General features: G+C 43.8%; 1 non-coding gene and 1 pseudogene across 1 annotated transcript; both read right to left on the bottom strand.

The window, feature by feature from the left end:
- Nucleotides 1-14,680: 14,680 nt before the first annotated feature.
- LOC111761918 (small nucleolar RNA SNORA70) lies at nt 14,681-14,815 on the bottom strand. The gene has a single exon (XR_002795151.1). It is a non-coding gene; the product is annotated as a small nucleolar RNA SNORA70 (small nucleolar RNA).
- Nucleotides 14,816-35,100: 20,285 nt separating this feature from the next.
- Nucleotides 35,101-35,865, bottom strand: LOC101426917 (GTP-binding nuclear protein Ran-like; annotated as a pseudogene).
- Between the last annotated feature and the right edge of the window lie 36,224 nt (nt 35,866-72,089).

Below are 72,089 nucleotides of genomic sequence, written 5' to 3' on the forward strand. Positions count from 1 at the left end.
CCAGCTAGAACCCATTTTGGAATTTTCCAAGGATCTCTTCTTATGAGATGAGTGATAGACGTAGACAACCCATAACAATGAAATTTGTTTTAATGGCACACAATTACCAAGAGTCCCAGTATTCCCTATGAAACAATAAAGGCAGATCTCAAGATGAAAACCTTGAGCTGAAGACCTGAGTTCTTTGTTCCTTTCACATTTACAAATCAAAAACAAGGGCAACCGCTTAGGCTGTTTCGGAGCACTTGGAGCACTTTTGTCCCAAACCATCTCTACTTGCATTGTTTGAATGAGGCAGCTCTGAGGTGTCTGTGCTGCCTCGTGGCCTGTCTATGTATGGTTTCTCTCATTTATGCAGGGCTTTTTTGGTCTAATTTTCTAGACTTAAGCAGTAAGTAGCTGCCTCTGCCTCTCTGAGATGCTCAGAACATTGAAGACACTTTCCTCAAAATGTGCCTCTGTCCTTAGTTTGCACTTAAGACTTTTCCAGTCCATCTGGCAAAGTCAAAAATAAAGGAATGGTGGTATGGACATACATATCCTGGCAAGGCTGGGGGGTATAAAAATAGAGAAATATTTTAGACTGGAATGACTGTTTTAGTTTGCTAAAAGCTGCTGGGGGCAATATACCAGCAATGGGTTGGCTTTTATAGTAGGGCTTTATTAGGTTAAAAGTTTACAGTTCTGAGGCCATGAAAGTGTCCAGATCAAGGGATTATCAGGAGATGACCTCTCCCAGATCTGTAGCTGTTGGCAACCAACCACCTGGCAATGACCATTCCTCTCTCCCCGTCATCGTCATCCGAGCCTACCTGCTTTCAACTTCTGGCTAAAGTAGCCTTCTCTCAGCATGTGTGTTCTGTTGATTTCAGTTTGTGGCCTCCTGGGGCCTCCTCTCTCAGCTTCTAGGAGTTTTTCCCTGTCTCTGCAGCTGTTTTTCTGTGTCTGTGGCTTTTTATTCCTCCATTTATAAAGAACTTAATCCAGTAAGGGGATTAAGACCCACCCTGGGTCATGCAATCTAATTAAAGGTGCTGAACTGAAGTAATTTAATCAGAAGATCCTACCTATAATAGGTTACACATAGAGGAATGGATTACCTTTAAGGCAGGATTTTCTGGGGTCTGCAAAAGCTTCAAACTGCCACACAGACCCTTAGGGCCCTTTCAGCTGGCCACTCCACTCATATGGGTGAAACTGAGCTGTGGTTGAGACAATGCCATGTGATGACCAAATCTCATTTCATTTTTCTCTTCCTTGGTGCATAAATATATACACTTTCCAGCTGCCTTCGCAGTTCAGTTGGGGCCATATTCTCTCTCCTCCTTCCACAGCTACCTTCCATGGCAGCTACCTGCCATGTCTAAGATGGCAGCACCACCAGATGGAAGGAGCTTGGATCCCTGACCTATTGCTTGGAGGTGAGCCTCCAAGAAGAGCTTCCTGACTTGCACTGGACTTTAACATGAGAGGACTAGACCCCTGTGTCATATTAAACCTCTGAGATTTGGGGACTGTTGGCTACATCAACCAGCAGTAATCACCCTGCCTCCTATAAAAGGCGAAAGGAATAAAAATGGTGATTCTGCCATATAGTTTTTCTGTTACCTCGGATTTAGCAACTAGCTTAAAATGGCATCACTTCACTGGTATCAGGATTTGTCATTGTCACTTTATATGTGTAATTGGTAGGCCTTGCAGCTCTTGGTTTGAAGTTGCATGGTATGGGGAGGAAGGAGCGCTAAGCAGATGTGCTCGTCCTTGAACATCCGTGTTCAAAGGATGTACTAAAACTGAGCAGCAGAGGTCAAGAATATAAAAATGTTCACCTAAAAAAAGCAATGTAAGGGGTTGCGTAGGTTCCTCCTTCCCTATATCAAGCTTCAGGACAACCGTTCCCATCCAGTCCCCAACGGATCTCCCTCCTATTGCCGTGACCACTCTTTATTGGTTCCCAGAAGACCCATTTGCAAAGTATGTTGCATTTATTTCTCTCTTGTCAGAAATAAACATTAAATATGGGAAAGTTAATACCTGCCATGATAGCATGCTGGGAGTTTAAATGAGCTTGGAATTCTTGCTGAGGCAATGATTTTAAATGTGTCTTAAAGCCCTAACAAGGTCCTTAGCAAGCAATGAAAATGAACCTGCTCCCTAAAGCACTGACCTTTGGAAGTGTCTCTTTGTTGCTTAAATTACGAATAAAACTCTCTGACTTATGTGTCATTAAAGACTTCTAAATGGAACTGTTTATCTCAGGAAGAAGTACTGTTTCTTCTCCTGTCCCTGGTGACACACTAAACATCCTAGTTGATATGAAGCTGGTTTTTAGGAGGCAGGAAAGCCCTGAGGCCTTGGTCACATTGGCAATAGTGGCTAGAGCCATGGCAGGGCCTATCAAATCAGGCTGGAAACAGGTTACTTTGATTTCATGAGTCCCTGGGGTGCATCTATGCCTGTCTTGGCAGCCAATGTGCTCAGAGAAGCTGTATCTCTCTTTTACTTGGCCTTATAACTGGCTTGAGAAGCTTGCAGGGCCCTGGAAAACAATTCCCTTCTCCATTATGTTTTATGAAAAATTTCACATCATTTTATTACACTGCCTCTGATTTCATCCATTAGAGAGTTATCTGGCTAAAGAGATCAGACAATTTCCTCTTCAAAAATGGAATAAACTGCAACATAAATGGAAGACAAAGCATCTACGCTTAATGCATAAAGAGAAGTACGAATCAAAGAGCAAAGACAAACAGACCGAAGGAAAAACAATAAAAGAGGGGCATGAAAATATGAAATACCAATGGCCAATGAATGTTTCTTATTAAACAACATTAACTTTATCAGTAAGCAAAGAGATATAAAATAAATGCCACAAAGAGTCCCTTATCTCTAATCAAACTGGAAAACTTTTTATTTGTTATAGTAACACCTAATGATATCAAGGAAGGGAAAACAGACATTTTGCAAACAGTGCTGGTCACAGAGCAGAGTAAATTAGGTATTTTGAGATATTAATCCAAGGTCTTTTTTTTTTTTTTTTTTTTAAGATTTATTATTTTATTTAATTTCCCCCCCCCCTCCCCTGGTTGTCTGTTCTTGGTGTCTATTTGCTGCGTCTTGTTTCTTTGTCCGCTTCTGTTGTCGTCAGTGGCACGGGAAGTGTGGGCGGTGCCATTCCTGGGCAGGCTGCTCTTTCTTTTCACGCTGGGCGGCTCTCCTTACGGGGTGCACTCCTTGCGCGTGGGGCTCTCACGCGGGGGACACCCTTGTGTGGCAGGGCACTCCTTGCGCGCATCAGCACTGCGCATGGCCAGCTCCACACGGGTCAAGGAGGCCCGGGGTTTGAACCACGGACCTCCCATATGGTAGACGGACGCCCTAACCACTGGGCCAAAGTCCGTTTCCCTAATCCAAGGTCTTAAGAATGTGGCTATCCAGTTTTACTTCTAGATATTTATTCTAAAGAAACAAATATGGGTGTATGCAAAGATTTATCTATGGGATATTTATTGTACAATTATTTAATAAAAAAATTGGAAAACAACCCAAACACCAACAATGGGGAATTAATAAAATAAATATGGAGCATGCATAGGATGGAATGCAATGTAGCCATTAAAAATGATGATCCAGAATAGTTAATGTCATGAGAAAATGTTTTTGACATATTTATAAGTGAAAATGGCAAGCTACAAAATAGTATTCTGCCAATTTTGGAAAATAAAAAGAAAAGTAAGCATATTTATTTGCATAGAATATAAATGTCAAAATAATGTCCATCATAATTTTAGTGTGATGGGGTTTGTGTGTGTGAGTGTGTATGATTTTCTGTATTTTTCAGTGTTTCCACTAGGAAATGTGTATTTATTTAATATTTGGAAAAAAATAAGTTTTGAAAAGTAGTAGAGCATATCTGGAAAATTTCAGGTGGAACGTCACTTCACTTGTGTCTAACTAGCTTGTCTGGTTTGCCTTCTGTTGACCCCTAATTCAGAATTGTTTAAGAGTTTAGAAAGAAAGAAAATGAAATAAAAGATGTCATACTGCAGCTTGGGGCATTTTAGAGGAAGTAGGGTAGGAGAGCTTCCAGAGGCTAGAGGGGACCATGGATATCCATGACTGGTGGGAGGAAGGCTGTAGGTGGGAGAGAAATGTAACAGGATTGTGGGAAACACTGAAGACAACTCTGCTGTAGTAGACACCCATGAGCCACCCTCTAAGCCTACCTTGGTTATCTTCTCAATGCCCATTTGGGAAACGCAGGTGATAAATTAGCTCTTTTTTTTTAAAAAAATGTTTTTCTTTATTACAGAACAATAATGCATAAAATACAGGATTCCCATACACCACCCCACTACCACCCAATTGCATTGCTGCGGAACATGGCCTAGGGAATGGGAAGTTAAGGCTTAAAATGTACAGGGTCCCTATTTGGAATGATGGAAATGTTTTGGACGTGGATGGTGGTGATGGCGGCTCTTTTCTGAAGGTATCCATAAGGAGTAGTGATTACCTTGAGCTACTACTGAACAGGGGATTGCCTAGAATAGCCCTTTTCTTTCCCTTCAGTTTTCTAAAAGATTGATTAGGCATTTATTAGGTAATGAGGGGGAGGAACAGTAAACTAGTTTAGCTGATGTTTTAGTTTCGGAGGGCTGCCATGAAAAAGTACTACAAACCAAGTGGCTTAAAACTACAGAAATTTATTATCTCACGGTTCTGGAGGTGAGAAGTCTGAAACCAAGGCGTGACAGGACCTCGATCCCTCTGAAGGACCTCGATCCCTCTGAAGTCTGTAGGGAAGACTCCGTCCCATGCCTCTTTCCTGGCTTCTTTTGGTGGCCTGTGATCCTTGAGGTTGCTTAGCTTTTGGCGCAGCTCCTTCTCAGCCCCATCATCTCATGGCCATCTTCTCTTTCTGCCTCTGCATCTCTTCTCTTTTTATATGGACATCAATCTTACTGGATTAAGGGCCTGTGCTACTCTAGTATTTTCACTTAACTAAGTCCATTTGCAATGGCCCTAATTCCAAATAAGGCCATGTTCACAAGTACTGTGGGTTAGGACTTCAATATATCCTTTATTTTATTTTTTATTTTTATTTTTATTTTTTGTCTTTTTTTTTTAATATTACATTAAAAAAATATGAGGTCCTCATATACCCCCCACCCCTTTCACCCCACTTCTCCCCCCATAGCAACAATTTCCTCCATCATCATGAGATAGTCATTGCATTTGGTGAACACATCTCTGAGCACTGCTGCACCTCATGGTCAATGGTCCACATCATAGCCTACACTCTCCCACGTTCCATCCAATGGGCCATGGGAGGACGTACAATGTCCGGTAATTGTCCCTGCAGCATCACCCAGGACAACTCCAAGTCCTGAAAACGCCCCCACATCACATCTCTTCCTCCCATTCCCCACACCCAGCAGCCACCATGGCCACTTTCTCCACACCAATGCCACATTTTCTTTGATTACTAATCACAACAGTTCATGAATAGAATATCCGTAAGTCCACTCTAATCCATATTCTATTCCTCCATCCTGTGGACCTTGGAATGGTTGTGTCCACTCCACATCTATATCAAGAGGGGGCTTAGATTCCACATGGATGCTGGATGCAACTCTCCTGCTTTCTGTTGTAGGCACTCTTGGCTCCCTGGTGTGGTGGTTGACCTTCTTCACCTCCATGTTAGCTGAGTGGGATAAGTCCAACAAACCAGAGTGTAGGATCTATAAGTCTGTTGAGGCTCAGGGCCTGGCTATCACATGGTCAGTTCAGAGATTCAGATCCCCTGGGTATATATTAAACCCTAGCACCAACTACCATTCTGGTAAAGTAACAGGAGAGGCTTGTGAAAAAAGATCACATCTGAGTCCAGCTCCATCACACAGAAACACAAACTCCAAAGAAGGGCCAACTGACATGGCACTGAACTCCATCTGCCATGACCATAGAACCTATGGGTCTCTGTAGCCCTCAGAAGAACCAATACCCAGGGTTGTATCTACTTTATCTGTCTCTGGGACTCTGCTCAGGTGTGCATAAGGGCAACCCCTCTGATAACCTCCCAGCTCTTTTTGGAGACTCATAGCCATAAAAACTCATTGGCCCTTTCCATTTCCCCCTTGATTCAGGTCAAAAAGCATTTTTAACTCCTGGTAATATATGTAGACTGAGATATTCTGCTGGTCCGAGCTGACCCTTTTATTCAAGGTCATTTTCTTTTATTTTTGAGGGACATAATTCAACTCGTAATAGTTGGAAACAAAATGGAACCAATAGAAAAGGAGATTCCTTGTCTCTGCTTCAGCAGATTGAATTGCCAGCAAGTAGAATGAACCAGATGACCTGACATAACCCTTTTTCAACCTTGGAGCAAGCTCTCAAGTCTCAACTTCTCAACACTTCAAATTCATTCTATATGAAGGTCATGTATTAAGTGCCTTGACTGGGCTGAATCCCACTTTCAATATTGCATATACATATGTTGACAAGTAAGGAAATCATATCCTTTGGTCATTGGAAAAAAAAAACTTTCAATATTATCAAGTAGTAAAGGAAACATTAGAGAGATATGGGCAAACTAGGGTGTTCAAAACAAATGGAAGTATCTGGAAATCCTGTCCCATATGAAACAATGGACGGAACAGGAGGAAGGGTGCTCTTTTGCCTGTAAGAATTTTTTAGTAGACTTATGGTAGTTGTCTTCTACTATTTTGCTATTATGTGGAGGGGAAATTAGAATTGCCCTGTTTTGTTTCAAATAGCAGAAAATAGGAACAGAGAGTAGAGCAGCTGGTTGTGTTTCAGAATAAGAAGATTCTAAAAGGAGCAACTGTCCTGTTAGAAAAAAACACAATCAAACTGTTGTTGGGGTGGTTCAGAGGTCACAAGTCCCTTTGTCAGGAGTGTGGTCCTAGAGATTTCTTTTTAAAATGATATAGGGCTCTGGAGACATCCAGACACTATAGGCAGAGCAGACAGCTCAAGAGTTCAGTGCCCTGCCAGTGAGCCCTACTTTGGAATTTATGCTCCCCAGTGTGACAGAGTTGGACTCCGTTGAGGTTTCCCTACACATGGCTCTTCTGCCACTTCTATTTGAACCTACAGTTAGTATTAGAGCTGATAGTTTTATGTCCAAGACACTTTAATCTTTGGGCTGTCCATGTACCAGTTGGGCCCAGAATCTCAACAGAGTGGAAATACCTACTCTCCAGTTCATTGAACTCACCCAGGACAACTAACAAGGAGTTGATGATGGACAATGACCATCCCAAGAAACAGAGAGAGTCTGTAACTGCAAGCAAGATAGTTCCATCCATTTGCCCCAAGAGATCTAAGCCCCCTCTGAATTAGAGGTGGAGTGGGCATCACCATTCCAGAGGCCTCAGGACTGGGGAATGAATGATACACCACATTAGACTTACTGTTATTCTACTACCGACTTACTGTGATTCTAGCAATGGAAGAACTTTTGTCATTGATGTGGAAGCAGTGGCCACGGGAGGTTCTGAGGAGGGAGAGGGAAAAATCGGCGTAATATGAAGGCATTTTTGGAAATGTCCTGAATGACATTGCAACCTACAAAATTATGTGGGAGGGAGCTTAAACTATAATGTAAACTATAATCCACACTTAGTGGCAATGCTCTAATACATATTCATCAATTGTAACAAATGTACCATACTAATGAAGGATGTTAGAGTGGGAAAGTGTAGGAAGGGTAGGGGGTGGGGCATATGGGAATCCCTTACATTTTTTATGTAACATTTATGTAGTCTAAGTATCTTTAAAAACCATTTAAAAAGTATATTTAAAAATATATATAGGAATATCAGGGACTGCTTGCTGAACTTTATAGTTAGTTCCCCCAACCCCCTGCGCCACAAATGGAGACCTCAGTTTCCTAAAGTAAACATGGTTATCAATTTCTCTCTTACATTACAGTATATATTCAGCCATCCTTCAAATACTTGAATGTGTTTTTGACAATTCCTAGTTACCTCACAATAGTAATGGGAAGGTCCTTTGGAATTTTTATTATGGGAGCATGCTCTTCTGTCAAATGCTCAATTCTAGGTAAGAGATCTACTTACCTGTATTATTATATTATAATTAGAATTCCTTGGGCATTTAGAATGCCTTGAAAATGGACTAGGTACTATGGGAGACGGTGAGATTCCCAACACTGGAAGTATCCAAGCAGAGTCCAGAGGAGTGTTTGGAGGATGTTATTGAGAATGTTTGGACTAGATGACCTCTACAGCCCTGTGATGGTTTGGAACACTATGTACCCCAGAAAAACATGTTCTTAAACTTAATCCATGCCTGTGGGTGTGAACCCATTGTAATTAGGACTTTTTGATGAGGCTCCTTCAGTTAAGGTGTGGCCCATCTCAATCAGGATGGGTCGTAATCCTGTCCCTGGAGGCCTTTATAAATGGAATGAAATTCAGACGTAAGGGAGAAAGCCACAAAGGTACTGAACCTCAAGGGAACCTAGAAAAGAAGGAAGAGAAGGAGGTTGTCAGCATGCACCTTGCCATGTGACAAGTTGAGGACAAAGATCACTGGTAGCCAACCCCAGAATGCCAGTCTTTGGGGGAGAAAGAATCACTTGATGATGCCTTAATTTGGACTTCTATCTTAGCCTCAGAACTGTGAGCCAACGAATTCCCATTTCATCGTATTTGCTTGAGCAGCCCATAAACTAAAACAGGCCCCTTTTTGCCCAGGATATTTGTCCATGTTTAACCCTCCTCCAGAGCTAGAGGGCAACCCGAGCTGAGCAGCCTTGGACTGCGACATTTTTAATTCTACCCGTTCTCCCCTGCCAGCAATTTTGTCATAAGTTAATAGCCTGTCCTATTAGCTTAGATTAAACACTAATTAGCAATCCAGCACAAGGGTATTTATGCGCCTTGGAAGCAAGGGCCAAGAAATCACAAAGCCAAAAAAAATTTTATCAGCTTCTTCCTAACCCTCTAACAAATTCCCATCTCCATAGAGATGAAAAAGAAATGTAGTTTGTATCCTTCATGTACTGGTATATTTCTTAAGATAACAAGAACCTTTAACAGATCTTGATAGCGAGAGAACAATTCATTCTGGTTCTTTTTTCTCATAGGTTTTATTTGGCATCTTGTTCAGATTTGGGGCTTCCTAGACGACCTCGTGATTTGATTTGTCTGATCAGGGAACACTGCTCATTAAAAATAAATGTACAAAGAGCTTTGGAGATTGAAGTTGCATGTTTTATTTTTTGAAAAGAACGAGGTCATGTCAAATAATCAACTTCAGCACACATAAATGCAATCCCCAAGCCTCTGAATACAGGGTATAAAGAAGAGATTACAAAACCGACTTGTTAACATGTACTGAGAGGGGTCCTTCAATGTCTGAGTGAAGTTAGGTTCAACTGAAGACAGACCACCTAATTACCCAAGAGGCTCTCACTTAGGAGAGGTTCAATAGATCACTGATTTTGGAATAATTCATTCTCGGAGCCAACACAGTTTAATTCTGTTCATGTAAGGATTCTATCTGTATAGCAAAAAATGAAATGACTCTAGGAGAATTTGTGACTTTCCATTATGCCCATCACTATCTTTTTCTCCTTCAACATGGTATTAAGTATGGCAGGAAAAGCATGGGCTTGTATTTGTTCTTTGTTTTACACTTCCTTGATTTTGGTGAATTTACAGCATTGTGCCACCATCACTATAATCCAATTTTAGAACATTTCCATTGCCCCTCAAAGAACTTTAGGATCCATTTGCAGCCACTACTCTCATTCTGTCTCTATAGATTTGCCTTTTCTAGACAGTCTATTTTTGAGTGGTGTTTCTATAGAATTTAACTGTGGTAGAAGATAAAACCCACACTGAGAATTCCTTGTCTAGTTTAATGACATTAAAAATACCCAGTACCCGAATGGGAACATTTTCTTGTAGTTTTTGACTGCTGTGTAAAAAGCCCAGACATTTTTCAGATTCGTGTTTCCACAAGGCTCTTAAGGCAGCCTTTTCCTACTGTCTTTCCTGGTCATCAGGGAAGTAGCACTCCTGGCCAGGGGCATGGAGAGCAGATGGTGGTCCCTGGGAAGCCGCTCTTTGGAGAGAAAACCCCCAAACCCAAAAAAGATCCAACACCCAAGTAAGGCTGTGCATTTGACCATTTCCTTTTAACTCCTCACTGCCCAGTGGTCTGTGGATGAGGAAGAGGGTCATGCCTTAGAAGGTGCTTATCTCATCTGCTTTTCTCAACTGTCATTGAACAGCCCCAGCAGAGCAATTCCACTTCTGAAGACAAAAGCTCTTGGTAAAGGTCCGAGACTCACTCCAGAATATGTTCGTTTGCCAAAACCTATGTAACTTGAAATGCGGCCCAGGTCTTCTCCCTAAAAAGAGTAACATGGTCATGAAAGAAATTCACAAAGCCCACGTGGAGAATCCAACGTTACTGTTGTTCTTGCTTCATTTTGAGTCACCTTCTACTTCATGCCTACCAGACAAGTATGATCTTCCCCCAACAAAACGGTTTCTCCTACCTTTGAATGACCACCAGACCTGCCCTGTTTTACCTCCAAAACACATCTTATGCCCATTCACACCCATCTACTTCCACCTATCATCTGGCCTGCATCACCATGATTTCTTGTCTCGGCTCCCACAGTGCCTTTCCACCTCTCCAGCATTCTGTCTCCAAGTGTCCTCACTTTAACTCCTCAATCCAACCTCCTCACAGCACCCCGTGTGGACTTTTTTTTCTGAATTAAATACATTTATTTTTAGACTGTAGTTCAATCCTCTATTTCAGAGATGAGGAAACTAAGGTTAGACACAGCTGGTTAGTGGAAGGGCCAGAATGAGAATTTATTTTCTGATTCCTGACTCAGTGGCTTTATATATATATATATATAAAGAGAGAGAGAGAGCAAGAGAGAGAGCACATTTAACTTCCAGAAGAGTTATGTTGTTATAAAAATTTGGACACTGAATCAAGTAACTATATACATTTGTTTACAGGTATTCACAGCCTTCTTCTATGATTTCCTAACATTTTTCTTTGACCTGCTTCCAATAACAAGTTATGAAATGACTGCCTTCTATAATTTCCTACTCACTTTTTTCACCTGCTGCCAATAAAATTTATGAAATGATATCCATTTCACATTCTTGTGCATGTAACATCTTTCTTTCACAGAACTCAAAATATTTTGACACATGCATATTGACTAAAAAGACATATATTGAGAGCTATCACTATGCTAGGTGTAATGGTTCTATTGCGCTTCTATTTGAACCTATATTTGATACTAGAGTTGATAGTTGTGTGTCCAAGAGACTTAAATCTTTGGGCTGTTCATGTACTAATTGGGCCTGAATCTCAACAGAGTGGCAACACCTACTCTCCAGTTCATTGGACTCACCCAGGACGACTAACAAGGAGAAGATGAGTAACAATGACCATCTCAAGAAACAAAGAGTCTGCAACTGCAAGCAAGAAAGTCCCATCCATCTGCCCCCTGGGATCTAAGCCTCCTCTCACTTAGAGGTGGAGAGTGGGTGTCACTGTCCTAGAATTCTCAGGCTTGGGGAATAAATGATGGACTAGAGTAGATTTACAGTTGTTCTACTGTAAACTTGTGATCCTAGCAATGGAAGAACTTTTATCACAGATGTGGAGGCAGTGACCACTGGTGGTTCTGAGGGGAGGGAAAGGGAAAAATGGGTGTAATTTGGGGGCATTTTTGGGACTTAGGAATTATCCTGAATGACATTTCAATGACAGATACAGGCCATTTTATATCATGTAATAATGTGCAAAAATGTGTGGGAAAGAGTGGAAACTATAATCATCACTTAGTGGCAATGCCCCAAGACATGTTCATCAATTGTGACAAATGTAACACACTAATGAGGGATGTTGCTGATGTGGGAAAATGTGGGACGGTTAGGGAGCGGGGCATATGGGAATCCCCTATATTTTTTGTGTAACATTTATGTAATCTAAATTTACTTAAAAATATATATAAAAGTATATATATATTTTTAAAAAAGCGTATTGCAAAGCTGAAAAAAAAAAAAAAACCCAAAGGACAGTTTTATGCCAGAAGCACAGACAGAAGGTGGAATTAAAATGGTGCTCAGCGGCCCATTCTCTCCTTTCCCTTAGTTCATGCTTAAGCAATCATCAACATATATTATTTGGGTGATAAATGTACTTTATTTCTACAATATCAAATAAAGAATGCCAGGTTTAGAGAAAGCCTCAGTTACATGCTTTCTAGAAACAAATACAGCAATCACCCATTATCACCCACCCATGATAAAGCAGAGATATATTTTACATTCAGTGTGATGTTTCCCCCACTTGTTCTTCTTCATACAAACTGACACATCTTTTGGGTAGTTCTGTTGCATTGCATGGAAATGGCTTTATTGCTTTCATCTGGACATTCATAAAATGAAAATTATTGTGATAGAAAAAAATACGCTAGGTGTACACTCAGAATATTCTTGAGGAGGTAAAGCTTGTCTTTGCCCTGTCATTAGAGCACTGTAATGACAGCAGGAAGGAAAGGGATGGGAAGAATATAATTATTTCAATGGTGAATATCATCAGTGTCAAAATCATGTTTGCATGGATTTAAATCTAAATTGTTTATCTCCTTTGATCCTGACAGTTGTGGAGTTGGTCATTAACCTCATTTATCAGATGATAAAGCTGAATCTCAGAGAAGATAGGGCTTGCTCACGGTTAGTAAATGGCAGCTCCAGGAGCCAAATCTCACCTTCTGTCTCCAAAAAAAGTGCTCATTCTGTTATAGCATAACGTTTTTCTCAGTGGAGGAGAAAGGTGAGTTGCAAAAGATAAGGTCATTTTGTAGTAAGTTAGAGATGCAAACATAATTCAAGATATTGGCCTAAATTGCAACTCAGGAAGTTGTCTACTTGAGATCTCCATACAGATGTCTCCTAATATCTTCAAACTTAACATGGCAAAAACAGAGCTATTGATTTCTCTCCCTAAACTCTTCCCTAGATATCCTCATCTCAATTAAATGGCACCACCACTCACCCCAAAATCTCTAAGTTATCTTTAATTTCCTTTTCTTAATTTCCCATAGTCTATTAGCAAATCCAACTGACTCCACTTCCAAATCACAGTCTGGATGTGTCCACCTTTTTCTATCCACTATTGTCACTCTTTCAAATTACCATAATTTCTTACTTGGGCTTTGACTCTAGCATCTTAACTGACCTCTACTCCATTCTCCCACAGCAGCCAGAATGACCCTTTAAGAAAATATACCTGAGGAAGGGCAAGATGGCGGCAGAGAAAGGAGCTCCAAGAGTCAGCTTGCCCTGCAATACTCTTAGTAATTACCCAGAGCTATCTAAAAGCATCTGTTTGGGGGCCGAGGAGACGCAAAGAGCATACTTTGTGCTCTTGGGTGCACAGGAAGTGTTTCTAGTTTCAGAATCGGGCATACATCAAACCTTTTAGGTCTAATTGGCATAACTGTTACTCCAGTAACTGCATCTCCATGGAGCACCATATGGATTATAGGGGCTGGACCTCAGGAGGCAACTGGGATGTGCATTCAATATACCATAGGGGAATTTAAGAATAAGGGCCTCACTCAGAAGTCAGCCAAATGCAGCCACTACTCGAAAATCTTATTCTCTAGTTCCAACATCTGGCCACACTGGAAGCTGAGAACTCAAAGCATAAGGTACTGGCACCATCTCCAGTGTCTCTCTTAATGTTTCTTTTTTGTTTTCCCTGGTGGCATGCAGCACCTGCAGTGCCTTGAGAGAGAACAGGTCTGTGCCATGGAGGCTTCTCTCGGGCTCTGGCGCCCTGGCCCTCCTCTCCACTGGGGCTTCTGCAGAACCTGTCCAGCACGCGCCATTGGGAGCTTACCCTTCAGCTCAGGGTGCAGCAGCCCACCCGGGGCCCTGAGCAAGACCACCCAGTGTGAACTTTCAAAAATGCAAATCTGACTATATCTCTCTCCTTAATTTGCATAGTAAAATTGAACTCTTGGTTTTTCTGTCAAAACCCATTCCTCCCACTGTCTTTCACATCTCAGTAAATGGCGACTCCATTTTTAGACAGCTTAGGCCCAGATTCTTATGTCTCTCTTTCGCTCCCATTGCAAACCCACTCTAATCCATTACCAAATGCTGCAGCCTCCACCTTTCGACTATGGTCACCAACTTCCCAGGAAATGCACTAGTACCTCTTTGGTCCAAACTACCATTGCTTTTTGTTTGTTTGTTTTTAGATGGCTGGGGAGTAGTTTATTGGTGGGTGCAATTTGCGTGGGTGCAGTGCTGACAGAGCCTCATGAGTGCAGTGTGCCACTCGTCCAAAGGGCACAACTGGGATATGTAATCCCCACCTTGTCTTTGGACTCGTCACCATTAAACATGGTAAAGCCCCACTTGTTGAAGATAAGGATGTTCTGGTGGCCAGGGAACTTGAACTTGACCCTGCGTGGAGCTCTAGTCACATGCTTCTTGTTTTGAAGCTTGGTGCAGATGGACCTGATGACTTGACTACCTGTAACCTGGGGTTTTCCAAAGGCACCTTGCGTACCTGACTGGAGCCTACACTCAGGATGGCATGACATCAGACACGAATGTCAACAGGAGAGGGCTGCCTGAGGTTCCTTGGGCCAACCCATAAAGCAGTAGGCTCTGTCCACTACCAAGGAGGCTGCTGTCTGCAGCCACTGCACACTGGATCCCCACATTAGTTGCAGATAAACCATCGTTGTTCTTGCCTGGATTTTTTAAACAGCCTACTAACTAGTCTCCCTAAAGGCATGGGGTTTTGGATTTAAAAAAAAAAAAAAGAAAAGAAAAGAAACTGGGTTTCAGACTGACTCTGTTACTAGTTTTTTGACTTTGGCAAATTATTTTATATCTTTGAAGATTTTTCATTCTTAAAATTATAAAAATAATTATGTTCATCTCTTGGGTTGTTGTAAGAATTAAATGAAACCAATTATTTGCATTTTTAAATTTTTCTTTGTTCTAGAAGGGAATTAAGGCAGCTTATAAATAAGACTCTATTAGGCACATACACACACACTATATATATACACACACACATATAAACATACCTAGCAAACAGACACACATGGCACACATACATGCTATACACCAATTTAGCATAAATTAAAATTAAAAATTGGCATAGAAGGTGAAAGGAAAACAAGGGTGAGAACATTAAATAAAGACAGAAATGAGAATAAAAATACGAGTGGTATAGCAGTTTGATATTATTGATGAATTCCAAAAAGAAATATTGGATTATGTTTGTAAACTGGTCCTTTCCTCTGGGCATATTAGAGTGTATTGGATTCAGAGGTTTTACTTTTACTTGTTTAAAACCTAATGGTTAAGGCTTTGATTGGGCCACATCAGTAGGACATTCAGTCCCTGCCCCCTTGGTGGGCAGGGACTCACAGAGAAACTGCACCACAGAGAAGGGAGGTTGGAGTTTTGATGCTGGAGTTTTGATGTGGCACCTGGGGAAGTAAAGACACGGAGAAGGAAGTCACAAGGGAGTCTTGAGCTGGAGCCCCAGGAAGTAAGCACACAGAGGAACTTTGTCATGAGGAAAGAGAGAAGACCCTGGGAAGAGAAACAAGCCATTCACCTGATAGTCTATATCTGACCTTGTGGAGAGAGGCAGAGCCTAGAGAGCCTCATAGTCTATAGCCGACCTTGTGGAGAAAACAGAAGAGCTGAGCCAGGAGAGAAATTGGGCCCTGGGAAGAGAGGAATTCTGAACCCTAGCAGACGATGGCAGGCATCTTGCTCCAACATGTGGCAATAGACTTAGGTGAGAGAAGTTACTTACACTTTATGGCCTGGTAACTGTGAGCTTCTACCTCAAATAAATACCCTTTACAAAAGCCAACCAATTTCTGGTATTTTGCATCAGCACCCCTTTGGCTGACTAGTACAAGTGGGGTTCAAATTTGTCTTTAGAGCAGCTAGCAAAAAAAAAAAAAAAAAAAAAAAGGAAACGTATTCAATAGCACAATTCACAGTATCTATAATATAAAAAGGAACCAGTTATCCAAAAGAACTACCAAGAATATTGGTTCAATGACCAGGCAAAATCTTTTTCCACCCAAAGAAGGCAGCATATGAGGTAATGAGCAAAGTGTTTGTGATATTACAGTAGATGCAATGATGAGTTTCATAGGGCTATTTGTGATAATGAGTTTTGATGGCATGATACCAAAGTTAAATACAACCAAAACCAATACAAAACAAATGGAGACATTGCTTCAAATGTGCTCTATATCCTGCCCTCAGAAAATCTGGCTTATCCATCTAGGAGAGTGCATAGACCTTGTACGCTTCTAGGGATTCTTCCTGAATTAAAAGAGATACGATATATCAACAAAGACAGGTATTATAGAACTGTGCACAGGGATTCTTCTGGTACCTTTGGTGACTACGTTAAATTTGGCTTGTGTTCATTTCACTTGTGGACCTGTCATGATTACGAAGCAAGTCTTATCCCTTGTAAAGTTAGTTTATAAGTGCTGAAAGGATATTCATGTCAGGAATATCTGCATTTTAATAAGCAATTCTGAAGATCCCAAACCCCTAAAGGATTAAAGGAATGAGCCTTTATTGGGAATGCTTTACTCACAATGACATGAGGGGTACTGAGGAATTTATTTTTTCTGGCATCTAATTATCTACATAAGTGGTCATTGATTGTTCCATATACAACTACTTCTCCAGGGGGAGATTCAATGTCTAAATCTCATAAATATATATTTTTAATTTTAAAATTTTTAGAAAAATCTGCTTTATAAGTCAAAATTTTTCATTGGCTCTGTATTTTCCAAAACAACTGATGCTAATTGAATGTTTTTTACTGGTGTGTCCTTAATGATTCCAAGAGTGATTTTGCCATGAATGGACTTTACTTGGTTCCCAATAACAACACATCATTTACAATAAGACCTGATGGGAACAATCTATTTTCACATTGATTTTTCTTTCTATAAAAAGCTCTTACCCATTTTGTTATAAAGTTTTTTTTCTAATTAAAGCTCATTATTGAAAAAATATAGTTTCAATCTTTATGCCGTTAGGAAATAGTCTGAAAATCAAAGAGATTTCAGTGTCACAAAGGAAAATGAATTCTTCAAACTGATAGGTACTTTGGAAAGAAATTGCTACCAAGAAAGCTGATCAATACCTCTGTGTATTATTCCAAGAATGTATGATAATCTGCCAGGAGTGGGGACTGTCATACTAACCAGTTTTAGGGAAAGGGTCATAATGGCAAGTTGTGGAGTTACCACTTCATCTATTAGCCTTCTAGACTCAGCTAATGGCAGTCACAGTTACTTACCTGCCACACGCAAACCTCTTCTTATAAACAACAAACACAGCTGGACCCTTAGTTACTTAAGACTGGTAGAGCCTAGATGACCAATGGCAAAACCCGTAACATACATTTGCTCTATAAATCCTTCCAGAAAAAGAGTTTCTTAGGGGCTCAAAGATTGTCTCTCTCTCAAGGGGTGTTGCTTTTAACTAATTTGTTTGTTTTTTTAATCCATTTTGCCTAGAGAAATTATTCCTTACAAAAAGAGAGATTGGGCACCACTGAGTAAAAGGTTGCAAAACCATTGAGTAGGAACATTCTTTATTGACCGAAGTATTTCTGACAAATTCAATGGCACTGCGGTGAACATGAACCAGTTCAGGAAAGACAGTGAGGCTGCAAGTGGTGGTCAAATTAATGGCCAGCTGGAGGCTGCTCAAAGTTCAAGTGACTCTCCTGGGTGGAAAGGAGGTGCATCTGCCAGGGTCCAGTCAGGAGTCAGAGACCACACAGTAATTTAAAGAGGGGAAGAGTAACATACTGAATTGTTAAGGCATGATAGGAGAGTAATTATAAATATGGAAAGGTCATTCTAAGTGGTGCCCCAACAACAGACATGCTTTTAATCTTAATGCCCATTCCTGTAGGTGTGAATTCAATTGTAAGGAGGACCTTTTGAAGACAACTGAATTAGAGTGGACCTTACTCTGAAAAACTGGAGGCCTTTTAAGAGGAGTTGGAGAAGAGCACTGGGTGAAATCAGAGGTCACTGGAAACCAGAAGAGCAGACACAAGAGTGAGAGACACCACGTGACGGGAGGTGGAGACGCAAGCCGAGGAAGCCCAAGGCTGGCAGCAAGCCAGCAGCAGAATGCTACAGACTTGGGGAGAAAGCACGACCTTGCCGACACCTTGATCTTGGACTTCTGGCCTTTCAAACCATGAGCCAATAAATTCCTATTGTTAAGCCAACCCGCTGTGTGGTGTTTGTCATAGCAGCCTGGCAAACTAAGGTAGGGAGAATATCCAAGAAGGACAAACTTGGGAGGGGGCCCCTCCCCAAGCCCGAGATTCAGACCTTGGTGGAGAAGGTGTGGCTGCAGCCCATCGGATGGAGGAGAAGTTCTTTGGGCTCGAGTGTGTCCTTAGTCACCAGGCGAGGGGGAACAATCTTCAGGAGCTCAGGAATGTGGAGGGCTGGGTGGGCCCACAGAGGGTGTCAGTGTGGGTGCAAGACCTAAGTTGCTTGGTATCCACATTGGGAGGTCACTGGGCCTGGGTCGGGCTGCACAGTCATGGAGGGATTGCATGCTCCAGCTGTGTGGCTGGGCATAATACCGGTAGGAGTCCTGGTGCACACACATCACCAACAGACTATGCTATAAGAACAAGAAAATCAAAACATAGTGACCAGAGCCAGGCAGAGAAGCCTCCTTCTACCTGCAGCATCCCTGAAGCACCCTCTACTGACAGAGCTTAATTGCATTTACTGTAAAGGAGAAATGCTTGAAGGGTCCAGTCAATTATTGCAAAGCAGGTATTGCAGGGTGAATTTGGAGCTGAGAGGCAGTAAATTGATAACTGGCTCAGGAGGACATTGTCATTTATGGTGATACAGAACATCTTTTAAAAGCAGTGAGAAGGGAAGTAGATGTGGCTCAATGAGTTGGGTGTCTGCCTATCACATGGGAGATCCTGGGTTCAGGTCCCAGTGTCTCTGAGAAAAAAAAAGGAGGAGACGAGCAGATGCCACCCCCAACTCAACAAGCTACACGTCATCCATGTCTCAATGAGCTAGATGCTGTCCCCACCATAATGAGCTAGGTGCCACATGCTAGCAGATGCCAAGCCCATGGGGAGTGGATGTGGCTCAGGCAGTTGGGCACTCACCTCTCATGTGAGATGTCCTGGGTTCGTTTCCTGGTGCCCCCTGGAGAAGGTGAGCAAACAATGAGCAGATAGACGAGAGAACCATCAGGGGCAGAGAAGGGGATGAATAAAGAAAAATAAATTATTTTTAAAAAGCAGTCAGAAAGGGACAGTGGCTGGCAGTCATATGCCAGAGGAATTTGGCTTTTGTGCTAATATACAGATGCTGAGATTTGCAGAACACTGGTCTATACGGATCATGAGACAGACAGCTATGATGCTCCTCTTGAGCAGCCAATCTATATGTTTAATTGCCTGCCAAATAATTAATTTCATTCCCATTAGCATAAGTGAGTGGGCCCCACCCTGTATATTGTCCGTGCCAAAAAAAAAAAATCCATCAGATTGGTTTGGTCAGTGAAGAAGTCATGTTGGTGGTTAGGGGTCAGGTAGCAGGAGCAATGGGTTGGTCTTTCAGTTTTCAAACAGCTGATGGAGATGCGATCAGACAGCTAACCTTTGGAAACAGTTACAATGGTACCTGTACTTTGGGAGGGTGGTAAGGGAAGTGGAGGGAGGCCCAGAGATGGCTATGATAACTGATGCTAAAAGATCTGAGAAACAAAACCAGGAGCTTATAATGCCCCCTCCCTGCCTTCCTACGACCACGTGCATGGGGTCCACATGCGACCCATTTGCAGACTCTTTTGGACAGTCACCTTCACCCAAGTTCATCTGGCTAGAAGTGCTAGAAGAGGGGCTAGGTTCAGGCTCTGTCTCCGGAGGCTGTTTCTGGCCCCCAGGAGGACCGAGCTGGGTGCCTTCAAGATACGTTCCAAATTTCAAGTGCATTTTTAAAAATGAAAAGCAATAGGAAAAGCCACTCTGGGGCTTGATAGTGAAAGAAGCAAGTGGAAAAGTGCAGCTGCTTAGGGAGCAGTGTGCCTTCGGGGGGGGGGGGGCAGGAAAACAGCCAAACACGTCTTCCATTAATCGTAACAGGCAATAGCTAATCGGTCAGGAAAGAGCACATCTCACAAGCCTGAGTTTTTTCAGTTTTAAAGTCAGTGAAATTCATACCCAAATTTTTAAAAAAATGTGATGAGTACCACAGAAATGGTGATTTCGGTTGAGCTTATAAGCCATAAAGCGATGGGAATTCGTGGTAATTATTAAGTAGATCATTTCAAACGCCAAAACTGTGCACATGTGTGTGCATGGATGTACATTGTGTGTGTGTGTGTGCATTTGGTTGTCCAGACTACCTGAATAATTTGACTCTTCATAAGGCCTTACAACACAAAGCAGATATGACCTGAATGAATTAAAATGTGTTTAAAGCTTCGTTTACCCGAGGTTATCTTGTGCAGGGGATAGTTGAGAATTTGAAAAATAATCCATCATTCATCCATTAATCGTTGCCAAGAGGATGAAGAAAGGCTTTTGTTTATGTGTGCGCGAGTGACATCCTATAAAAAGGTTTTCACGGTGACATTTTGTTGAATAACAGGGTGACGTGACTGACAGCGAGGCGGGCTGTGAACACGGGAGCCTTCCTCATGTGAATTGCATTTGGAAGATAATTATGTTTGGAAACCTTTCAGCCTTTGGCTTTTATTAAGCCCTGTGGGGTCCTCAGAATTCCTTGTCTGGACTCATCAGTGAATAAGAGTAAGCTGTAATTTGATAAAAAGGCCCCGGGCGTTTCTCTTCTGAGACAAGAGGGTCACACGTTGGTGGGCTGTGCTGCTGAACCTGCTGAAGTGTGAGGCGATGGCGACCCTGCTGGAGAAGGAAAAGTGGAGAAAGGGGCTTGTGGAGGGAGTCCCCGTTTTCACTTTTCTCACATACCATGCCACATTGAAGCCTCTCAACAACCCCGTGAGGACGTGAAAAGCCGCAATTGTCATTTCCATTTTGTGGATAAGGAGCTCAGAAAGGTCAAAGGAGTTCTAAGCCCACGGTCACACAGCTAATATGGACCAGAGCTGGGATTTGAAACCAAATCTTCCAACTACAAATGCTGTATTCTTTTCACTTCCTCATACTGACTCATATTTGCCAAATTCCTTCTCAAGTTCTCTTCAAAAAAAAAAAAAAAAAATCCATGGATTAAAAGCATAGAAATTAATGGTAATTTGGGTGGTGTACTTCATTTTATAAGAATAAATGTCCTTTTTTGTTTGCTAAATAATGGTAATAGATTCTAAACATTTTCATAAAAATAATTAATAAAGTTGTCAGAAGAGTCCTTTATAAATCAAAGTTAAAATAGATTAAGTAAGAGTAAAAAGGGATTTGATAAGTCCTCATAGTCAACTAAGCTTTGGTTATATTTCTATGGAATTAAATTAAAGAGACTTTGTCTCGCCCTCGTTGGTCAGCACACAACGTCAAAATGTAAACTGAATTGTTCCTGGAAAAGAAAGTTTCTGTGTCACAGACAAGTGTTGTATTTTGTTTAGATGCTCATGAGATGGAGAGGAAATGGGGAAAGAGGAAAGCATTTGTTAATTCTTTTTAGCTTGTTTCAAAAGCTAGCGGCTTTAGGAGTTGTGGTAGGAAACAACATCCTGATATTAACGAAAAGGCTGGTTTGAACTGTGACTGGAAATGAGTCACCACTCCATTAGCTAGTGATTTTTCCGTAACCTGGATAAAAGTGACTTGGTATCTCCTGTCATAAAGGGCATACAGAAAACTCAAAGTCCTGGTCCTGGCAACACCATCATCCTACCCACCACAGACAAAAGCAATTTCTTTTTTTATTTTTAAGATGCATTGCATTTATTTATTTTTGTCTTTATTTTTTTAATGTTACATTAAAAAAATATGAGGTCCCCATATACCCCCCACCCCCCTCACCTCACTCCTCCCCCCATAACAACAACGTCCTCCATCATCATGAGACATTCATTGCACTTGGTGAATGCATCTCTGAGCACCGCTGTACCTCATGGTCAATGGTCCACACCATAGCCCACACTCTCCCACAGTCCACCCAGTGGGCCAGGGGAGAACATACAATGTCCGGTCACTGTCCCTGCAGCATCACCCAGGACAACTTCTATCCCCGAAAATGCCCCCACATCACATCTCTTCCTCCCACTCCCTACCCCCAGCAGCCACCATGGCCACTTTCTCCACACCAATGCCACATTTTCTTTGATTACTAATCACAATAGTTCATGAATAGAATATCCGTAAGTCCACTCTAATCCATACTCTATTCCTCCATCCTGTGGACCTCGGAATGGTTGTGTCCACTCCACATCTATATCAAGAGGGGGCTTAGATTCCACGTGGATGCTGGCTGCAATCCTCCTGCTTTCAGTTGTAGGCACTCTTGGCTCCCTGGTGTGGTGGTTGACCTTCTTCACCTCCCTGTTAGCTGACTGGGGTAAGTCCAATAAGCCGGAGTGTAGGAGTTGCAAGCTTCCTATACTCCAGGCCGTGCCATTCACTTTACTCGGGGGGACCTGTTTAAATCTCCAGGACACTCCTCATAGGAGTGTTATGATTTATTAATATTATTTTCCCCATTCCAAAGAGCAAACAGTTGAGCTTGGGACATTGAAGCAGCTGGCTCGTGATTTTTTTTGCATGTGATTCAGCTTTTTATGACATATGTTAGTGACCAGTCTCTAAGCATGTGGCAAAGGATTTGTTCCCTTCTTTAGAAGGTAATTTAAAAAATATAAGCTAATTTGATTAATTTCCTATCAGGGAGTATAAGAATGATGACTTAATCTTAAGAACGTGGTGAATTTGACTCAGGAAGTCATTTTAAAAAGGAGTCAAGATTTTGGAGGAGGTTAGTGATAGTCATGGGATTGGATCACCAGCAATTTCACACCCCTGCAAAGGCCTGTTGTTCTGTGGTTCCATAAGTGTACATTCAAGATTAAAATCCAGAGTGAAAGGTTTTAGCATAATAAATCAACTCTGAGCTGTTTTCTGGATGACCTCATGTAGGATAAGGATTTGTGAGTTGAGGCTGTGAGGGGAGCCTGTCAAAGGGATTGAGATGTAGAGCCTAGATCGGAGAATTCCAGGACAATCTGGACTAGTCCTCACTGGGCAGCCAGAGATTGTGATACATTCAGAAGTGACCTACCCCCAATGTCGGCAAGGCTTGAGCCAACAGTTCCAAAATGGCAAACAAGGTGAAGCAGAGAAATTCTTTGAAGCAACAAAAGGAAGAAAATAAGCTATTTTCAAAGTTCCTGCAGCTTTGAAAGAGATGAAAACAGGACTCTCAGGGAGCCAAACACATGGTTTTAAAAGAGAGTTCCTTATTACAGTCATACCCAACTAAAGTAAAAGCCCATATGCCTTTGATTTTTTGGCCTCCTCAGTTTCCTCCTAAATTAGTAGAATGGAGCAATTTTTTTTAAAAAAGTTATTTTGATTTGCTTTGACGTGGCTTCTGAGAATCTCATTTATACTCCCCAGATGTTTGGAGACACTATGTGGCATAGCCTTGAAACAATGGACAAATCTTATGAAGACTATCAATATTTGAAAAAGTTTCACTGCTCTGTATGAGGTAAGCTGAAGGATTAAACACTGTACCCACTCTTTCTGCCCTCATATCTCTCTGAGGCCCCTGGGGCACCTCCTAGGAACTCTTAGAACTGAGGAGAAAAATTTGAAAATGATTTCCTTGAAGAAAGAATATCTATTTGTTGTTAGTCTCTGGAGAAATGACTGAAAAGCTGTTTCTTTGCCCTTAGAAGTTGTAGAGGACTGTCACATATTTCATATGCCTAAAGGCATAACATTTGAAACTATTAAAGCAATTAATGATTAATGACTAGAGTAGGAAAAATGCTGGATTTCTTCTGGAATCTCAAGCCCATCTACCTCTCCTGAAAACGGTAGATCAAAGGGGCATTTGGGGAAACGGACTTGGCCCAGTGGTTAGGGCGTCCATCTACCACATGGGAGGTCTGCTGTTCAAACCCCGGGCCTCCTTGACCCGTGTGGAGCTGGCCCGTGCACAGTGCTGATGCGCGCAAGGAGTGCCCTGCCACTGTCCCCCGCGGAGGGGAGCCCCACGCGCAAGGAATGCGCCCCGCAAGGAGATGCGCCCAGCGTGAGAGTGCAGCCTGCCCAGGAATGGTGCTGCCCACACTTCCCGTGCTGCTGATGACAACAGAAGCGGACAAAGAAACAAGACGCAGCAAATAGACACAGAGAACAGACAACTGGGGGAGGGGGGGAATTAAATAAATAAATAAATCTTAAAAAAAAAAAGGGGGGGCGGCATTTGGGGATTAGCTGGTTGAAAGGCAGAGGACAGTTTAGGGAAGGATTTCCGCTTTCATGATTTTGCTGTAAGTTCAGTTATGTGATGTGAACTGAGTCTGGTTAAAAAAAAAGAAGGGATTCAAACATATTTACACTTAATATCAAAACAAAAAGAATATCTTAGAAATGGGTATACTTCTAAATCTAAACCATCTATTTTTTGTATGTGTGATTTATTTTATTTTTTTAATGTTTTATTATTTTTTATTTTTTAATTAATTAATTTTTAATGTTACATTAAAAAAATATGAGGCTCCCATATACCCCCCACCCACTCACCCCACTCCTCCCATAACCACAACCTCCTCCATCATCATGGGACATTCATTGCACTTGGTGAACACATCTCTGAGCACTGCTGCACCACATGGTCAATGGTCCACATTACAGTTTACACTCTCCCCCAGTCCACCTAGTGGGCCATGGGAGGACATACAATGTCCAGTAACTGTCCCTGCAGTACTACCCAGGACAACTCCAAGTCCTGAGTATGCCCCCACATCATATCTCTTCTTCCCATTCCCACCCTCAGCAGCTGGCCACTTTCTCCATCTCAGTGGTACATTTACTTCCATTACTAATCACATTAGTTCCAGAATAGAGTAGAATTAGAGTCCACTCTAATCTATACTCTATTCCACCATTCTGTGGACCCTGGGATGGTTATGTCCGCTCCACCTCTGTATCGAGAGGGTGCTTTGATTCCACTTGGATGATGGATGCAATTCTCCTGTTTGCAGTTGTAGGCACTCTTGGTTCCCTGGTGTGGTGGTTGACCTTCTTCACCTCCCTGTTAGCTGGCTGGGGTAAGTCCAATAAACCAGAGGGTAGGAGTTGCAAGTCTATTGAGGCTCAGGACCTGGCTATCACATGGACAGTCCAGAGATTCAGGTCCCCTGAGTATACACTAAACCCTAGCACCAACCACAGTTCTGGTAAAAGTGACAGGAGAGGCTTGTGAACAAAGATCACACCGGAGACCAACTCCATCACACTCAGGACCACAAACTCCAAAGTAGGGCCAACTGACATGGCACTGAAGTCCATCTGCCATGACCATAGAACCTATGGGTCTCTGTAGCCCTCAGAAGAACCAATACATGGGTTTGTATCTACTTTAGCTGTCTCTGGGACTCTGCTGAGGTGTGCGTAAGGGTGACCCCTCTGATGACCTCCTGGCTCTTTTTTGGAGACTCATAGCCATATAAACTCATTTGTCCTTTCCATTTCCCCCTTTTATTCAAGGTCAAAAAGCATTTTTAGCTCCTGATAATACATGTAGATTGAGATATTCTGCTGGTCTGAGTTGACCCTTTTATTCAAGGTCGTTCTTCAGTCACATCATCAGCTGGTACTTGGTAGTAATCCCTTGGTGCCAGGGAGGCTCATCCCCGGGAGTCTATGTCCCACGCTGTGGGGAAGGCAATGCATTTACACGCTGAGTTTGGCTTTAAGACTGGCCACATCTAAACCATCTATTGAAGTGAATTTAACTGGACTCTACACAATCTTGGAATGTGTAATTTGTAACATTTACATAACTTGTATGTGTATATAAAGGATGCATCACTATATAAGGTATTTAATTTCATAGCCAATCCACTAAAAAAATTTCTTAATTACAATCCATTTTTGAGCTAGGTGATCAGCAGATTGACCATAAATTACAAATGTTTCCTCACTTCCTTGTATCACAGTCAAATTGTAGATATGTAGGGAACATTTACAGAAACTTTTTTTTTAAAGAATTTTTATTTATTTCTCTCCCCTTCCCTCACATTGTCTACTTTCTGTGTCCATTTGCTGTGTTCTTCTGCATCCACTTGCATTATTCAGTGGCGCTGGGAAACTGCTTCTCTTTTTTGATGTGTCATCTTGCTGCATCAGCTCTCTGTGTACATGGCACCACTTTGGGTGGGCTGCGCTTTTTTCACATGGGGCAACTCTCCTTGTGGGGTGCACTCCTTGTGCATGGGGCTCCCCTACACAGGGGCGCCCCTGCATGGCATGGCACTTCTTGTGTGCGGCAGTACTGCACATGGGCTGGCTTACCACACAGGTCAGGAGGCCCTGGGGATCGAACCCTGGATCCTCCACATGGTAGATGAATGCTCATCAGTTGAGTCATGTCCACTTTCCATATGGAAACTCTTTTACTCTTCATTATATAACTTTGAAAATGGTTGGAGGGTTGCTTTAGAATTTATACTCTTTAATATTTTGCTGTTTCAGCCAATACTAAAGTGGCAGTATTGGTGACATTTTAAAATCCATAGATGTGGCTATACCAGATGTTATTTTCCCATTTTGAATTTCTGCTTTCTTTCCCATATTGTAATCAATAGAATAATATGTTTATAAGGGGTCATTAATGCCAAACATACTATTACTACACCAGGAACATTTAGTCATATCATCACCATGATCACAAAAAAGTTGATTTATTGCACTCAAAAAGATTGGCCAGAGATTGGTTTGCTCTCTGAATAACTTATAAACTCTCTGAGCTTTGGTTTCTTCATAGCTATAAAATGGGGCTAATAATATTGTCCTTCTAAAGTTATTATGGGTATTAAATGAAATAAGGTACATAAAAAATGCCATAAACCCAAAGTACTATAAAAATGAATGGTGGAAACATAAAAGCAGAAGCACGGGAGATGAGTTAGATTATAGCCATGCACAAAAGCCTCTTCAACCTTGGGTGTCACCGACTCACCCTTTGTGGCTGGGTTTTAGCTGTCCTGATGAAAATGTGTGTGTGATTGCTATGATTGCCATTTTTTGAATGCAGCTCTTATGTCTTATGCATGCTCAGATGAGCAGCTTGAGGGAGCACTACAAATACCTAAAATCTAAAATGTAGTTCTTAACAAAGCATCCAAAGTTTTACAAGCTCTGTGCAATACTGTGCTCAGCTCTGACAGAAATAGAACAAGCCATGATCCAATTTCTTTTAACTCTTCCCTAAGGAAAGACAATAAGTCCTCTCATGAGATTTTTATAAGTTGTCTGTCAACTTTACTATTTTTTCTTCTCCTTTTGTCTGGCAAAATCAATGTCTTGGTCCACAAAGCAAAAATCTATTATTGACTTAATGCCAAAGCTTCTGGCTTCTAATGTTTGAGCAAAGATGATGGAATATGCTTGGCTCTTCCTAGGATGGTATAAAAATGGCATGAGGTATAAGTAGAAATGAACCCGGTATAATATCATAGATAAATTCAACATCAAGGATTTTAAAAATCCAAATTGTCACTTAGTGTAGCAGTACTGATTTCCAAAGGGAGGTAGACCAGTTACCTTCTATCCACTTGTTACCTTTCTGAGCCTATATCGTGCCAGAAGAACTTTCTCCTATCCTCTCTACCTGATAAAATCCTATTGGTATTTCAAGACCATTTCCACCCGTAGGGACCATTTGAATCTAGCATGACCTCTTGCTCCTTAAAAGGCTTGTCGTACTTCTGGATCTTAATCATGTGCTACTTTTTATGTGTACATGTCTTAGCTGCTCAATTAAGTCACAAGCTCCTTGGGGGCAAGAATAAAACACATTCTTCAAAGTTCCATGTATACGTCCTGTAAATAGCTTTTAAATAAAAATGGATTGGGTTGACATAAAAGTTTCAAAGGTGACTGGATAACATTTTTCTTGGCAGCTAAACAAAATTTCAATAAGAATTCTGCCACTGGGGATGTCAAAAAGTTTCTAACCACTTGAATTGGTCATTTGATTACAGGCTCCCTCCCCCAAAGATGACAGAAATCACTATAGAATATTAGAAGCTCAAAGAAGTATAGTCCGTTAATTTTCTTTGGTTTCAGAAAAGGAATAGAGAAACCAGCCTGTTTTGCTTACATGTTGAAGGACTGTGACACTAACTTCCAAGTACAGTATTGAATTCTACCCTGGTTTGGGATGTAAGTTGGATTTTAAAATTTACAAAAAAAAAATGTCAAGGGAAGTGGGTGTGGCTCAAGCGATTGAGCTCCCACTTACCACATAGGAGGTCCTGGGTTCAGTTCCTGGTGCCTCCTAAAGAAGACGAGCAAGCCAGTGAGCAGATGCTTCTGGCGGGCAGGCATGGCGAGATGATATAACGAATGATGCAACCAGAGACTCGAGGAAAACTAATGAGAGACACAACAAAGCAAGGAGCGGAGGTGGCTCTCTCCCACATGCGAGGTCATGGGTTTGGTTCCTGGTGCCTCCTAAAAAGAAGACCAGCCCACAGCGGACAGACAGAGCAAATGCAAAACAATGAGGGGGTGGGGAGAAAGAAATAAAATACATCTCTAAAAAAAACAATAACAACCTCAAAACTTTTTATTACTTCCACTCTGGTTCATAAGGCAAATAAAATTGGGGGACTATACTTCAAGTCCCAAAACAGCTTTTCACTGAAATTTTTAAAAGAGCAGTGTTTTTTATAGACCATCTTTGGAAGAGACTTTGCAGAAGTCCTGTGGAAGGACTTCTTGTTGAAGACATGCCATTTGAAGATAGTCTTGTTATAAATAGTTTAATCATATGACCATGATCCCAGCAGCCACTGGCTTTACACAGTGTGGATTGGGGATTACTCACACTTCCCGTTTTTCTCCAGTCCCTTCCTACTTTCTGGTCTATTTACTAAAGATTTACCAGTTCCCATTTTAACCCAATTTCCTTGTATTGGGGGTAACTATGATGACTGACTAAACTCTCTGATGTGGAAGCATGAGTTGATTTTTTGATGTCTGTCTTGAATGTGTGATTTGGGATGTTTCTTCTTTAGGTTGATCAGTTGCTGTAACCCCAGAGCAGGACAGCTGGAAGAGGTTGGTTCTGTAGCCAGTCTTGACTGTTCTACGCAGCTCTCTGCCTCTCAGGGATTCTGGGAGCCTTGAATCCATGGAAAACAACTACAGTAACTATATTTAAAATTATGAGTCCCTCCACATCCAGACATATTCAATAAAGATATAGCATGCTACAGGCTTGCAGAAGGAGAGTCCTGGAAAGAAATTCTTCAAGGATTATGTTTTCCATGTACAGTATTTTCTTTCTAACTCATTCCTAGAACGTGGTACTCAGTTTAAAATTTCCCAGGGGAGAAACATTAACTACTTTCTCTTGGTCTTGTCTAAATACTTGACAGTCCTCGAAATCAGAAAGTTATGTGAAAGCTAAACTCTTGCTGAGTTTATGCCTGGTCTCCCTTGTTTTGTCTTAACTAGAGCCTGGAACATCAATTACCCATGCATTCAGACTCAACCCGTTTGTTGGGAACTCTAGGGGTTTAGACATTGTGGCACAGGCCGTTATGTTTGACCTCCTCTCTGGGAATAAAGATGACTTCCTACCCATATCCCGTGTTTCTCTATAGGGACCACATGCTCTGGTCTGCCTAGTGTCCCCCTGATTCCTAGACCCTCATATCTAACTCACTCCTCTCGCTGTGATTTGCTCATACTCTGCCCTCACATTACATCCCCTGTCTTCTTTATCTCTTGCCACAGGAATTTGTAAACTCCAGGAATTTACAAGCAGGGATCTTGCCTCTTTTCCTCTCGACTGTATTGTTTGGTGTATCACAGCCGTATCAGTCAGTCATACCATATGCCTTGAACAATGTCAGACAGTCCACGCATATTGGTTAAATGTTCTTTAATATCTAATACTCAGATGCCACCCAAACCATAAAGCCCTTCTTCAGACGAAGAGAGTAGCACAAACTTATAACCATTCATTCAAAATAATTGTGTCTACAGCACATCCAATATTGTGCTACTATATTCACACTTAAATATATATTTAGTTGTTTCCCTTTTGTGAATTTCAGATTATGAAACTGTTTACTGAAGGTTTAATATATTTCTCTGCTAAACAGTCACATGGCCCTTATTGTGTGCCATCCCCCAAAAATGCTTTAGAAATCTTAACTCGGTTAATTCTTGTAACCATCTGATAAATTAGATACCGGCATTATCCCTGTCTTACAAGTGAGGACACTGAGGCACAGGGAGGCTCAGTGATTTGCTCAGAGCACACAGCTAGCAGAGCCAGGTAGTCTCTAGAGGCTGGGCTCTTAACCACTGTCACACTGAGGCTCTCCCACCCTTGCTGCTTGGCTCCCTTGGGATCCTTTTCATTCTCCTGACGGGGACCACCTGTGTGCTGCTGGAATGCTACCCTTTCTACATGCAAACCCTGGCATGCCCCTTAAAATTAAACCACAAAGTTGGCTGTTTCCTAATTCAAGCCACACATTTTCTAGGATTTCTTTCACTTTTTTTTTTTTATTCCCACCCCCCCTTGCGGCTTGAGTGCTGTCTGCTCTCTGTGTCCATTTGCTGTGTGCTCTTCTGTCTTTTTTTTACTTGTCTCCCTTTTTGTTGCATTACCTTGCTGAGTCAACTCCTCATGGCGCTTGTGGGCTGGCGGCTCTCTGCAGCATGTGGGTGAGCCTGCCTTCACAAGGAGGCCCTGGGACACAAAGCCAGGGCCTCCCACATGGTAGACGGGAGCCCAACTGATTGAGCCACAGCCGCTTCCCCTTCTTTCACTTTTTTTCTATTGGTTATGAACACACTTGTTTCCCTTATCAGACTGGAAGCAAGTTTGAGGATAGCAAACCCCCTCCTTCCCGTCACATTGTGGAACACAGTACAGTACTCTGGACACAGTCGGCATTTAATACATAGCTGCTAAATACGTTCTTTTAGAGAATTCTTCCTGTTCCATTCTTTTAAAGCCAACTGCTTAAAGGAGTTACGGATGTTAAAATGCATCTGCCACTTCTGAGCTGGATGAAGGGAAAGTAAATCAGCCGTCTGCTCCAGCTGTGGGAACACATAAGCACCCCAAAGACCTTGAGCCTCAAGACGGAGCCCTCTGTAACGTGAGCCAGATTTTCAGCAGTACAGCTGCCAGGGAACGAAAGGTTGCATTTAAGGTGAAGGATGAACTCTAACTTCACAAGGTAGTTTCCTCTCTGGTGGTTTTAACAAGACAGTAAACAATATTTTATGGTATTCCATCAGAGAATGTCTGTGGTAGATTAAAAAGGACCTGACTCTTTTTTGCACCTTTCATTGACAGGTGGAGTCTAATTTCCTACCTCTTGAACCTGGGCTGGACTTGGTGACTTGCTTGATTGACAGAATGGCATGGAAGTGACACATGACTTCCACGTTTAGGTCAGAAGACTTCCAGACTTCCCCCTTGGTCTTTCCTAACACTCACACTTAGAACCCAGCCACCATGCTGTGAGGAAGCCCAAGCAGCACTGTGGCGACGCTAACATGGCGAGGAACCAAGAGCTGCTGTGAGGCCCCAGCCTCCAGCCGGCACCGACTTGCCAGCCAGGTGAAAAAGCCGCCTTGGAGCTGCTCCTTCAGTTGCGCCACCCCAGCTGGCGCACGCGGAGCAGAGACGAGCTGTCCAGCTGGAGCCTTCCCAAATTCCCGACTCTCAAGTTTGTGAGCAAAATAAAATTGCTGCTTTAAGCCACAAGCTTTGGAATAGTTTGTCATGCTCCAATAGGTAATGGCAGTAATGTCAAAACCAGCTCAGGGAGAAGCAGCAACCATACAGCCCACCAAAGTGTTCTCACTTTATATGTAATTTCTCCCCAAAACACACGTGCTCATGGGGCATGTTTAGCCTGCCCTCACCCCTCCACTCGTATCATAGGTAACATGTCTTCCCACCTTCAATGGCACAAGAATTTGATCCACTTGTCACTTATTGTGACAGTGAACACAATAAGTCAGCTCTCGGGCGTTGACAACTTAGACTGAGAGAATTCACTTTGTAGGGCAGTGGGGAAGGGGGCGACTTTTGGAACAGCCAGGAGGACTGGGATATCTGGGAGGCAGAGAAGAAAGCCTGGGAGACAGCAAGGTGTACAAGAAGGGAGGGCGAGGCTGCTGGGAAGCTCTCCTACATCCTGGCATTCTGTAGGCAGACTAAGCTCCTGGGACTGATGCAAACCTTGATAAATACAGGCCTAGAAAGGGTGAAATGGGGAAGCAGATTTGGGTCAACAGATAGAGTGTCTGCCTACCATATGGGAGGCCCAGGGTTCAAACCCAGGGCCTCCTGACCCGTGTGATGAGCTGGCCCATGTGCAGTGCTGATGTGTGCAAGGAGTGCCATGCCACACAGAGGTGTCTCCTGCAGAGGGGAGCCCCATGTGGAAGGAGTGCATCCCTGCAAGGAGAGCCACCCTGTGTGAAGAAAGTGCAGCCTGCCCAGGTGTGGCATCGCACACGTGGAGAACTGACGCAGTAAGATGACGCAACAAAAAGAGACACAGAGTCCCAGTGCCGCTGACAAGAATACAAGCGGACACAGAAGAACACACAGCGAATGGACACAGACAATGCGGGAAGGTGGGGGAGGGAAGGGGAGAGAAATAATTAAAAAAATAAATCTTAAAAAAAAACAAAAGAAAGGGTGAAACGGGGTAGCCAGGAGTGCTCGGTTATTCTGCAGAGTCTCATAATCTGCCTCCTGCTAATTCCACCTCCCTACTGGCTCCTTTCAAGTGGGAGGATCCTTCTAGCACTCTCTGGAATTGGAGTTTGCTTTGTTTTGTTTTGTTACCTCTTGGATGACTTGAACAGGGAATTCCAGCCTTCCTCCACCCCACAGGTCCTTACGTGCCCGTGGCCTTCTAGCTTGTCAGCTCACTATCGGGACAGTCGCAGCCCTGCCAGAAACCCTGAAAGGGAGAGCTAAATTGTCTTTCCGCAGGGCCTCGAATGGAAGTCCACATCTCCAGACCATAACTTCTGAGGACACAAAAGGAACAGCTCCTCTTTTTACACAGCAGTGCAGAAGATGTACATAGTTACATGCTTCACATACTTTCCTCACTGCTCGTTTCCTTTCCCCGTAAGGCTAACTAGTCCCAGGGCAAGGACTGTTGGGAAGAAAAAGGGCATTTCCCCCGTGCTGGGGAACCCCCCACAACGAAGGTCTTTCTACAAATAAGGATCTGTTCCATTGATTTCCATCTCTTTGGAGGAAAGGGGATGGGGCACCGGGAGCTTGAGGCTGTGTTTCTATCAGAGTCCTTTCCTTCCCCGTTTTATTTTTGTCCAGCCTGACCGACTGTGGCAGAGAATACCGACGTAGGCGACCCCTTCCCTAGCACACAGCTAGACCACATTTCCTGCCCTCTGGCCTCTGTGACTCCCCCCACGGAAGACAGGACTTGGGGCACGTGCAGGCCCGGATGAGTCTTCTATACTCTCTCAGCCTTTCCTTACGCAGCTCAGGAGTGGAGAAGACTCGAAGGCAGAGCCACACGTCAGTAGAGCCTGGGTCCCTGGATGCTGGTGTGGGACAGAGGGCTCCCCTGACCACGACGGAACGTGACGTGACCGAGAAACTGCTGTGTTGAGGCCGATGGCTTGCTCTCGCCTTTAAGCCTTCGCTGACTGATTGCCAGTCTTGTTCTCTCCTCACCTGTTCTCCCTGGCCAAATGTTTGCTTGAGCCTCTGTTCCTGAGGCTATTTCTTAAATCGTCAACTGACGAACTCACCTGAAACTATTTATTTATGACCCTACCAAGCTGTTACTCCCTCACAGGGGTGTACAGGTGTTGCTCGCCTTTGTCTCTTTCCTGTCTTTCGTGCAATAAGATAAGGAAATGAGTGTGTAAGGTGCTGTGAATAGGTATGTTACTATAGGTCCTTCTTGAGGTGCTTAGAATCTAATTACAGAGTAAAGTAGTCTACGGAAAGTGCCAATGGTGTAGACAGAAAAAACTATAGCAGGAAGATATTAAAATACAACCTGTGGTGGTTAGTGAAGTCTTCACATCACTTCAGAGAGGAGAGGGGTGCTAAGCTTTGAAGGGCAGATAGGATTCCAAGAGCTGGAGAAGATGGGAGAAATCATGGAAAAGGACAAAGAGGTACTTTTACAATCGTCCAGGGACCTAAGAACAGTTAAAACAGTTATGCATCATTCTTTCAAAAGTGAGGCCCTAGTTAGATGAGCTAATCAGAAAGATCGTGCTTCTGTTTACCTTCTGGTTTATTGTTCTTTCATGTTACTTTTTGGGGGCAATTTTCCTGTTTCTCCCTATATAAGATATACCAAAACACCCCAAACCCTCATTATTAGTCGTACTCTCTATACTTAATAGGACACAGTCTTTCCAAAATGTTGGGGAAGTTTATCTTGCTTTCTGCTCTGTTCTGTTCCTTGATCTGTAATCTAAACTTAATGCTGTCACAGTCCTATTGAAGATATTTTCATCTAAAATTTCTTCTCCTGGATTAGCATCTTTTTTTAATATATATATTTGAAATATAACTTCTTTTTCGAAACAAATGGGAATGACAGTAACAAACAAGACTTCACCACTGAATATTGTGATGAGACTGTAGCAGTCTTATATTTGAAACTCAAAAAGGAAACAACTGCATTCCAAAAAAAAGCTAAATATGCAGGTCCAAAAAAGTAAGGTATTCTTTGCCACATTGGCTCTGAAGCCCATTCGTCTCCTTCATCATTCCCAAGGTTAAGCACGTGTTCTGCTTAGCTGTACAACGAAGTGGCAAACATGCTGCACCACTCTCATCACAGGGCCATCGCCTGTAAAATTAGACTCATAGTGATGGGCTCCAGCTTCATCTTCTCCCTTGTTATCAACCTCATCCAGCAGAGCAGTTGTCTGAGCATCCTCTAAGTCACGTTCTTACTGTGCTGCCAAAGCTGGGTCCCTGACAACCTCTGATTGGGCAAGGGCAGGTATGGCCACAAACTCCAAGTTAGCATCTCCACTCAGTTTTCTAGTGAGCCAAAGGAAGGGCTTTTCAAAGTAGTAGTTACATTTTGGCAGAAATGTCACAGTACTGAAGATTCTTCTTTCCACGGAAGATGGTAGATTTTGCCTTAACTTTCCCATCCTTAATGTGTACTTTGTGGTCACACAGCACGATGGGGATGTTTTCACACACTCATACCAGATCTCTGTGCCAGGGAGGCACATTCTTGTAAGTAACTCCTGATGTTACGTTAAACATTATAATGGCACACTGGGCTTGGAGATAACAGTCATCTCTCAGTCCACCGAATTTCGCCTGCCCAGCTGTACCCCAGGTGTTGAATGTAATGGTTCTCTGTTGGTACAAACACAAGGGGAAGGACTCAACACCGAGGTGGCTACATATTTCTTCTCAAATTCACCAGTCAAATGGCATTTTCTGAAAGGAGTTTTTCCAGTACCACAATTGCCAACCAATACAAGTTTAAACTGAACTTGGGGATCTCCTTGGGCAGCCATCGTGACGGATCTTCCAGAAGCATCTCAGTCAAATTTTAACAACGCTTTGTACAGATACGTTTGTTTCAAAGGGCTCATAGGAAATGGAGAAGACTGAGAATATCTACTGGAACAAAGAGTATAAGGGGAGAAGATACTGGTTGTCTATAATCAAGAGAGGGCTGTTGGTTTATTAGTAGTTTTCAGTGGAAGAATTCTCTCAGGCTGCTAAGAAAGCCAGAAGTTGTTGACCTTTGTAAAGTCATTTTATAACATCTTTCCTATTTTGTCTTCTAATACTCCTGGAAACCCAATACAACTAGATTGTAGATGCACTTAGTCCTCACCTCTTCTCTCTCTTGGGTTATTTGTGACTCTCATCATTTATCTGGCCCTCAGAATCAGTTGGCCCTATCCTGTGGTTTATTTCCCCACACTCCTTTCTCCTTCTTTGTGATCCCCCAGCCCTGGTACTTGCATCTGTTTGATGAAAATACTTGTTATCTGTTTCTCTTTTCCATAGACCGTGAGTCCCCTTGACTAACTAGGACCTCTGTTCCCTGGTGAGTGGAATGATGCTTGGCCTGTGGTAGATCTTCATCAAATGTCTGCTGCTAGAATGGATGAGTGAAAGAATGAATGAAAAATGCATTACAGACCCTGGAAGGCAGGGCCTGCGTTATGCCTCTTCATATCCCTGGAACCTAGCACTGTTCCTTGAACATAGCTTACACTGGGGATGCTCTTTCAGCGGGATGATTGTTGGACTCTGTGCCTAGGGGAAGGGCTAGGTGTTCAGGACTTCTTCATTATGTGCACTCAGCCTAATCCCCAAAAGGATTTAAAATAACCGACAAGGCTTTTTTTCTCGAATGTCCTACAGAATGCAGGATGGCTCTTTTGACCTTTGGAAAGTAATCTGGTGTTACCATCCCCACTTTAGCAATGGACTCCTGAGTGCAGGGTTGGCATGGCCCTTGCAAGTTTCCCAGCACGATCAGGACAAGCCCTCTGCAAAGGAAGGGACACATGGGTAAGTGGTGGTTTTAACGCCCCGCCATGACCCCACAGGTTTAGCTAGACTCTCAATCAAAAGTGAACGTGTCCTTGAAAGTCACTTGTCAGTTTCAGACGTGTTTCTAGAAGCACCTTTAAACTTCCTGTAAAACAACTTCACATGCCCCATGAGAGCAGAGGCTTTTAAAAAAAATTTCTTTGTCTTTATTTTTTTAATGTTACATTAAAAAAAATGAGGTCCCCTATATGCCCCCCTCCCACCCCCTCACCCCACTCCTCCCATAATAACAACCTCCTCCATCATCATGGGACATTCGTTGCACTTGGTGAATACATCTCTGAGCGCTGCTGCACCTCATGGTCAATGGTCCACATTATAGTTTACACTCTCCCCCAGTCCACCCAGTGGGCCATGGGAGGACATTCAGTATCCAGTAACTGTCCCTGCAGTACCACCCAGGACAACTCCAAGTCCTGAAAATGCCCCACATCACATCTCTTTTTTCCACTCCCCACCCTCAGCAGCTACCATGGCCCCTTTCTCCATCTCAATGCTACATTCACTTCCATCACTATTCACAATAGTTATGAATAGAATACCAGTAAGTCCACTCTAATCCATACTCTATTCCTCCATTCCATGGTTATGTCACCTATGTATCAAGAGGGTGATACAGCTACTCCACCTATGTATCAAGAGGGTGCTTAGATTCCACTTGGATGATGGATGCAATTCTCCTGCTTGCAGTTGTAGGCACTCTTGGTTGCCTGGTATAGTGGTTGACCTTCACCTCCCTGTTAGCTGGCTGGGGTAAGTCCAATAAACCAGAGGGTAGGAGTGAGAGCAGAGGCTTTTAAGCTACCTGTGCAGCCAGTGTCTGTAAGCCAGTAATCACATTAAAATACCTGGTGTGATAAGGCCAGGTCTCCCCTTTCCTTGAAGGTTGGAGCCCAACTTAAATCAAAACGGCCCCCTGGCTTAAAGCACAAGTGTTCTGGCTGGCAAGCTCACAATTTCCTCTTTCACTCTGACTAAAATAGTTTCTTTCTCAGCCCAGCCTTTCCCACACCCTTGTCATTCTCCTCACCTCCAGTTAATCATCGATTTGCTAAATGACTGCTCTGGAAACTTCATTAGAGCTGCTCTGTTTTGCTTTAAGTACCCCCACCCAGAGCCTCCCGCTGCCGAGCTCCAACAGATGTGGCTTTCCTGGCTGGTGACCAGCCTCCCGTGAATGCGCCTAAGGGCATTCTCACGTCTGCATCTGCGTGGACAGTGGCTCTTTGCAGAGCCTTCTCTTGGTGACAGAAAAGATCTGCCTGACTTTGTGCTCCCAGTCGCTTGCCCCATGTGCTGGAGTCTGCACAGGGGTGTAGAGGCAAACGATGGGCTCGGTGGTGTCTCTTGCAGAACAGAGTAATGCTTTCATTTCCTGTCCCAATGGTCTGGATGCAGCCAACGCTGGGCCACACAGTGAAGTGGATGCAAGTTAGCTTTGACAACCTCTCTGTTGTGGGTTGAATTACTTCCCCCCCCCCCCAACAATGTGCTCAAAATCAAACCCCTGGGACCTGTGGACATGACGCTATTTGGAAACAGGGTCTTTGAAGATGTGATTCATTAGGCTGAGGTCAAACTGGATTAGGGTGGGCCCTAATGCAATAAGACTGATATTCTTAGAAGAGGAATTTTGGACACACACTGATGCTGGGAGAAGGCTTTGGGAAGAAGGAGGAGGCAGACTGGAGCCATGCAGCTATGAGCCAAGGAATGCCAGAGATTGCTGGCAAACACCAGGAGTTAGAAGAGATTTCAGAGGGAACGCAGTCCTCCTGACACCTTGATTTTGGATGTCTCACCTCCAGAGCTCTTGGACAATACATGTGTGTTGCTTTAAGTCATCTAGTTTGTGGGACTTTGTTACAAGCAGCCATGGGAAATTCAGGCACTTCTTGTTCCCTCCTCTGGTGTTGGGCCATCCTTCCTCCCCGCCCACCAGGGGCTCAGGGCAGTTATGTCCTCTCAGCCCACCCGCCCCACCCCCCACCTCTACACAACTCACCTTACAGCCCAGGGTCCTTCCACCATTGTACCCCATGCTGACAAAATTCCAAGTGGCAACTCTTCCCCTAGGCCCCTATCCTTCAAAACTTGCTCATTTTATGTCCCATTCCCCACCCCCCAGACTTGCTGTCTTTGAAATGATTAAGTAACAATAAATTAATGACTCCCTAAGAATAAATCCATAGTAATGCATGCATGGTGGGCAGGCAGATTAATAGTACAGTTCCCAGCTTGTATATTACATTTGCTGGAGGCTTCTGGGAAGAACGGCCTACATGGATATTTCTCAAAATGAAGTTGGTGATTTCTCTAAGAATTTTCTTATCCTGGGCTTTCATTTATAAGACAATCCAGAGAAATTATTATTTTGCATTATAAAATCAAAACTTCTCATTTGCAATGATAATTCCAAATGAATGGAACTTTTATGGAAGAAGACATCAGATTTTAAATCAATTTTTCTCAAATGGGGGTTTTGCAAGTCACGTTTTTCTTCCTTTTTAAAAAGAGGTGATTTATTTCTCAAAATTAAGAAACATAGCTGTAAAACAGGAGGAATGTCAGATCGGTAGCTAGGTATTCAGAAATGCTGAATAAGGCAGAGAGGCCTTGGGATGTACCACTTGCCTATTCTGATGTTGAGCTGGACCTCATTGGCTGCCGAGTCGAATCTGCTAACTCATCACTAGTTTTGAATGTATGTAGATATTTGCTTGAGGTTTGGAACATGAAAAAGATAATTCATCTGTCTCTCTGTCCTCTTAAACTGCCTTTCCAAATGGCACCTCTTTGGCCCTGCCTCCCTTCATAGAGTGAGTACGCCATGAGCGACTTTTTATTTTTATTTTTAGGTTCCAGGGCCGGGGCTTGAACCCAGGACCTCATGTGTGGGAAGGTGGCCCTCAACCACTGAGGCACATCAGCTCCAATGAGTTGGTTTCTTCATTTGTTTGCTTGTTTTTGTTTTTAGAAGGTACTAGGAACGAACCCAGGACCTCATGTGTGGGAAGCCAGCGCTCAACTGCTTAAGCCACATCTATTTCCCATGAGCTGCTTTTAAGATCAGTTATTGGGAAGTGGATGTGGCTCAACTGATAGAGCATCTGCCTACCACATGGGAGGCCCAGGGTTCAAACCCCGGGCCTCCTGACCCAGGTGATGAGCTGGCCCACGCACAGTGCTGATGTGTGTAAGGAGTGCCCTGCCACGCAGGGGTGTCCCCCACATAGGGCAGCCCCACATGCAAGGAGTGTGCCCCATAAGGAGAGCCGCCTAGTGCAGAAAAAAAAGTACAGCCTGCCCAGGGTGGCACCGCACACACGGAGAGCTGATGCAGCAAGATGACGCAACAAAAAGAGACACAGATTCCCGGTGCCACTGACGAGAATAGAAGCGGACACAGAAAAACACACAGCGAATGGACAGAGAGAACAGACAACTGGGAGAAAGGGGGAGAAATAAATTTTTAAAAAGATCAATTATTCAGGACTTTGCAGAATGGAAGATGGAGCCGAAGTCCCTGGAGTATTTTGAAGTAAACATCAGATTATAAATGAAAAGCTCTTTATAAATAGGCCTGCGGAGTAGGTCAGCGTACCTAAGGGGACGGGCCGGACGTCAGCCCAACTCATCTTCCGGAAAACGACCGCAGCGGCCTCTGCCTGCGTATTCCCGCTGGGAAGGCTTTGGGAATCGTGGGGGGTGAAGCTACTGTCTCCAAGAGTCTAGCGAGAAGCTTCTTCTCTAGTGACCAGCGCTCTTCATGGGCATGTAGTGGGGAGGAGATGCTCTGCTCCGCCTCCCATTTCCACCCTGTGAACTTGAACCCTGAGGGTCACCACAGGCTCCTGAGGATGTGCTGGGTCCCACCCAGACCCCCGCCCAGAGGAGGGGGGATGGTGCACCCTGAGCGGGAGCACAGCGGTGGCCTTCGGGGTGCAGGGAGCCCTCTGGGGCTGGCTTGCCAGGCCCTCACTTTAAACCATCCCGGGGGCCCTTCCTGGACTGGCCCGGGGCACAGTTTAGACCAGGGGCTCTTAACCAGGGGTGTGGAGTGTGAGTTGAAATTCAGAAAGGCCTGACTTCGTGGGGACGTGTTGGTGCGGGCGTGATGTATTTATTAAATACTACACAGTAGCGTGTGGGCTTGGTAAGGGACCCGTGGTTTTCACTTGTCCCTGGAACAGAAAAGGTTAAGCACCCCTGGTTTAGACTGAACAGGGACTATCTGCCAGGGTGTGAAACTCACCCCAAGGGTGTTAACTTCAGTTAACTTAACCGAAGGGTGTGAAAGCTTAACCCCTTCGGGAATTCTTAACCCCACGAACAGTGTAAGATTTATAATTAGATTCCTTACTAGTCTACATTTCCAAAGCAGGTGGGTGCACACTTCCTGTAGGCTACACCTGCTTTCTCCTCTTTGCTTCCTCATCCTAGAAAACCGAGAAACGGAGCCCATCCGGAAACACCCTCTTACCAGCCTGCTGTGGGTAGAAAGACTTGCCGAGGTCCTGCTTGATGAACAGAGGTTAGTCATCATGTGCCTGATATTTGAACATCCGTCTTCGGCGCTCACACACAAAATCCGCATAGTTCTGAATTAAAAACTAATACACGCAATGAAATTATTACCTCATGTAAAAGTATATTCAATAAGCAGGAAATTTTCTCCTCTTGCAGATTTTTAGGCTACCTCTTCAGAGGCAACCAGAATGTCCTTCCAAATATTTTTCTCTGCAGTTAGAGAGATATCTATGTGTCGGTGAATACGCACGTGTTTTTTACACACGTGGGAGAATGCCACAGCCAGTATTTGGGATGTTGCTTTATTAATAGCACACTCATACTGAGTGATCTAACTCATTTTTTAAAAAATTCCCCATGCGACAGGTCCCACGGCGAACCTCTTGAACATGTATCTCTTATCCTGAGTGCAAGCGTATTTCTCAGGTACATTCCTAGTAGTGGAATTAGTGGATCAAAGGGCTAGGACTTCTTTATTCTGATAGATATTGACAAATTGCCCTCTAAGGAGAGCGTGTCGATTTATAGTCTGCTTCTCTGTGCTCTCACCAGAGCTGAGCATTTTCAAACGTTCTCATCTTTACAAGATGTGCAAGGAAGCAAACGGTGTCCCAAGGGACCTTCAGGCTTCCAGTCTTGCTTCCTTCCGTTCACTCTTTACCCTGCAGGTAGTCATCGTTCTCACGGGTGGACTGACTTCCGTCGCTCTGCTGTACAAAATTTTTTCCATGGCTCCTTGTCGTCCTTGGGGTCAAGTCCCTGTTTCCTTAACTGGCCCTCCGTGTTCCTGCTTCTGCTCAGGGCACTGTGCCATCTCCTCCCTCTCCTGGCCGCGCACTCCTCTTTCTTTGTCCGGCTGGACTGCGCCACCTTCCTCAGCGCCTCCTGGGCCTCGACTTGCGCTCGTTCTGCCTGGGGACTCTCTCCCTCTCCTGCCTTTCTTGCTTTGGCTCACTCCTACCCGTGTTCAGGTTGCAGCTGAGATGTGGCGCCCACTGGATTATAATGGGGATCCACCTGGCAGCCTCCACAGGCCCCTGTACATCACAGGCCCCTGTACATCATGCTTTAATTATATAACGTTTGATACATACAAAACAATGTATGTAACATGGCTGAAGCATAATCACAAAGGTATCCCCCCTCCTTAGAAGCAGATGGCTGCACCCACTGTAATGCGGGCTTTTTTGGGGTCTAACCTGACCGTGGTGATAAGCCAGGGCTGAGCAGAGCGTTTACGGGGCAGACTTTCCATACATATTTTAAAGTTGAACTTAATAATAAGCAGAAAAGGAGATCCTTAAAAGAAAAAATTTTTAAAAAGCCAGGCTCCCAAAGGACAGGTCAGGTACTAAGAATTTCCCATCCGTTCGCCCTGGACTTTGGGTGGTTTTTCCAAGGTCAGAGATAAGTTTGTACAGCCCAAGCTTCTTCCTCTGACTCCATTTGTGAGCTAGGCTGAACAGGTCCTTTTTCTTTTTTTTTTTGGCTGTTGTTCATTTTCATTTTCATATTGCAGATCAGCAAGGTCAGTTTCAGGTTGACCAGCATTTTACCTTCATGCTGGAATTGGAATCCACTGACTCTTACAGGGTACTAAGTAGATTCAGCTCCTGTCCAAAGCTAGAAATGTCATTCTTGACACTGATTTTACAAAGCAAATGCTACCACCACCCACTTGAATTAAATAAGGAAACGTATCACTCATGGAATGTAGATCAAGATATTCATAGTAACGTTAATCTAATGAGGGTTGACCAGGTGCCAGGCCTGCAGCCTTCCTTGCTGTCTTCACCATTATCCTGCAAAGGCAGGGAGCTTTATTTCCACTTTCAGATGAGGACCTTGAGGTTGACAGGGTAAGGGGTGGAATCGAAGCCCCTGAGCTTGGAAGTGACAGAGCCAGAAGGAATCCAAGTCTTCATCTCCCCAAGTGCTTTCACCCACGTTACGCTGCATCCCAGACAATGGCACAACGAAAGAAATGGCACAAACCACTTTGAAGTCTTTTCCTTATGGCCTGTCATTTTTAAAAATAATTTTTATATTTTGAATCACAAACTGTACTACTTTTTTACATGGTATTGAATATTTGCTAAGGAGGGTAGAAAAAAAGGGAGGGAAAAATCACTTGGATTTTAAAAACTCTTGGCTCTATGCAGCCTTTCATTTATTCATCCACTAGACAGCTCTTTATTTAGTGCCTACTGTATTCCAAACACTGTCCTATGTGAATAAAACATACAAAAACCCCTGCTCTCATGGAGCTTGCATTCTAGTGAGAGTAAACTGGCAAAAGATATGTAGAAATAAGTGCTAAAGAGAAAAATAGAACAAGACAAAGGGACGGGAAGGGACAAGCCTGGGTGTTTCTTTGGAAGAGGAGTTCTGAGGAGGTGATATGAGAGCAGAGACCTCAAGGAAATGAGGGGGAGAATCGGTGGAGACAGGCGGTGCAGCAAGGGAGAGGGCTCTCTGGCAGGGTGTACGTGGATCTGTGTGCACATTTATGCCTAATATTTAGCATATCCCAAGCTATAATGTTACTGTTTATATTTTAGAATAGATTTCTCCATGTTTTATAGACCCTTGCATTAAGGGAATTCCCTTAAACACACAGAGTAGCGTGTTCCTTTTTACTCCAAGTTCCCCGATGAGTCCTGCTGAAAATAAAGTTGGCCTGTTGTCTGCTTCCTGTTGACTCTGAACAAGGAGAAGCTTGCTCGGTCGCCCACTGCTGTCTCCGTGAGGCTCGGCAGACTGGGCGGGGCAGGAGGCGTCCGTGACACACACATACAAATACTTGTCTGCAAGTTCATCATGACCTTGGTCCTTGGTATGAGCTTGGATATCAGGAGCACTCAGCACCATCGTATTTATCAAGCAGAAAGACGCAACCCCGCTGTGTGTTAGAAGGAAAGGCTCCATTCAAAGCACATGTATCATTTCTATCCCGCCAGGCAGGCCGGGACACGTGAGACCAAGTGCCACGTGAGATGGCTTGTAAACGGAAAGACTCCGAGGAATTGTCTCGGGGGTACGGAAAAAAAGCTGTCTATAGCCAGGCATACAGCGGCCTGTGAGTGGAACTAGAGAAAGAAGGGAGGATTCCCACACAGGATGGGTGGAGGGGAAGGAAGGGAGGCTGCTAAGTAGGGAAACAGCACTAACGTGTCCAGTCCAAAACTGCACAATACAAGGAAGAGCGGAGAGTCTCCAGGGCCAATGAGAGAATGAGCACTGTGTGCATTCTGGCAAATGAGCGCATGGGGGAGACTGGGGAAGAGGGGAATAGAAAAGCCTGGTGATGAAAAGAAACCAGGATGACAGTGTAGCTAGACGCTAGCTTCGGAGGACGTGCAGGACTACAGATGTCTTGTTAAGGCAGGTGAAAATTCTCAGCCATGTTCACAGCCACATCTGCAAAAAGAGCGTAGGGATGATGGAAAAAACCCCAAGGGGAGAAAATGTTTTTCGTGTTTTGTCAACTCATTTTGTACGGCCTCAAGGTACCCTCACTAAACAAATGCCGACCTGCAGAAAGATGAGTGTTTTCTACTCAATTAGTCATTAAGGTGCTCTCCCAAGGGAGCCCCTTGTCAATCAGACGTATTTGAAATGCTGGTAGGAGGCCATGAACTAGTAAACAGTGGAATGATGTGACCTTTCAGCTCACTTTCAAGATTTCAGAGGAAAACAATGAACACAGAATGCTCATTTATGAAAAAGCTAGAAAAAATATTTTGAAGACAGATGAGTTCTCACATCAGGCTATCCCTGCCTATTATTCAGTTAGTGAGCAAAATCTCTGGACGATAATAATAGCCATGATAATAAAAGTAATTCCCACTATTTGCATAGATCAGTATTGTTCAGATGTCCTTTTCCTTCTGCAGTCATATTTAATCTCCTCAACAGCCCTTAGTTATTGTCTTAGTTTGCCCAACTGCTACATCCCCGTTTTACAGATGAGAAAGGTGGCTCATGTTTAAGCCAACAGAATTTGGTAGAACACCCAAGAACTGTTGGGTCTGTGCAGAACTGTACCCTTTATTCCCTTCCTTTTTCTTCTCTGCCCTGGCCAAGGAGGAGCACCAAACATCTGGCCTCTTCACTCTCTCTTCATGGGGACGCTAAGTGTCCCATGCCACTAACTTATGGTTCCCACAAGTTGTCCTCCACATGACTCACCGGGTTGGAGGCAAAGACGCCACTCACCCAGGCATAGGCAGAGCTGAGCAAAGTGCCCAGGTGCCAGTCTCGAGAAGCAACAGTAAAAAAGGATCTGACACCTTCTGAGGTCAACTTCCCAGAAGCAGGGCCCTTGTTCCCGAGGCAGGACCTTGTGGGGCCAGCTCTGTGCTCTGTGTTTCCTTCAGCACCCCCTACCCCTTTCCTGTGGCTAGAAGACAAATCCTTGGAATCAGTGCTCCTGGAACCACTGGTTCCAGAAGAATGTTCTGGAAGAGGTGATGGTGATGGAGGTAATGGGGATTCTGTGGCCAACTGAGCTTGGGAAATGCTCTTGAAGATTTATATGCACATTAGCTTATTAAAGTTTCCAAGAAATCCCACAAGAACTACTTAGCTATGTTTATTCATGTGGTTTGAGCCTTCCCCCCCCCCACCTTGGCATCTATTAATATCTAGAGGAACATTTCTTTACCCATTATTAAATTTGCATAATTATGAAACACACCAAAAGAGCAGAGCATAGAATGTTCCAGAAGTGTCTAGCTTCTTGTATATTGGTTGGTAGACAGTAAAGCCTGTGGTTGTTGAAACCTAGAGATATTTTGCAAATCTTTATTATTCAAGGCACACTACTTATATAACAGAATGAAAGCATAGCTATTTAAGCATTTTTGCTTAACAGTGGTAGAGATCAGTGGTTCACAAACTTGGCTGCATTTAGAATCGTCAGGGAACTATAAAATTTTGGATGCCCAGGTGCCACTCCAGGCCCACGAAATCAGAATATGTGGAGGTGTGACCCAGGCATCAATATTTTTATAGCTACCCAGGTGATTTAAACATGCAGCCAAAGTTGAGAACTAAAGGAATATATGATTATACTAAGACAAAGAGCTTGTATGGGATGAGAAGGGTTTCTGGGGGTCACTTTGGGACACTTGAAAGTTGTCCATGAATTTAAGACAAATGCTAGAGCACTGATTATAGTTTTGCAGTCCTAACTGGTAAGCATGTGTTTCAAATATGCCTGTGATTGATTTAATTATCCAAAAATAATTCTGGCTTATGTATATTAAAAAAGGCTGCAGATATGAAAATTTTATTTATTGCATGAAACGGCAATTTGGTTTGAGGTGGGCAAACACGTAATGAAAGCCATTGAAAAGTTGGCTTGTAAAATGAGTTTTTAGGAGATGCAACACAATTGGGTTATGAACCAACCACTGTGATGAATACTCTGCAGAAAATATTCTCCTTTTAAAAACTACTTGTAGGGAAGCAGATGTGACTCAAGCAGTTGGGCTTCCACCTACCACGTGGAGGTCCTGGGTCCGATTTCTGGTGTCTCCTAAAGAAGATGCTGAAGACAGCGAGCTGACATGATGCACTGGTGCAGAGAGCTGACGCAACAAGATGACACAAAAAGATGACGCACTGAGATGACTCAACTAAGAGGCACAGCAAGGAAACACAATGAGAGACACAACAAGCAGGGAGCAGAGGTGGCTTAAGTGATTGGGTGCCTCTCTCCCACATGGGAAGTCCCGGTGCCTCCTAAGTAAGATGAACAGAGAGCAGACAGCAAGCGCAAACAAAGGGGGATGGGAAGAAATAAATAAATTAAATAAATGTAAAAAAAAATTTAAGAACTACCCGTAAATGGATGAACCTGGAAAAGATGATGCTGAGTGAAATAGCAAGGTACATAAGGACAAATACTGATGATTTTACTTATATGAAATATCAAAAAATAGCCAGTTTATAGGGAAAGTAGATTAGAAGCTACCAGGGGATGAAGGCTAGGGGAAGGAGCAGTTGTTGCTTGGTGGATGGAAAGTGTTTGGGAATTTTTAAATAATTTAAAAACTATCTATATACATACAAATAATGGTTGCATGCTAAAACTCAGGTTATTTTGACTGATGCAGTAGGTGAAGTTATCTTTACTATTTGCTTTGTGGGAAGGTCAGCACAAGCCTGTAAGTCCCCTCAGCATTGCCCACTGTCTTAGTTTGCCCAACTGCTATGACAAATACGACGGGTTGGCTGACACAAAAAGAATTTATTGGCTCACAGTTTCTGCTGACTTCTGTTGTTTTAAGACACCCAGTCTATGCATGTTTTTTAGCGCAGCCCTAGGAAACTAAGACAAACAACAAGAAAGCAATAGTAAGAGCCACTGCTATTGGCCGTTTGCTGTGGGCCTGGTGACGTGCCAAACGCTCTGCATGCATTAGATCATTTAATCCCCACGAGACCCTGTGAGGCAAGTTCCTTTGTTTTCCTATTTGGGAAAGTGGGGATAAAAATAGTATCTCCCTCAAAAGTGAGGAGTAAGTAAAGTGACAGGTAAATAGCTTATAATACAGTCTGGCATGTAGCAAGTGTTTAGTAAAGTTTAATCATTATGATTTTTTTTTTTTGAGGTACTGGGGCCAGGGACCTCCTATGCGGGAAGCTGGTGCTCACCCACTGAGACACATCGGCTCCCCTGAGCTGGTTTTTTCATTTGTTTGGGTTTTGCTTTTATTTTTGTTTTTGTTTTTAGGAGGCACCGGGAACTAAACTTGGGACCCGAACCTGGGACCTCCCATGTGGGAGGCAGGCACTCAACCCCTGAGCCACATCGGCTCCCCTGAGTTGGTTTTCTCATTTGTTTGCTTGCTGTTTGTTTGCTTTGTTTTTAGGAGGCACTGGGAATCAAAGCCAGGACCTGAACCTGGGGCCTCCCATGTGGGAAGTAGGTGCTCAACCGCTTGAGCCACATTCACTCCCCCCATTATGATTTTTACTCATTTCTTCCTGACTACTCAAGACTCAGTTCTACGGGTCCACTAGGGTCTGTGCTTCCTTGCAGATTTCTAAGCTCTGCAACTTTCCCGCCCCATATGTCATACCCCATCCTAAGCGTCGCCTCTTTCTTCTTGGCTCTCCTGGGTGATCACAAGTTTGACTAATTTGTGGACCATGGAATCACAGAATGTTAGAGTAGGAAGAGATGTTAGAGATCATTCGTGGGTCTCATCACTTTACTTCTTTAAAAGAAAATGAACCAACAAACCAAACCTGTAAGGGAAAGGGCTTTCAATTTTCGGGGATATGCCTGAGCGATCCAATGTCAAGGGTGCTGGGAATATCCCATCTACCAAACACTTCCTCTAAAGAAAATGCCGTTCTTTTCTCCTTGAGGGCTCGAATCCCACGAGCCTTTTAGCTGTGGCCATAGCATGGTTTTGCCTTGACCACTTGCTCTGGTATCACTCTGTACTGGGGGCTGTGATAGGCATGGAAGCCAGGAAAGAAAAATTCTCTCTTCCCCAGACATCCACAGACCAAGGAGATACATTTCTGGAATTACGCGTGAACAGGCGAGTCAGTTACCTAGTGGTACAGGAGTCTGTTTGGTTCATTTGCTTATTCATTCACATGGCAACTATTTACGGAAGAGGGCTAACACACATGGAGCAATTACCATGGTGGGTGCTGGAACGTGCCCCCCCAATCCTCTCTCAGGAATGAAGGACTTAAATTCCAACTGCTGGGAATGCAGTTGCCGTCAGCCCCGTTTGGAGACGGCCTCGGATAAGATGGGCTGCCTCCCCTATGGCTCCACGCCCTCCCATCCTAAGGGGACCCTCATCCAATGACTGCTTAGAGCAGGGCTGGGGGTAGACAGAGGTCAGCTCCCCTTGCTCCCACCCAGGACAAGTCTGAAAGGCTGTCCCACCTTCAGAAGGGCTGGCCAAGGCTTCCCTTGAGCCTGTAACATATCTCAACTTCCCCTTCTGCCCAAGCCCACGTCTATCCCTTCCCTTCCACAGGGGCTGATCCCAAGAACCTTCGCTAATAAATCTGTACGTTCATCTCCAACTCGGTGTCTGCTTCCTGGGTAGCCCATCCTGCAGCGCATCATAGGCTAGAACTGCACCCGGGGGGATGAAGAGCAAAGAAATGGCTCTTGCCCTTTGGATGTGCAGAGATAGGAGATTTATACTCAGCGAGAGCTACAGCCTCAGCCCATCCTGGAGCAGGCATCGAGGCAGCGTGGGGGGGAAAGGTGGCTCTTGCCTAGAGAAATAATCTTGCTCTTTTTACGTATAGCACAGATAAACATGCATATGTGTAAACAGACATTAACCATAAGGGCATCATCTGTGGTTATTAAAATTTGAGGCGGGACATTGATTAGGACCAAAATTTCTACGTTATGTAAAAATCTCCGAGGGCGGCCCCAAGAAAGCTTGAGAGTCACTGCCGGCGCTCTGATTCTAGCCTTCCACTGCCATTAACTGCTTTACAGCTCTGTAAGCTGTGGACAGCAAGGCAAAATCTTCCTCTGTAGTCGTGCAGATTCTGTCTGGTAAAGTTTAATCGACTTCCCTCTCCTATTGTGGAAGAAGCCAGTGTTGCCTCCATTTACACATTCATTTCAGTATTCCTGATTTACTAATGTTTCTGGCTTTGGGATTCTTCTGGGAACTGGTTGTAACATCTTATTGGCTCCCTAATGAGTAACGAACTAAATACAATCTTCAACATGTGTCTATTTTTTATCTGTAAAAGAGTCATGACTATCCCACTTTTTGAAAAATCCTAGTGGAACAGCAGGTAGGCTGGGAAGGATCTTGAACAACTTTGGTAGGTACTAGGGAGCCACTAAAGGAGTTGGGCAAGAGAGTAACATGCTGACATCGTTCCTTTGTGTGTGCATGTGTGAAAACAAAAGTCTTTACCTCTAGCTGGGTTGCAAATCCAATATGAATGTGACAGCTTACTGTGGAATAAAAACTCAAGGGGAATCCCAGTCTTTCTGACTAATCCCCTTTCCTTCTAAACAACAGTCACATATTTTCCAATTTTGTATAAACTATATATTTTCTAAAATGTAAAAATAGGCGAACTCTGTATTGAAAGATAATATCATAGAAACAGGAGTTGGCAACTTTTCGGTAGAGAGCCAGATAATAAATAAATTAGGCTTTGCAGGCCATATGCTCTCTGTCACAGCTAATCAACCCTGCTGCCCTAGTACCAAAGCAGGCATACTATGCAAATGAATGAATATGGCTGTGTTCCAATAAATCTTTATTTAGAAAAACAGGTGGGGAGCCAAAGCTCACTGATCCCTGCCTTAGAAAAAGTTTTGCAAATTCACTTGTCTCCAGTGAAGCAAGCTGAGAGGGCCTGGGACATACTGGAGAGCCCATGGTCTGTTTCATACCCAACCCCTACTAGCTGCCACTGATGGAGGCCATGCAGGATGTAAGCCCGGGTGGTAAGATCTTTTTATTTTTCAAGCACAGCTGGAGTCTGGATTTCTTTGTGATATTTCCCAATATTTAGGTTTTGGCAATTAATTCAGACACCACCACCACACCTTGGGTGTCCAGCAGAGCACCGTGGCAGACTGCATTTGGCTCTGATGGCAGCTTCTGCTGCAGAGTGACTTTTTAAGAATTAACCAGTGTGCTTAAAAGACAAATGTTGGTAAGCGGATTTGGCTCAACTGGTAGAGCATCCGCCTACCACATGGGAGGTCCAGGGTTCAAACCCAGGGCCTCCTGACCTGTGTGGTGAGCTGGCCCATGCGCAGTGCTGATGTGTGCAGGAGTGCCGTGCCATGGCAGGGGTGTCCCCTGCATAGGAGAGCCCCACGTGCAAGGAGTGTGCCCCGTAAGGAGAGCTGCCCCGTGCGAGAAAAGTGCAGCCTGCTCAGGAGTGGTGCCGCACACACGGAGAGCTGATGCAGCAAGATGACAGAACAAAAAGAGACACAGATTCCTGGTGCTGCTGACAAGAGTACAAGAGGACACAGAAGAACACACAGAGAATGGACACAGAAAGCAGACAACAGGGTGGGGGGGAGGGGAAAGAAATTTTTTTAAAAAGACGAATGTGGAGATTTCTATCCTTAGCTTTCAGAATAGTGGCAAACACTAATATAGTGCTGGATAGGTGGGAGGCACTGTTCTCTGTGCTTCATGTATGCTAATTCATGGATTAACCTCAACAACCTTGTAAGGAGGGTGCTGTTATTTTTGAACTCTGGCAAAGAGAGGTGGAGTGACTTGCCCAGGGTCACACAGCTACATGTGGCAGAGCTGGGATTTGAACTTGGCAGCACGTAGTCTGAGCACATATACCACTATGCGCCAACTGCCCCCCTTCTGGGGCTTCTTTGCTCCTTTAACCTCCACTAAGCTTCAGCAATAGAGAATGAGATGGAGTGACTCATGCTATGCCTGCATCTCTTCTAACTGGACACAGAGTTCCAGAGTCAAGGTCGCTGTCAAGGCAACTTATCTTTCCGTCCAGACTGTGGACTCGAGGGCTATGGGGAAAAGTCAGGCCTGAGATCGTATCTTCAAAAGCCTGCTGGGAGGCAAATTCCCTGGCTAAGGTCAAGTTGGAGCTGGGGCTCGGCTCTGTGAAGCCCCCCCTGACCCGCCTGGAGACAGCCTGCCTCACTCGGCTTGCAAGGTCAAGCCTGCGTCTTTCAGTGACCCAAGGAGGCTTTCAGCCTTCCATTACTTCTGTGTTTGTATTTTACCATAATTATTTTTTGTGACGCCTGCTGCTCTGGAATTTGGATTAAACCTACATGCAATATTTAGTTTAATTATCCATCTTGCTTTTTAAATTTGTTCTAGCAAGCCCCAAGCAAATGACTTCAGATAAAGTGCTGAAAGATTCCTTCTTAAAGTCATGGCACTGACTTTAGGAAAAGGAAATTACACAGAAATTAAACTTGTTTGGAAAAAGACAATGAGAAATCAGGTCTAAATGTGAAAGCATAGGTTTGAGAGGGAAGTACAAACTTGTAAATTTCTCTAGTAAACGTAAGAGAAATGGCAAATTTGGTACATGGATCATTTTTACAAAATGCAGCTATGAGTTTTGTTGGTTTTTGAAGATACTCAAAGCAATTTCAGCTGCAAATGAAATGCAGGAGGCAAAACAAATTAGAGTCCCTCTTTTTAAAAAATGCAAATACGTCTGGGAGGCCAGTGGAACTATCAATTACACACAATTTAACATGCAATACTTTATTCAGCAAAGCTATCCTTCTCATGCCCAGGAAAGCTGGATTCTATTTGGAAAGGAAGATCCCTGGGGTCCTATGAGGCTTATGGCAAGAAAGGACGTGGTTTCATGATAGAGGTAACGTTGGCCTGGAAGGCTGGCCCAGTTTTAAAACGGAAAATCTCATATCCCAGGAATCCCCTCAATCCTGGGCGAACTGGGACCCTGGGTCACCTTCAACCTTCGGGCAATGTTAGTGACTTCCTTTCTAGTTCCCTGCCCTCACACCTCTCCTTCCTCACAGCTAAGCTTTCCTGACACCCACCCCGGCCCCAGCTCCCCATAGTCTCCTTCAGTGTTTCCCAAACTTCCCTGAAGGTAAGACTCACCTGGGGGTACTTATAAAACCGCAGATTCCCGGGCTTCTTGCCTGGCAGTTCTTATTCGGAGGATTTGGCATATGTCCTGGAATCCTGCAAGTTCATCAAGAAACCAGAGGAATCTTTTTTTTTTTTAATATTTATTTATTATTATTATTTTTTAATTACATTAAAAAATATATATGAGGTCCCATTCAACCCCACCGCCCCCGCCCCCCACTCCCCCCACAGCAACACTCTCTCCCATCATCGTGATACATCCATTGCACCTGGTAAGTTCATCTCTGAGCATCACTGCACCCCATAGTCAATGGTCCACATCATAGCCCACACTCTCTCACGTTCCATCCAGTGGGCCCTGGGGGGATCTACAGTGTCCCGTAATTGTCCGTGAAGCACTATCCAGGACAACTCCACGTCCCGAAAACGCCTCCACATCTCATCTCTTCCTCCCGTTCCCCACACTCAGCAGCCCCCATGGCTACCGTTCCCACACCCATTCCACATTTTCTCTGTGGACATTGGATTGGTTGTGTCCATTGCACACCTATGTCAAGTGAGGGCTTAGATTCCACATGGGTACTGGATGCACTCTTCCCGCTTCTAGTTGTAGACACTCTAGGCTCCATGTTGTGGTGGTTGACCTTCTTCAACTCCATGTTAGCTGAGTGGAGTAAGTCCAATAAGTCAAAGTGTAGGAGCTGAAGTCTGTTGAGGCTCTGGGCCTGGGTGTCATATTATCAGTCCAGAGATTCAAATCCCCTACATATATCTTAAACCCAGCACCAACTACAATTCCAATAAAGTAGCATGCAAGTCTTGTGAAAAGACAGAGGAGTCTTTACCTGCAGAAGGGGTGGGAAAGCCGGACAGCCTGTGCTCAAGGCAGCGACAGGGAAGTTGAGTTCCGCCATCAGGACCTGGCACAATGCACTTTTGTTACGGTCTGACCCGAACCCGGGGCCCACCTCGAGCACCCGGGCTTTCGGCGGGCTTGCCCGGTCCTGGGTGCTAGGGACTCTCACACCTGGGTCTTTGTCCAGGCCTGCTGCCGGAGCTCTCTGCTGCCTCCTGCCTCTGAATCTCTGAATTGACTGTTCCAAGAGGAGCTGTGTCCTGTCTCTGCTACTCTGACGGCAACTGCCTGCAGAGGGGCATCCTCTGCAATGGGACAGCTTCCTGCCTCCACCCACAGAAGGATCGCCCCGTTGTGAGTCTCCACAGCTCCTGGCCCCTTCGATGTCTTTAATCCTGCCCAGTCCTGAGGTTTGATGAGCTGTATCAGCACCCGAAGAACAGGAGACACTGGGGGACTGATTATGGTCCCCCAGTTCCAGCACTGTGACCCTGGGCTGGGCCCGTCCCCTACAGAAGTCTCAGGTTATCTATAAAATGGAGAGACTAGTTCCAGCTTCCTTACATTTTGGCAGATGGAAAGAAGACACCTGTAAAGCATTTAGCAGAATACCCGACATGTTCAACTCCCTGTGAATGTAAGGCATCATCCTCATCAAGCTTATTACTACTAGTGTTACTATTATTGTTATAATTATTATTGTTACCAGGAAGTCGGGGAACTGTACAGAAGATAAGGTATTAGGATGTCTTTTATCTTTTTAAAGAATTTGTGAGGGGGCTTTCTCTGCACCTTTGAAATTTGAAAAATCACTCTCCCTGCTCTTCCTTTTCCACCATACCAAAGCATTGCAGCAACCATATTCTCAAGATAAACATCAGGATATACAGCCTAGTCATTCAACGGGAAGAATTTATTATCCAAACCCTTCTAGAAAATTCCAGCCACCATCATTGTCCATTTGACCTCTGCTCAAAGAACCAAAATTTTAGGCTAAGATTACTAGGTAGAGTAAAGATGCGTTGGATGTACGGAAGCTAGTCTGTGAACCCAGCCTTCTTTCTGTGTGAAGTCCAAACAGCAAACTCTCGTCTGAATTTTAGAGATATAACCTACTGCTATGACAACCACTGACTGCGCAATCATTCAGCACACTGGAGTACTCTTCAAAGGGAAATGCATTTGCCTGAATCAATTTATCTTTCATTTTATTTCAAAGAAAGTCTATCAGATTATTTTGCCCAGGGAATCTATTACTAGAGGAACACTTTTGCCTTTTAGCCTCTACTCATTGATGAGCAGGATTCATCTTATTTACAATACTAGCATGAAAGGCAAGGTCCTCTGCAGATAAGTGAAAGCCAATTTGCCTCAGCAGAGCCATTCAGAAATATGTATCTTTGAGCCGAGCGTGTGGCTGTGTTTCCAAATGTCTCTCCAGCCGTAAAGCTGCAACGCCGGGAAAGGCTGATTGCAGTGTCAAAGAGTGGTTTAGCAGTCTTTTGCAGTACTAAGATCCTCATCAGCAGTATCTCTTAGTTTTTTTAGAAGTGAAGGAAACATTCTAACATCATACTTTACAGTTTTGGCATTGTTGTAGACTTCGAGAGAGGTTCAGTAATTTGCATATGGAAAACCCAGGACTCAGAAATAATTTTGGGAAGGAAAAAAAGGAATTTATTTACTACTGGCTGGGCTCAGAAGCTTTCTGTTCAAATCCCGAGCCCCAAATAAGATTTCCAAATTCTTTTTATACAGAGGAAGAGTTAAATGGTTCTTCATTTCAGTGCTCAATAAGTTTGAATTAACATATATCCCCCACATTCTAGGTAAGCTTTTAGCATGAACTTCATACATTCTAGGTAAGCTTTTAGCATGAACTTCATACATTCCATGTAAGCTTTTAACACATTTGGTTTGCATTTTACCTGAATACTTGAAGTTTATAGAGTTTACATAGCTTAATTGTGCTTCCGGGACTGGAGTTGTTGCCATGGTTACCAAGGGCAGGACTGCAGTTCTCTCATTGGACACACACAGTTCAGGTTACCTACGAAGAGACAACAGCCCCCACCCATAGCCTGTTTCAGCATCACAGCTAGGATTTTGCACGGGCATTGCACAATTGCCTGCTATGTCATGTTCTCTGTCCGAATCTTTAAGGCGAGTCAAGGAGATCAGATGATAATGCCTCCCCTGGGAACTCCCATGGACTCACAGTCTCAAAGACTTCCCACCAAAATGACAGACAATGGTATTTTGGTCTGAGAATGCACTTTTCCAAGGGAGGCATGAAAGGGTCTCAGATACTGGAGTTCTGTCTGGACCAGTGAGAAGGCGCATGGGTGTCAAGAATGCTGTGACTGTGTCCCCGTGGCAGGGCTCATGGTGTGGAGGGAAGGGCCACTCTCTGCGAGGCCCTGGGGTGCAGCTGTGGGGCCCTGGTTGCTCCAGACAGCCCTCTAAAGGCTTGGTCGCCTGGCGTGCCCTTTGAGCTGTCTGCTTTGCACCAGCAGTTATACTGGTACCAGAGAGCTTAGTGCCTTGGTATTTAAGATTGATTAGTGTCCACACCAGCACCACTGATTCTTTGAGAGAGGAACCTACACACTGTCCTTGTGTCTCTCACGGCTTCCCTGACCCCAGGGCATGATGATGACAATGATGATGATGCTTTAGGGACATCACATCCAGCTCACATCCACTGAGGCACCGGGTGGGCCCTTTCCATGGGGTTTCTCATTTCGTCCTCACAAGAATCCTTGGAGGGGTTCTGCAGTTATCTCCATTTACAGAGGAAGGAATCAAGGCTGAGCACAGTTAATTGACTTGTTCAGGCCACAGAGAAGTTTTGTTTTTAATTTATTTCTCTCCCTCCACCCCCCCACTTGTCTGCTCTCTGTGTCCATTCGCTGTGTGTTCTTCTGAGTCCGCTTGTATTCTTGTCAGCAGCCTGGGAATTTGTGTTTCTTTTTGTTGTGTCATCTTGCTGCGTCAGCTCTCCATGTGTGCGGTGCCATTCCTGGGCAGGCTGCGCTTTTTTTCGTGCAGGGCAGCTCTCCTTATGGGGTGCACTCCTTGCGCGTGGGGCTCCCCTACGCGGGGGACACCCCTGCGTGGCAGGGCACACCTTGCGCGCATCAGCACTACGCAATGGTCAGCTCACCACACTGGTCAGGAGGCCCTGGGTTTGAACCCTGGACCTCCCATGTGGTAGGCAGATGCTCTATCAGTTGAGCCACATCCACTTCCCAACAGAGAGTTTAATACTTGGTTGACTACCCGCCTGACTTGGGTGGTTACTTACACCCTATGGTCCCTCATCTGAGAGATCTGGATGCTGCTGGTTGGTAGGAAAATCCCATGAAATAATACTTTGGCCACAACGTAATGCTTGGCGCTCACCATACTTGGTTATTTGCGTTAAAGCACTTTATAAAGTAGAGCAATCCAGCTGCCGGAAGCACACACGAGGACCTGTAGAAGGCTGTCTCTGGGGACTGGGGCTGGGTGAAGACTCCTTCTTCACTGAATATCCTTGGAGCTACTGACTGTGTCAATCTATTCATGCACCGCCTATTTTAAAGAGTAAAAAGTTTTAAAGTATCAAGAGCTATATAGCCATAGACCGCTCTTGCTGCTTGTGACTCACTTTCCTCTTCCTTGGTTGCTGACATCCTTGTGAGAGAAGAGTGTGGAAGACACCCACCCTGGGCTGGGGGCCCTCAGGACAGGGAGAAGACAGTCTTGGTCAAGGGTTCCGTACCTGTCGCACACTGACTTTCCTTTCCTAATCGCTGCTTGGGTGTCCCTCCTTCCTGGCCCCTTCATTTTGTGTGTAGAGCAAAGCAACGCCCTTCCACGTCCGTGTCTCCCCTTCCTAGGGCTGCAGCAGCACAGTACCACGAACGGGGCGGCTTAAACCACAGACATCCATTGCCTCACTGCTCTGGAGGCCGGAAGTCCAAAACCACGGGGTGGGCAGGGCCGCGTTCTCTCGGAGGTCTGGTGGTAGCTTCCGGCGAGCGGTGATGTCCTTTGGCTTTGACATGGCTCCTCCTCTGCCTCTATCACGTGGCTCAGTTCTCCCTCGGTTTGCCCGTGTGTGTCTAATTTTCCCTTTCTTATAAGGACACCTGTCCTGTAGGATTAGGCCCCCCTGCGCCAGTTCAGCCTTATTCAACCAATAACATCTTCCAAGATCCTATTTCCAAATAGGATCTCCTTCATGGAACTGGCAGTGAGGACATAAACATACCTTTGGTGGGGGGGGACACAACTAAACACGCTATGGAGTCAGAACTTCCGATCATTTGTTGCAATGGCTCATGGGATGAAATGATGTCGATCGTGGAGGCTGGTGTCTGTCCACAGCAGGGACGCAGTTGCAATGCACTGAAGTGGGTGGCAGTCTTCCCCCAGCTCCTATTTCCCTATTTCCCCATTCCCCCAGCACAGATGAGCCCAGGACAGCTTGCCCAGGTCCTTCAGTAACCCTGGGTGGAATACAGGCCTTGGGGGAGAGGACGGAGCATAGCGCTGAGAAATTATTCAGCCCCCATCAATTCTTCTTAGAGCAGGTCATTCAGAATCCACGAAACAGCATGCAGTGCAGTGAACCAGGAATGATTTGTGCCCACTGTGGGCCTGAAATGGCGAAGGCAGCACATTCAGAAATGGAAAAGAGGAATGAAATCTCTTTCCAGCAAGTTAAAGTAGCTCTGTGCTCACTGTGGCCTCCCATTCCAATTCCCACTTAGACTTGCAGCAAGAAAATTGTGAGCCCTACCCCCCCACCTCCAGTGTGCTATAAAGTGCCATGTTTGGAGTGCGTAGAATTGTCATATAGGAGTTACAGATGCTGGGCTCCCAGGAGGCAGGTGTCCTGCAAGGAGGTTGGGGCAGACCCCTGCCAGGATTTATAGCTGAATTAACTCTGCTCGGACCCCCGAGTGCCAGCATCCCGGTGGACTTGAACCACTAAAAGTATTTGAATTCCTGGAATTGTATATATTCTACGGCTCTCACCCTCTCCCTTAGCTATAGATTATTTTTCTACCCAGTTTTGACTCAAAAGAAAATTTTAATAAAGAAGAAGTCAAATCTTCACTTGTCTGTGAAAGAGGGGTTAGAAAGATTTGAAAGTGTTCCCAATGAGAAGACAGGGAAAAAAAAGACCACAGGGAAAGGGTTTTCATTTATGCAGAAAGGCACGTAAGAGAAGAATCATCTGTCAGAAATACTGAACAGGTATTGTTTTGGATTTGGAAAAAAGGCTACAGTTATAAACATGAACCATGTGTATTTCTTTGGTTCCAAACTGAACGGCATATTGGGTTTGGCTTTTTCTAATAGAGCAATGTGGCTTTATTTTCCTAATACAGTGACTGATAACAATGTTATTTGATTAGTACTCATATACTTAGTGCTACATATATGTGGTACCTCACTGAATCTTCCTATCCATCCAGAGCTAGCTACTGTTGACACCATCCTCATTTCACAGAGTGGGAAGGAGAGGAGAAGCATCTTGCCTAATTCAAACACTTACAGTGATTGAACCCAGACAGCTTGACAGACTGTAGGCTATGCTGGCCTGTTGATTTAGTGGCCTTTTTATCACAGAAATAGCAGAATCCATTCACTCGTTCATTCCAGAAACATTTACTGAGATTCTACTGAGTGGTGGGTGCTGTGCATGGGGGGATGGGGGGGGTAAGAGTAGATACAAATGTGAATGAAACACAATCTCTGGTCTCGACCTTCTCCTAAGAAGACAGAAGCACAGACAATGATGAAATGACAGGTGGGGCAGGGTAGCTATATAGGAACCCTAGAGATTCTCCTGGTTTAGCCTGGATATGGAGGAGTCAGAAATGGCTTCCTGAAGGAGGTGGCTCTCCGAGGATGAGGGAGAGTTGGGAGACAAAGCACTGGACAGGAGCATTCATTCAGGAAGCGTGTGTTACGTGAGGTGTGTGGAATGTGTGTAGCATGTGAGGTATAGGGGTGTGTTTGTGTGTGAGGTATGTGAATTCCGTGAGCCGTATACTACATGTATATGAGCTATGTATATGTTGTGTGTGAGATATGTATTTGGGTTTGTATGCATGTCTTTGAGGTATATAATGCTGTATGTGTGTTTGTGTGTCTGTGAGGTGTGTGTGGTATACGTAGAATGTGAGAAGCTTGTGTGTATCTGTGTGTGTGAAGCTTGTGGTGTGGGGGTGTGTGTGAGGTATTGTGTGAGGTATGTGTGAAGTGTTGTGTGAGGTGTGTGTGAGGTATTGTGAGGTATGTGTGAGGTGTGTGTGTGTGAGCTGGATTCGTGAGTGTTGTGCGTGAGGTGTATGTGTGTGCTTGGTGTGTCTCTGAGGCATATATGCAGTGTGTAGAATCCACAGCAGACCCTTACCGCCAGTGTATAAGCGGGAGGCAGGAAGTGGGGAGAGATGAGGGTGGAGGAGGCTGTTGGCTCCTGGGTTTCCCGTGGGATGTTGGTGAGGTGTGGTGGCTTCTTTGCTCTCAGACAATGAGATCCAGAGCCATGGGAGGGAGGGAGGCCAGGTGGGCAGTTCTAGCAGGGAGCAGAGGGTTGAAAAGCAGAGCCTCGTAAGAGGGCTGGATGAAGTAGGGTTGTTCAGCCTTTGGGGGGCCCAAGGTTCTAAGGTGCTACATCAGGGGCGGCGTGCTGAGGTTGCACTGGCAGCAGGGGTGGTCGGGGAAAGCGCCCGGAAGCCTCGGGCTCACAGGCAGCAGGCGGGGGCTGTGGGGCCGGCAGTCTTGAGTTCCAGGCTGCGCCCTCCACCTGTTCACTATGTGGCTTGGAGCAAGTTGTTTAACATGTCTGAAGAGCAGGATGACACGAGCTAATTATGTGTGCATCTAGCACTTGGTGGGTACTTGATAAAGTCAGCTTTCTTTAGGTATTGAAATCAAAGCCACATAATATATAATAAATAAGAATCCCAATAGGAGCAAATATAGGTAGAATGATACAGATGAAATCTGGTCCCATAAAAGTGAAGACAGAATGTGAACTAGTTGTTACTTAAAGGAGTATCTAAATACCTTGGGTTGGGTGCTTTCTGTTTCTGTTTAGAATATAAGTTCAGAGAGAACTAAATCTCAATTCTAGAGGTACCCTCGGTGGTCTCCAGTAATGCCAATGGCTGTTTCCACATTCTCAAAAGAAAATCAATTTTAATTAACTGGAACTTAAATATATATATGGAACTTTCCAGGGAAGGGTAGGAGTCAGGGTCGCATTCTAAATTTTAGTGCATTTTAAAATGTAGTCAAGACCCACTGTGCCCTCCTCCCCTAAGTTTCAAAAATGTTGAAGAGTTTAGGAGTCACTGTTCTGAAATTCTGTGATTATAAAGTAATGAGGTTTGAGATGTTTCATGCAGAAACTGAAGACAATACCCTTATTCAGTTAAGAGATATTTAGTACAAATTTCCCTAAGAAAAGGGATTTTTCTTCTATTTCTCTGATTGGTTACTTTTAGGAGAGACAGGGAGCCATGATTTCTGGGCTTAAAGATTGAAAAGGGAAAATCCTGTAAGAATTTTGGTGTTTTATAAAAAGGCCAGTTTGAAAATTTAGATTTTTATTACCAGACAACGAATAGTTTGGAGCATCTCATATGAACTGTAGGTAGGACTCTGTCGTATTGCCCACGATCGGGCTTAAGACAGGCTTAATTTAAACTGAGGTATGGACATTTCAGCCCAGCCGGTCAAACTCTTGCCCTGGACAATATGATGAATTAGCCCTAGAACATTAAGAGACTCTATTAGGGCCTATTACCATGCAATATATTATCCCCAAATTTAGCAGCTTACAACAACAAATATGTATTATCTTGAACAATTTCTGAAGACCAAGAATTCAGGAGTAGCTCGGTTGGGTGGCTCTGGTTTAGGGTCCGTCATATGGTTGAGATGTCTACAAAGACCTGGACTGCAATCATCTGAAGGCTTGCCTGGGGCCGGACACTCAGTCACAGCCTGGCTGTGGGCTGCAGGCTCAGTTAACTCACTGGTTGTTGGCTGCAGGCTCAATTCTTCACCTCGTGGTTATCTCCATAGAGCTGCTCATGGCATGGCAGCTGGCTTCCCGCAGAGCAATTGATCAGAGAGAGTGCGCCACCATTACTTCTGTATTCTAAGTGTCATACAGACCAATCCTGGTAGTGTGGAGGGGACTGGACAAGGGTGTGAATCCCCAGAGGCAGGGTCATGTGTACTTTGGAAGCAAAGTGATTAAACTTACTGATGTTAGTTCCTTTTGAAATCTGGCTCAGGCACTGATTCCTTGAATGACCTTAGGCAAATAGCTCAACCTCCTTTTGTCTCAGCCTTCTCATTATAAAGTTTAAACACTTCTCTCCATCTCTGAGTGAATAATGTAAAGCACTTAGAGTGGTGCCTGGCATACTATAAGTACCAAATAAGTGTCAGCTCTTACTCTCAATTTCCATCCTGATGGCCTTATATTTTGGCTCCTCCTCATCTCCTTAGTTGTCCATGTCCTTTCCTTTCTTCTCCCCTGCAAAGATGTGCTCTTCTTTACAATGCCTCATTTCCGTGGGTTGATAACACTTAGGTATTACCTCTCCCGGGTGTATTTTTGTATTAACTGGGAATAATGTCTTAAGCTTAAGGATGAAGCTGCTGACTCTGTATGAGGCAAAACCTTTGGAGAGGTGGCTGGCATTTTCCTAGTTTCCTGGAATTTCCACTTTGAGAGCAATATACATATTGCTGTATGTCCTGTAATGAATATGGGCTCATCAATGAGGAGAGCACTATTGGAATTCTAGGAAGTAATAATTTGTAGTTGAAGATGTTTTCATAGACTAGGATTGAAGTTCCTTAGTTTCATAAATCAGTGTATCTTAAATGAGAATACAATATAAGAGTATATAGTGTATCTAAACTGAATGGATGGATGGATGAATGGATAGATGGATAGAGGTATACAGAGATTAAAGCTAGATAGGAAGTTTCCCCCTTTAAAAGGAATACTTGACTCAAGTTTTTGAAAGGGAAATGTGAATATTCTGAATTTGAATTATGAAAAGATATCATTTAGGGCAAAGGTGGGGACAGTTTTACTGAGGCACACAGACCCACAAGGAAAAATTAAAATAAGGGCCATGCCGAAGTAAAATCTTTGCTTGGGCGGAATTTTTTAAAAAGAGAGCTATAAATGTCATTTTAATTTTAAAATTAAGAGCAAAACACATAAGACTTCGTACCATGTGTGCTAATATATAAATACATACTTTCTGCAGTTCCCCACGATGAGTGAAGAGGGATAAAGGAAGAGAAAATAAGGGAGAAAAGTAGGAGAAAGGCACAGGAAAAAGGGAGGGGGGGGGAGAAAGCCCCCCTGAAGGCAGGTGAGGTGGAGGCAGAGGGCTGGGTACTGGTCAGAGCACAGGTAAGCTGCCCTTCCCACCTCTTACCAAAGTCCACAATTCAACCCTGAGGCAAGGCAGTGGCCTCGCCCCAAATGCTAAAGGTCCAGGCAGTGCCATAAAACCTTCTGGTTTCCAGAATTGGCCCTGAGCCCCTTATTTCCTTAGTTGCCCTCCAGGGCCTTTGTGTACACAGAGCAAATTATCTTACAAAATTTGAAGCAAAGGTAGTTCTTTCCCTTCCCCCTACTCCTTTTTTAAATGCTGTAAGCCAAGATAATTTTCCTTTTTTTCCCCCTTCCCCATAGCCTCTTGAACTGGCCTCAGAATAGGAAGCAGGGACTTGATCAGTGGTTTGAAAAGTGTCCTGGTTGCCCTGTAGCAACTGTAATTACTCCGCCACTGCGGACTGAGGTGCAATTTGGTGACTTTCCAGAGAGGATGGCAGCGGTTAGGTCCACAGCTGCCCCTGAGGGCTGGCCCCCGTGAGCTGGCTGGCGGTTCCTGCTCTCTGGTGCTCGCCTTGGTAAGTCAGGCGCAAGTCCTAGCTACTGTCAGCAAGGTTGGATTGTTAAAAGCACGGGGCATCCAGTTCCAAAAGGTAGCCATCCCTCCCTCCCCCCAATCAACTGGTCTTTCCTGCCATCAAGAGGACTGCACAGCCTGCCGAAACCACAACTGCAATCGCAATGCCACTTTGTAGTTGTGTGATGTGTGCCCACACTCCGCAATGCTGACATCATTTAATATCATCTTTTACCTCATTTGAGAACAACTGCAGCACACGCTCGAAGGGACCGATGCTGTGATTCCCATTTTATAGGTAAGGATTACATCCAGAGGGGCGTGGGTGTAGCTCAGTGGTTGAGCACCCACTTCCCGTATATGAGGTACCTAGGTTCGATTCCTGGCACCTCCTAAAAAAAAAAAAAGATTATATGAAGAGGCTCAAAAAGGGCCAGAAAGTTTCAGTAACTTACCTGAGCTCTCCCAGTGAGTAAGTTACAGAGTAGTAAGTCTGACTTTTGACTCCACTCCAACGTTAAATGGAAGCAGGAACCTAGGGGAATTTTGTAGGCTTTTCCTTACCAGTATTAGAAAGTGACCGTGTGAATCAGAAAACGGTTCCATATCATGAAAAAGTTGAATGGTTTAGTTTATGGGGTATTTGATGGCCAATTGTGCCTCATAAATATAAAAGCCAGTTAAACTTGGATGCCCAGTTAAATTGGACTTTCAGAAAAGCTAGAAATAATTTTTTAGTTTAAGTGTATCCCAAATATTGCATTTCATCTGCTATGTAATTTCTCTGGCAATCCTGCTCTTAAATGAATAAGGACAGTGGGTATTTGGCGTTGTTTGGCTGCATTTAAGAGCCCATTTGGCAGCCATCTGATAGTCTTCAGACTCCATTTCCAGGGAATACATCATATTTTTAAAATGTTATTATTTTTTGTCATCTTAAGTCTAATAAGGCAGTCCTAAGTTTCAGATAATGAAATAGAAACTCTGATCTTCTCGTGAATTTGGGTTCCAGCTTATTAATGATGATTTCTTCTACATCTAAATTAATTGGATATTGGATCAGGAGGAATCAAGTCAATTCATCAAGAGACATGTAATTTCTTTGTTGACTTGAAACAGCTGAGTCCGTAAGCATGCTGTTCTAAATTTACAGAAGGTAAAATGAAAACTTACAGCAGAAAAAGGAAATATTGGAACTGCCCAATGGAGAGGTTCAGATAGGCAGAACTGTATGCTGTTTACACAATTTAAATGAGGCTTACATGATCATCTCCATGGTAACGTGTTATATGGAGGTGTTCAGAGTGGGGGGGCGAGAAAAGGTTTGGTTTAATGGAAGGTTTGCATATGGAGAGTTGAAAAATTGAGTAAAATTGCAATGTCTGTAACAGAAGGCATGAAGGCTGATAGACATCCAGAGTAGTATAGAGTGCACTTAATATTGCTCATCAGTTGAAACCCCTACTTTTCTTGAAATGCAAGGTCTGGAAAAGTGCAGAAGGATCCTGGCAGGCTGTAAGGAGTGTCTTTAGGAGAACAGCTTTAAAACCTGTTGTAAGTCAAGTCTGGTTGTCAGTGCTGGCTCACCTGTGCTCATGCTCACGTTAACAGCCACATTTTATTGCCTGGTGCCCAGCTATGACCTTAACAGTAGTAGAAATGCACATTTGGGTCCGCCTTCACTCCAGGTTAGGAAAACACAGAGAATACTTCTTAATCATAACAACTCCACTTCCAGGAAGTGAATCAGAGAATTACGTGGCCATGGGGATAGAGGGCTATGAATGGGCCATGTTCACAGCCAAAGAGATCCATTGATTAATGGAGTCAACAAATATCCAGTGGGGGTTCTCTGGGTGCCTGGCACTATTCTAGGCACTGGACCTTGTCAACTAACAACAACAACAAAAAAGGTCAATAGATTACATTCTAGTGAGGGGAGACTAACAAGACCATTCATTCATTCATTCATTCAATATGCAAATATTTATTGTGCAGCTGTCTGCCAGGCACTGTTGTAGGCAATGCAATATATTAATAAACAAAGCAGACAATAATCCCTGCCTAATAGAGCTTACATTACAGTGGGAAGAGCCAGACAATAAATTTAACAAATTAGTAAATTATATTTTGGGAGGTGATCGCCATGGGGAAAAAAAGAGCAGGATAAGGGAAGCAGAATGTTTTAGGGGGGAAGAGTGCAATTTTAGACAGGGTAGCTTGAGAAAACCTCCCTGAGAAGAGGGCCTCAGGGAGGCAGGGAGGGAACCAGCAGAATATTTGAGAATCCAGATGTTTTAATTTGCTAGGCTGCTGAAAGCAGATACTATGAAATGGGCTGGCTTAACAAAGGGAATTTATTAGCTTACAGTTTTGAGGCTGAGAAAAATGTCCAAATCAAGGCATCATCAAGGCAATGCTTCCTTCCTAAAGACTGGCTGCCAGCAATCCTGGGCTCCGCTGTCACATGGCAAGGCACATGGTGGCATCTGCTGGGCTCTCCTTCTCTTCCAGTTTTGCTGCTCTCCGTTTCTTGCTGCCCTTGCGCTTGGCGGTGCGTGTTCTCTCTCTGTATTTATTCCATTTAGAAACAACTCCAGGAGAAAAGGACTAAGACCCATCCTGAATGAGGTGGGTCGCACCTTAACTGAAGTAGCTTCATCAAAAGTTCCTACTTGCAATGGGTCCACATACACAGGAATGGATTAAATTTAAAAATAGGCCTTTCTGGGGCACATCCAGCTTCACGCCGTCACTACCATGCTAGGCCTTGGACGCCAAGCCAGGCCAGTTGGTCTCTCTCAGGAATATTCCAACCCAAGATGACCAGAACCCACCATTTTTTGTTTGCAAAACTGTCTGGAGGTAAGCCTGGAGTTGTAAACAGCCGCGTCCCCTACTTCAGGGGAAAGTAGCGATGACCTACTGAGGGAAGAAGAGACAAAGCTGGAGAAGACGGTCCTGATGGAGCTGGCTGGTGGGGGCCCTGAAGCCCTGGTCCTGTCCTTTCAGCAGGTGGGTTATGTGAGCCAACATTGTCCCCCTATGGCTCAAGCTAACTCCAGTTCAGTTTCTGACTTACAGCCAAAGAGTAGAGCCACACGGAGGGGAAGTGCCTGGCCATTTGGAGGGGAAGGCCAGGGCACTGCCAGCAGTTGCAGGAAAGCTGCTGTACCCAGAGGCCCTGCCCAGTCATGCTCCCCAGATTTTTGAATATTTAGAGCTTATAAATGTTCAGAGGGGGGAAAAATATATTGGGCTGTCAACTTTTTATTTGGTCAAATGAGAACACAGTAAACAACAGCAACAATGAGCTACTGACTACTATCACTGTCATTTCATACAAGGCAGGGCATTTTAGAACTCAAAAGTTGGGGGATATGGAACAGAATAAAGGATATTGTTGTAAATGGAATAAAGTAGCTTTATGAAAGCCTTGCCTCATTTTCCTTGTTTCACAAAGAACTGGGGGAAACTTATCCTAGACCAGGCATGTGGCACCAACCCCAGTGCTAGGAACTCTGCCCCAGAGGGCCAGACTCAGCCCTTCAAGGAAGAGGGGGCCAAAGGGCCTGGCCACGCTACCCAAACCTTGATTAGGTGAGTTGTTTTAAGAGACACTAAATCCCATGGGCAAAGGGTTTTGCAGCTAGAAGAGAATTGCCTTGGGGGATGACAATATCTTTCATCCTGGGAGAGAAAGGAAATGCAGCTTTTTGCTTGTCTTAGAAATTTGTTCCCCAAGGGCTGGCTTTTCCAGAATTTGCCCAGCCTGTTTGAAGGTAGTAGTCAAATCTTGATGAATTTGATTTGAGCTTTCAAACTAGTTTCTGGGCTTCAAAAAATCCTTAATAATTACACTGTGCAACCTCTTTAGAACTTCCCTTATTTTCAGGACTGGTGCTTTTCTGAGCATTATAGTTGACTAGAACAGGAGTTGGCAAATTCATTCTATAAAGGGCCAGAGAGTAGATATTTTAGGCACTTTGGGCCACATAGTCTCTATTGCAACTACTCAACACTGTGGATGTTGCATAAAAGCAGCCACAGCAGATTTCAGTTTCTGGCTGCTCTGTCTGTGCCCTTTGTCTGAATTTCATTCTCTTATAAAGGACTCCAATTAAGAAGCCTAAGACCTGTCCTGAATGAGGTGGGTCACATCTTAACTGAGAGTCTCATCGAAAGGTTCTATTTACAATTCAACAGCATTTTTTTTTTTTTTACTGAACTGGAAAAGCCAGTTATCAAATTTATTTGGAAAGATAAGGGGCCCTGAATAAGCAAAAACATCTTGAAAAGGAAAAACAAAATTGGAGGAATCATGCTACATGATTTTCAAGCTACTACAAAGCTACTGTGGTCAAAACTGCATGGTATTGGCACAAGAACAGACATACTGACCAATGGACCCTGCACATATTTGACCAACTGATATTCAACAAGGCCACTGAGCCCACTCAACTGAATTGTCTCTTCAACAAACGGTGCTTAGAGAACTGGATCTCCCTATCCAAAAGAATGAACGAGGTCGCCATCTCACACCCTCTGTAAAAATTGACTCAAGATGTATCAAAGACCTAAATATAAGAGCTAAGAACATAAAAGTAATGTAAGGACGCATCTACAAGATATGTTAGTAGGAAATGGTTTCATAAACTTTACACTCAAAGCATGAACAATGAAAGAAAAAAATAAATGGTACCTCCTCAAAATTAAAAACTTTTGTGCTTCAAAGGAGTTTGTCGAGAAAATGAAAAGGCAGCCTACTCAATAGGAGAAAATATTTGGAACCACCTAATACCCGTCATATATAAAGAAATCTTACATAACTAAAATAAAAAGACAAACACCCATTTGAAAAATGGGCAAGAGATTTGAAAAGACACTTTTCCAAAGAGGAGATATAAATGACTAAAAAGCACATGAAAAGACACTCAACATCACTATTAGGGAAGTGCAAATCAAAACTGCAATGAGATAGCATCTTATGCGTATTACACTGGCTGCTATTAAAAAAACAACGGAACTACAAGTGTTGGCGAGGATGTGGAGGAATAGGACCATTCATCACCTGCTGGTGGGAATGTAGAATGACGCAGCCACTATGAAGGATGGCTTGGCAGTTCCTCAGGAAGCTAAGTATAGAATTGCCATATTATCCAGCAATCCCACTACTAGGCATAAACCCAGAAGAATTGGAAGCAGGGACACAAATAGATATAATGTATAGCATTGCTCATTGTGGTGTTATTCACAATTGCCAAAAATTGGAAGCAACACAAGTTGTTTATCCATCAATGGATGAGTGGATATGAAATGTAGTATATACATATGATAGAATATGACTCAGTTGTGAGAAGGAATGAAGTACTGACACTTGTGACAACATAGATGAATCTCAAAGACCTTATGTTAAGTGAGGTAAGCCAGTCACTAAAAGACAAATATCATACGATCTTACTGATATGAACTAAGGATATTAAGCAGACTCACTGAGATAGAGTCTGGAAGATAAGTTACCAAAAGATAGAAAAGGAGTAGAGAGTGGTAAACCAATGCTCAATCTGGGCAGAATCTATGATAAGGTGGATGGGGAAGCTTGATAGTGGACACAGGTGACGGTGGTGCAGCAGTGTGAATGGGGTTGATGATGCTTGAAGGTGAGTGTGAACAGATTTGGGGGGTAGGTTGTGCTGTACATAGAACTGAGGGGAGGGCTGGAGGAAGGAACAGGTGAACTCTGGGATTGTTTCTTTCAGTATCTATATCAGGGGAGGGCCACTTGTGCAGTGTCAGTGGTGGGGGGATGTGTGGGGAAGGATGAATGGGGCATGCCTCTATGGAATATGAATGTGCTCACGTGGTCATAAGGTGTTATCTCAGTGGGTAGAGAGCCACAAAATAACCAACAAAATATTAAATTCCCATCCTAGGGAGTCCTGCTACATTTTCTAATAGAGTGGCAAGAATCTCTAGAGTATGTAGGCAGTGCCTAATAAAAGAAAACAGATCAATACACCAAGCCCTCAGTATTAATGCTTGTTCTATGAACCCTATTCTTGTAAAATTGAAACTTAGCCTAATAATATCTATTGCCCAAGAGTTACCTCCTGAACACCTCCTTGTTATTTAAATGTGACCTCTCTCTAAGCCAAATTCAAGCAAATAAACTTGCCACCTTCTGCTCGGTGTGGGACCTGACTCCCAAGGATAAGCCTCCCTGGCATCAAGGGATAACTACCAAGCACCAATCAGCAATGCATTTGGAAAAAGACCTTGGCCAAAAAGGGGGGAAATTAAATACAAAAGAGTTTTTACAGCTAAGAGATTTCAAATTGAGTCAGGAGGTCATTCTGGAGGTTATGCTTATGCACAACTCAGGTAGATCTCACTAACTGCTACAGAAAAAAAGCTTCAAATGGATGCTCCTGAGGGCTCTAGAGACATCTGAACACTATAGGCAGGGTACACAACCCCATGAAATCAGCACTCCATTGGTGGGCCTTACCTTGGAATATATGATAACCTATTTCCCCAGTGTAACAGAGTTAGACTCATTTATAATTTCTCTACACATGATTTTTCTACTCCTTTTATCTGAACCTATAATTAACACTGTGCCTGTTAAATATATGTCCCAGAGACTTAAATCTTCAGTGTATTCATCTGCTGGGTGAGCCCTGAATCTCAGCAGAGTTATAGCCAATGCCTACTCTCCAGTTCACCGGACTTGCCCAGGACAATGAACAAAATGAGGATGATGGGCAACTCCCAGCCCAAAAAGCAAAGAATATCCACAACTGTAAGCAAAACAGTTCCTTCCATCTGCCCCATAAGATTTAAGACCCCATCCCCAAATCCTCACGATTGAGGAATGAAGAAACATAAGGCAGGAATGCAACCATGGACCCAAATAGACTTACTATTATTTAGTAGTGAAAGAATTTGTAACATTGATATAAAGATAGTGGTTATGTGAGGTTCTGAGGGAAGGGGGAGAGAAGAAAATGTGGAGCTTAGGGCATTTTTAGGACATTGGAATCGTTCTGCATGATATTGCCATGATGGATACAGGCCATTATACATTATGCAGTACAAAGTGTAAACCATAATGTAAACCACAGACCATGGTTAGTAGCAATGCTTCAATATTTTCTCATCAGTTATATCAAATGTACCATATTAATGTAAGATGTTATTACTCAGGGAAAATGTGAGAGGGGGAGGAGGATATGTCAGAATCCCCTAAATTTTTTATGTAACTTTTCTGTAATCTAAAACTTTTTAGAAAATAAAGTTAGAAAAAGGTAAAAAAAAAAAAAAGAATAAGGTCCTACTTACTTCCCATGGGTCCACACCACAGGAATGGATTAACTTGAAGTACATGTTTTACAGGGATATACACAGCTTCAATCCACCATAGACACCATTTGGGACCTGCTGAGAGGAGGACGTCGTTCCAGAGGGCAAGACCAGAGGCCAGGGAACGTGGAAGAGCCTCCCAGCCAGAGGCGAGACATCACCGGGTGTCTGCAAGTCTGCTGGGGATTCTTCCCTGGTGTGTTCTGGTCATCTGGTTTCTGCCCCGCTGGCTCAGGCTTTCTTCTTTAATCCTTAAGGTATTTTTTGTATCATTTAAAAATTTCCAATTCCTGCTGAGACCAAGATACACAGAAGTAGTCCACAATGTGGTGGAGTGAACTTACATGTGAATCACACAATCACATCTATTTTTAAAATCTCACAGATTTTTTTTTTGGCCTCTCTCAGCTTTATAAGCATGCATTCTTCACAAGAGCCTACTGCCCAGACCTTGGGGAGGCGAGGCTTACTCAGATCGATCCTTTCCTTAAAATAGGTACGAAGCACACACACTTCAAGGGTAAATTCTGCCCTTTCTTTAAGCTTCACTGCACAATAGCCTGGCAGTCACCAGAAGGCCAGTGACTACTTCAAAATAAGTGTCCTAGGGAGCAGATTTAGCTCAAGCAGTTGGACATTCACCTACCACATGGCAGGTCCCAGTTCAGTCCCCAGTGCCTCCTAAAGAAGACGAACAAGACAGAGAGCTGATGTGGCAAGCTGGTGCAGTGAGCTGAGCAATGAGATGATAAAACAAGGAGATACAATGAGAGAAGCAACAAGCAGGGAGCAAATGTGGCTCAAGCGATTGAGTGCCTCCCTTCCACATGGGAGGTCCCAGGTTCGATTCCTGGTACCTCCTAAAAGAAGAT

Source organism: Dasypus novemcinctus, chromosome 22 (genome assembly GCF_030445035.2).
Source record: "Dasypus novemcinctus isolate mDasNov1 chromosome 22, mDasNov1.1.hap2, whole genome shotgun sequence".
Lineage (NCBI taxonomy): Eukaryota > Metazoa > Chordata > Mammalia > Cingulata > Dasypodidae > Dasypus > Dasypus novemcinctus.